This window comes from Coffea arabica, chromosome 8c, assembly GCF_036785885.1.
Source record: "Coffea arabica cultivar ET-39 chromosome 8c, Coffea Arabica ET-39 HiFi, whole genome shotgun sequence".
NCBI classification, from domain to species: Eukaryota; Viridiplantae; Streptophyta; class Magnoliopsida; order Gentianales; family Rubiaceae; genus Coffea; species Coffea arabica.
In genome coordinates, this window is record NC_092325.1 from 28,236,935 (window position 1) to 28,309,023 (window position 72,089).

Here is a 72,089-nt window from a genome sequence, read left to right on the forward strand (position 1 = left end):
ATGTCCGTGCGTTTCGGCGTTAGGCGTTTGAGGCTTCTTTATTTGTTTATTTATTTATTTTTCAGTTTCAACTTTGATTTGGCTATTCTTTCTTCATATCTTTGTTTCAACTTATGATTTTTCTTTTTTTGGTTGATGCCAAGATATAATTATTTTCTGCTAATATGACTCTAGATGGCCAATACATAGGTTAGAGTTGTGTTTGTTGTATTGTGATTTTACTTGTTAGATAACAATAATATTTTTATAGTTTTTCTTAATTTTAATAATTTTTTGTATTTACTTGTAATTTATTAGTACATACATACACACATCCCATAATTAAAATTAAAATTTGTGAGACTTATGCCCCACGTCTCGAGGCCAGGCTTTGTCTTGTTTGGACTAACATAAAGCACCCGACTCGAAGCAGTTACTTTTTAAACCATTGATCATCGTACCATCTATATCTATATGTATTCAGGAAGGGGTTTTTAGTAGAAACCCTCTCAATGGCTTCTAAACTTCTCATTCTTTTTTTTTCTAGATTTTTGCATTTATTTTAATACATAAAATATAGTGGATTATAACCACCTTATCACCAATCAAATTTAAATTTAAAATATTCCCACTATCTCTTAACTTATCCTACAACCACTCCTATATTTCCTCCCACGTTTCCCACTATCATCATACCACGTTTTAGTATATGTACATTTCCGCCATTAACTACCTAGGAGCGAGCAATTGATGATCATGGGATTATATCGCTATCTCTAAGCAAGGTAATGATGTTATGTTAATCATTTCTTCCTTTATTGTGAATTAAAAATTCCGGTACCATGTTTTCTTTAAATATTGGCATTTCCATTGTAATTTCAAATATTATTCCCAATACTGTAATATTTTTTTTATTTTTGATTATTTCCAATAATATAATATGTCTATAATTTTTTCCCAACCCTTTTATTGATCGATTTAATTAACTTATCGAATTAATTCCCTCACCCTCTCTCTCAGTTTCTTATTTGTTTTTGGTTTTCTATTGATTTTGTAAATGAATTGATTTTGTTTCTTTTGTGAGCAGTAATGGAAGATTTTATGTGCAGAGACTTCAGAACGTTCTGAAGTCTCTGCACATAAAATCTTCCATTACTGCTCACAAAAGAAACAAAATCAATACATTTACAAAATCAATAGAAAACCAAAAACAAATAAGAAACTGAGAGAGAGGGTGAGGGAATTAATTCGATAAGTTAATTAAATCGATCAATAAAAGGGTTGGGAAAAAATTATAGACATATTATATTATTGGAAATAATCAAAAATAAAAAAAATATTACAGTATTGGGAATAATATTTGAAATTACAATGGAAATGCCAATATTTAAAGAAAACATGGTACCGGAATTTTTAATTCACAATAAAGGAAGAAATGATTAACATAACATCATTACCTTGCTTAGAGATAGCGATATAATCCCATGATCATCAATTGCTCGCTCCTAGGTAGTTAATGGCGGAAATGTACATATACTAAAACGTGGTATGATGATAGTGGGAAACGTGGGAGGAAATATAGGAGTGGTTGTAGGATAAGTTAAGAGATAGTGGGAATATTTTAAATTTAAATTTGATTGGTGATAAGGTGGTTATAATCCACTACATTTTATGTATTAAAATAAATGTAAAAATCTAGAAAAAAAGAATGAGAAGTTTAGAAGCCATTGAGAGGGATTCTGCTAAAAACCCCTTCCTGAATACATATAGATATAGACTAGTATTGCAACCCTACTATGCATGGATTTATGTTTAATATAATTATAATAATAAATGAATTATTTATATTAGTTACATGAAAAAGGTTAAAAAAATTAAAAGAGTGCTATTTTAGTATCTAACTAATTTTGTACCCGTTCGTTGAATGGGAATTTTCGAAAAATAATAAACTATTTAATCAATTTTATAAAAATGTCGATATGAAATACAAACTTGATGTCTATTTTATTCTAACCTTTCTAAAGTATATTACTATATGCGCATTGTAATATAAAGTATTCTTATAATATAAATTTGAACATCTAATAATTTACTTCGGTAATTAGTTACTTTTCTACTTCTTGTAGTGATAACAGTTCTTATTTACTTCGATTCCCTATGCAATACACAAATTATTGGCATGAATTTGGAGATATATCTAATAGAGATATTTATGTCTCTTTTATTTATATCGCATTACTTTCTAGTTCCTTTTTTGGGTAGGAAATAAGGATCATATAATATTAAGAATTCTTATAGGAAATAAAAATTGATATATATATATCTAAACAAAAAAGGAGCAAGCCACGTAGGAAACTACTTGCCGTCTCGTTAAGCCACGTAGAAAAGAGAAAACATGAAGGGATAAGAATGAGGATACGACTTTATTATATATATATATATGATTTATATGATTTATGTATTTTATCTAAAACCTTAACGTTTATTAAAAAATATGAACAAAGGTCACAAAAATATCTAAAGAAATACTAAAAATACACCCAGTATGAATTGTTACCCCTCCCTTCTATGTTCTCAATTTTTGCGCCACTTACCATTAATGTCGGGTATTTTACATATACGTACAAGTTAAAAAAAAAATCGAATTACACCCGCTCACTGCAAGTATATAGATCAACTAGTAGTTTAGGGTATATATCGGATCGATCCCACAGGGAAGAGTGAACAATTACCGATATTATTAAAGTTTCTCTATTATTTAGACTATCAATGAATTATAACAAATTTAACCTACTGAAATTATACAAAATAACAAATAAAAGCTCCTTAGGTTGTGGTATCCCTAACTACTCATGCAAGTGCTATATTTGGATCATTGAGTACTACATCTAGGCTAGTTATGGTGTAATTTTCTTATGCATTTGAATCCTACTTTCGTAGTGAATCAATTATACTTATAACTAATTCATACATATTCTCATGGTTATGAAAGTAGCTACAAGTTCATTTCTTCAGTGAAATTACATGAAATGAATCACTAAAAATCACATAAGTGCACCTCTACTTTCGTGAGTGTACTCCCTATATTTAGCACTTCTTGAACTAGTGTTAAATCTCAATTTTCATTGCAGAAACAACACCTTAGATAATCACAATCAATGGTATTAGATTAATCATGATTTAAAGAGCCAAAGTGCTAAATAACTTGCTCAAATAATAGCAATCAAATAACCAAATAATAAACACTAACAATTATAGAAAGTTTAACCAAACCCATGGCATAAACTTTAGAGACACATATTGAACACAAAATCCAGAACTTGTATATTAACTAAACTTGGAATCAAATATAAAAGATAAAGAGTTGGAGAAGAGATAACCCATGTCACTTGAGCTTCAACTCATCCTTCTTCATCCTAATCTAGCCAATATACAAGAATGGATGAACTATACTAGTCTACACTAAAACTAATCTAATACTCAGAAGATGTAGGAACTACATTTTTTGCACTCCAAGTTTCTCCCTATTTTTCTATATTTGCTAGCTAGAGAGAATTTGCTATCAGAAAATCTGGCTACGTATGGATGTTTAGACCTCTCCCAATGTCTCTGCATTAAAACTGCTCAAGAGTTTCATTTTTCCAAGTCAAATTCCACCTTTTGATTTCCAAATCTCAACTTTGTTAGGATAGTCAATAACCAATGTTTTTGACTTGAAAATAAGTCACCTTTCTTGCCATTTTGTCTTCTGAAGCATGTGCACCGAATTCCCTTGCAACTTATAGCTTGGAAAGTATTCCGAACACAAGAGAAATGGCTGAGCAAAGTTGCAGAATTTCAGCTACAAAACGCGCCTACACAAAACTCAGCTACAACTCGCGTTTTCTCTACTAGCGTTTTCACTTTGGCCTTGCTTCAACTGCGATTTTCTTCATGATAACGGCCGAACTTGTGACGCCCTCATTTCTCCCTAAGGCGAACCAAAGAGTATCCGCGGAACGCCTGCCCAACTCTCGCCAGGACTCACTCAAAATCCCATTCAAGCTTAATACAACACTAAATTACAACCAGATAAAGTAATTGCAAATAGCGCGGAAGTTTTCAAACTTAACAACACATAACCATTATTCAATCCTTACAATGGGTTTCCAAAATACATCCCAAATACTAAAAATTTTCGTAGCCATAAAGCTTGGCCACTAACATTGGGGCCTTGTTACAAAATATCACAAAAGGGGTTCTTCCATGTCTCAACCTATGTCTACTCCTGTTAAGGAAAACAAATCAATAGGGTGAGCAAAACGCTCGTGAGGCCAAGAACACACATGCAAGCACGTAGTTCAAGTAACACTCCCAAATTAATCACTTTAAAACAATAACCATTCGATAAAGAGCACTTTACTGAAAAGTAAACAGAAACAATTCAAGGATATGGGAGCTCTCAGGAGCAATTTTCCACTTGCACGGTAACGAACCTCCACGCGTTGACACTCCGTCAACCGGGTTGGTTAAATCTATAGAAACATCACTTACACTTCCCCTTCTCAACCTTACATACCACACCGGGCCCGCAATACATTTATGAGGCGATACTTCAGCGAGTATGCCAAGCAAGACCTCTCAATAGGTCAAGCTTATGAAATCTCATGGTTCACTGAGGAGTTCGACCAAGCCCATGTTGGCTCGAGTCCAAGGCTAGCCAATAAGAGAGTTTGGGCGTCCCCCACTTTTACACTTTTGTGTCGAGGAGGTTCATTCCAACGACTTATGCAATCACAGCATAAATAATTACTTAAACACTTCACATATATTCACTTAACAAGTTACTTAAACAAGCAAGCACTTCACTTCACAAACTCAAGTTCACTTCGTTTAAATGAGGACGAGTGCGATAAAGTACACACTCGACCCAAAGGTTTCAAAATCTCAATTTGTATAACACTGATCACTTTGCAAATATGTCACATAATACACACACTTGACACTCACTGTGAGTTAATAGCAAAAGTGTCACTTGGAGGTTCAAGCTTCCACCGTGGGATTCTTTTGAAGGTCCTCGTGTGCGCCTGAGTAAATAATAGTGAATTATCATTCACACATCCCAATTATCAAGGAAGATTGTGCACTAGTACAATTTAGAAAAATTTCATAATAATGAACCTCAATTATTCCTAAATCGAGGTTCAAGTGGAGTTTCTTAAAGTACAAGAGTAATCGAGTCTTTTTGTCTTGGAAATCAAGCATAAACATTCAAGTACTATCGAAGGAATAAGGAGTACTCGAAAAACTCCATTTCCTTGAAATTCAGAAAATTTCAGTTTTGATACGATATTTTGAAAAATTGTATCTCACATTCCCCAGGTCGAAAATTGGAAAACTTGGTACCGTCGGAAACATCTTCCAAAGTACTAAAAGTTCCTAGAATACACTTTTCTAAGATTCCAAATGGAAAATATTCAAAAATAAGCTCAAAGTCGCTGTTTTGGTTCATAAGGCAGATTTAAGTTGGTTTTTGGTCAATTTTAAAAATTCGGCAAAATTCACTTGATTGGAACTAGCCTTTGAAATTTAGAACTCTATTAGAGTCGCAATCCAAGTTTACAACAAAATAAGCGGAATAAGAAACGGAGTTTTGAGCACTAAGATATGGCAATCCAAAGTTACCAAAATTCCCTTGTGAAACAAGGTTTTCCAAACTCGAGTCATGAATTTTGGTAATTTAGTCGAGCAGCGACATGGACTCGGATTGGTACCAAATTTGGAAATATAATACTCCTCTATAAAGGGTATCCCTCTATCAAATTTCATGGAAAACTAACTTCGGGAAGGTACTCAACCAAACACCTAAAGTTTCGAAAAATCCTAGGCAGAACTGCCTTGAGCTTTTTTGTTTTCCATTCAAAACATTTGGCCAAGGAAAATCCTTCAACCATGGTTCATTTGTATAGGAAAAGCCTAAGGAATATTCATGGTACATTTGGTAAGTGTTTCAACTCCAAGAAATTCAATTGGCAAGTCCATACCAAGTCTAGCATCAATTCTGCCCAAAATTTAGGGTTTTCAAGAACAGGGCAGGTTTCGTATTTTGATCACAAATCACTCAATTCAACTCAGAATTGAGCATGGTTGGTGGATTTGGAAATTAAATTCATAAAACTATAATTTCACAGAAGAAATCATTTTAAAATTCAGCACACAACTAGCTCAAATTCGAGCCTCAAGTTGTAGCTTCTGAACTTCGCTCCAGGAAAACAGAGAAACAGGACAATCATCTTTAAACGGTTGGTACGGAATACTCGGGTGGAATTAGGAGTTGCATTTTATACCGTTGGAAAGCTGGAAATGTCTAGTTTCAAATGCCACTAATGGCACTTGATTTTGACATCGAAGCACAGAGTTATGGACGAAACAAGAAAGCTGTCTGAGCATTACGGGAAAATTTATCCAGGTTTGCTAGCTTCGTAAGATTAATCCATTTGACCAACCAAACCTCAATATTTTTCGATGAAACTTTATACACCATCTATAAAACATATAAACATCATATAAAAGCCATTAAAACCTCAAAATTCCACAAAAAGAGGCACGATCATAATAGGGGCAGAATTGGAAACTTTACATCCATGCCCACCTTGAAGTTTATACTAGTTATGCACCATTAATCTACCAATTTGACCACTAAACCAACATTAAATCCATCATCAATCATCACATCAGCCATCAATCCAAGAGTAGGAGTTCATAGAGCCCACATTCAAAATTTTCCAATAATAACAAGCCACCCACATGAATATCTAAGCTCATAAGTGTAAATCAACTTCCATAGGCTAAGAATTTGAGGATTGATCGTCACTTGTATTGGTGAACAAGACAGAATTTTTGGCCCCTCCTTGTTTCAAAATGAACAGTGAAAAGCTCCCCCCTTTTAGCTAGATACAATCCCCAAGTGTTCAACTAGGTGTAGTTCAATTTTGGTTTGATTTGGTTGAGATTTGGTGCAAGAATTTGGAGTAGAAAGTGATGGAGCAAGGCTGGTTCTTCTTTCCCTTGCTGTTCGGTTGTGTTGAGATGAGAAATGGAGAGTGTTTGCTGATGGTGAGGTTTGAATGAGAAGCTTAGCAATTGTGGGTTTCAAGTGTACAAAAGTCAACTCTCCAATAGTGCGCGTACGCGCCCGTTTTGTGCTCGATTCCTCTCGCGTTCATTTCACTAGTGCATTAAACCTCCAATATACTTATAATCATATTAATATTATTTACTCTTAATTATCCCAAAATAAGGGTTTAAAGTTCCTCAATTAAATCGCGCGTGTAAAAACGCATATCTCCAAATTAAGCGCGATAAAGCGAAACTTTCATGAATTTCTTATAACGATAGTACTAATAACTATCACTTGAGTATTTAAACATAAAATACCTATCTTAAGACCATTATGCAAGTCTCCAATTTTCCCAACTTACGGTATCCTTGAATCGATTATTGACTCCAATCGCGTATTCATTATTTTCAATTAACGAACTTTCAAAAATTAAATTTTGAAACGAGTCACTTTAAAAATATAACGAAACTATAATTCCATGTAATTAGGTCTAAAGAGGTTTAAAAAATAATATTCGGAATAAATGGACAATTAAATATTTAATTAAGCTCGGAATGGATTTTAAAATAATAAATTTTTGCTAGACATCACATCTGGCTTTTGTACAAAATACAAAAGTTGTAACCCTTTGAGTTAGCTTTCCAATGCTTCCAAAATCATCTAAATCGGAGCTTTGTAGCCTGAGATATGATCGAAATACTATCACCTGGTCAAACCTCTGTTTCGATTTTTGACCACAGAATGCAGCTTCTGTATTCCAACTTTTTGTCCATGAAAACAGCAGAATGGGATTTCGATGTCTTCATAACAATTGTAGATCTCTTTTTTAGCTTTAAAATGGTATAAATATCACCTCAATCCGGTAAGTGTAGCTCCTGATATAGTCAAAATACCGAAGAGTGTCAAAACTGTCTTGAATTACATTTCCTCACTTTGAACGTTTTTCACTTCATTTCTCTTTTTTACCACTTGAATTCATCACCAATTATCTACTTTTCCCCTCATTTGACATCCTTTGGTGATTGGATTATTAACCTGCAAGAAAATGAAGTTTTTACCATTAAAATCAATAGAAATGCCATATTAGCCACTTTTACAAAAATTGTATATTTTTACCAAAACCTAGTTATTTTAGTTATAAAACTAAATAATCAAACTAAAATTAACTAATAAAATATACTTAAAAATACGTAAAATAAACTCTTATCAAATACCCCCACACTTGAATCATTGCTTGTCCTTAAGCAATAAGAAATACAAACCAACAGTGATCCAAAATTTGAAAATAAACATATGTAGCATTTCAACTTCATTTTCTTAAAACAAAGTAAATAACTATTATGCAATCATTCAATAACCTCAAGTACTCATAATTTCAAGTAAAGGAGAGTCAATTATACCATAATTATAACAAGTTTAATTCAATTTTTCATCCGTACTCAATTTCACAAGCAAGTAATTCATATAATCAATAAAATACTTCCTAAACCCATGATCATCTTCTTATTTAACTTAAAGAGAGATTTATTTATATAATATAGCTAAGTATTACTTAAGTTGTGAAACTATCTTTTTACGCGAGAATCGACATTTTTAGATGAAAATCACCGGTTACTCAACACTTCGCATACTCAAGTTGCTTTGCATACTCTTAATTCAAGTACTATTTTACGCGAAAGTCGACATTTTTAGATGAAGACACTCGGTTACTAAGTACAAGAATCATTGGAGTAGAACAAATCTTATTCTATTTTTGTCTTTTTCTTTTTTTCTTCATTTTTTTTCATTTTTCATTTTTTCATTTTTTATTTTTTTAAAAGTAAAGATAATAACATTCCCTCAAAAGCATAATCATGAGAAGAGTATTGCAATTATTGACCATATTTATCACTTAACTTATAAAATCCAATAAAGAGAAGAAATTTCATTAACTATGCAAAAAAAAATAGGCATAATTTTTTTCCACTTTACAAGATATACTTTCCTACAAATGCATAAATTATAATCACATATTAGTCATTTTTAGATTGAATGAGAAAATAAGTTTCCAAATCCATATATATTTATTTCAAAAGGATAAGTGACAAAATTTTATTTATTTATTATGATGATTATATATATATATATGTATAAGGTTTTGAAAAAATTTGGACAGAGTCTCCCTTTAAAACTGGACTAAACTCCCTGCCAGCAACCCATAAGAAACAAAATTGAAGCACAAGAAATATTTCCAATAACATAACCAACCTTAAACACAACTAAAACCATAAGTACCACATATATTTCTCCCCCACGCTTAAAATACACATTGTCCTCAATGTGTAGGGAGGGGAAGAAACAAAAGAAGAAAAGAAAAGAAAGTAGGAACAAGTTACTCCCCAGTTGAGATGGATGCGGTCCAGTTTATCCTTGAGTCACGAACCAGCGACCGATCAACCATCTACAAGCAACTAGCTACAAGTAACTGCCACAAGTTCCAATATTCAAATTAGACACTTAAGTTAAACATCCCATAAATAAAAGATGAACAATAAAAAAGTAAACAAGGAACATCCAAAGGGGCGGCCTCAATCATCCTCTTCATCGTCATCTTCATCATCATCAACGGGAGGTGGGCGTGTGCCTAAATGATCTTCAATTCGATCCAGGCGAGTATCCATTCTGGGTAAGCAATGATCGATGTCATCTAAACGACCAAAGAGCCGCTGCCAGTTGGTTTGTGGCGGAGGAGGAGGTGATGCTGCAGTAGATGGTCCAGCTTCATTGTGACCATGTCTAGCCTTCTGTCTCCGCTCCTGAATAGAGCGTAGAACGTCCCCCGTGCCAATACCAAGCCAGCGGAGATAGTGATAGATAATTCAGCTCTCGGTGGAACATACTCCCGCCGCATGCCTTCCAAGCGAACCTCAAAATGCGGGAAGATCAAGGTTAGTAGACGAGAAAATGATAATTTGAAAGAAGTTGTCTTACGCCTCGCCGTAGACCGAATGTGGCTAATGATGATGTTAGGCAGCGAAATGCGAGCATATGGAGACGTCTGGTTATAGAACATGTAGTCCAAGAAGTAGATATTGCTCTTGCGAACCTCCGTGTGCCCCGTCTTCTTAGGAATAACATTGTGAGCCATCATATAAATGATAAGATGATGACGAGGTTCGAAGACATTCGCTAATATGGTCTCCTTCCTTGTAGAGCGAAAAGGTTGGTACTCGAGACCAAATTTGGCCATGGCCAATGATGGATCCCATCTCCTATTCGGGGGAACAAACTCCTTCTTCAAATCTACTGGACGTCGGTCATCCATACACCCCAAAATAGCGGTCAAATCTTGACGTGACAAGACGATTCGTCTTCCACGCACCAGGACTCAACCATTTCTCCACTGTGGCGCGCCTTACTCTGAATGTTGGCGTAAAACTCGCGCACCAAGTCGGGGTAGTAATGGTTTGGTAAGATGAGAATCGGAATCCAGCCATGTTGAGCAAAAGCCTCCGAGATGTTGTACATCATCTCAACTGGTGGGCTCACGTGCATCTCAAACAAAAACTCCAAATTAGCATGCTCCTCATGCCACTCCTGATTCCTGCGATTGTTGAACCTAGCACTGTCATATACCGACTTTCCCGCTCCACGAGAGGTGCCCTCACCAGGTTGTCAGCTAACTGGTGGAGGAGAAGATGACATTTCCTCCTCAGTCACCTCCATTTTCGCATTCACCTCCCTCTCATCACTACTAGAGGATGACGGTATCACTCTTCTTCCCCTTGGCATAGTACCTAAAAAAAATTTTCAATTAATCACATGTACATAGGACATGAATCATTATTTGGCAACAAAAATCCAGAATTAATCCAAATAGCCTCAAATACATTTCCTCAAGTTCTAATCATTCAATGATCATACAAAAAGAAACATATTTTCTGCTAAAAATTGCCCAAAATCACCAACTTAAACAAGATATGTATCAATTATAATTCAATCAGTGAAAGTAGCATCAATCCTGATTATAGTAATCTATAATTAATAATAATAATGTGCAATTAGCTATAACCATGGTTAGACAAAAATTAAACTAATTAACTCACAAATTCAACCAAATTGTTCACTATACACAATGCACATGCTCAAACATAATCAACTAACCATTCTTAACCATAATTAATAATCACCAATGGCTTAAAAACATCCTAAATCCATTTTCCAATTTCCTCCAAATACAGCAATTGTGAATTTTTAAAGCAATAATGACCAACAAATTGCTACATTTAAACATATAAACATGTTTAAACAATCTTAATAAGCATGAATAAATTCAAAAATAGTCATATACATCATCAAATTTTTGAAATTAAAAGATGTCAGAAAGCTCAGATAAAAAAAAATATGAACTTCTAAAATCAAATGATTTGATGAAGAAACTTACCTCAATCTCGTAGAAGGATGTTTGGTGATGTTAAAAATGTGAAAAACCCTATGAAACAACCTCCAATTGAACTCCAATTGAGGAAATTAGAATTCACAAACCCTAGCCTTCAATTCCTTAAAAACCGAATTTAAAGTGTTTTTCTTGAATTTTAATCGGTTAGAAAGGTTATTGGATGCTCAAAAGGTGTTGGGTTGATGTTTTCTAACAAGATTATGGAACAAAATTGAAGATTTGTGAGTTGGGTAGAAGAGAAAAGAAAAAACGCGACTGAAGTTGGGCAAAGAGGAAGAAAAAATGAAGCTGAAATTGCGTTTCTAAAGCTCTTGTTTGGACACATAAAACGCGACTAAAAACGCGCCTTCAACTCGTGTTTCCTTTAGAAATCTTGCAGCAATGAAAACGCGAGTGTGTTGTAAAACGCGACTTATTGTCGTGTTTTGAAAGTCGCGTTTTTCAGTTTGATCCAGGCTTGAAAACACGATTTCCATCAAAACGCGACTTTTAGTCGTGTTTATAAGGCGCGTTTTCTGTTCTCTAGGTGCAGAATTGAAAACGCAATTCTGCACACACGCGACTCCGAAGCGCGTTTTTGTGAAAAATGCGTTTTCTGCTGCGAATTTTAGCAGAAATTCAACTTTTACAAAATTACAAATGGTACCCCAATCACTCAAAATTCATCCTAGATCATTTGTTTGCCAAATTTACCAATGTATGTAGATGTAAAACACTGAAAACGTGCATTTTACCCCTTTTTAGTGAATCAAAAACACCTTTAACGTAAATTAAGGGCTTGAGTTGTTTGATCAAAGTTTGCTTTTTTCACCTCATATGGTCATCTTTTGCTTCCATTTTTAATATCTACAAATGAAAAATAATAAAATAAATCAAACATATAATTTGAACATAAAATCATACCAAAATAACATAAAGTACTAAAACATTGGGTTGCCTCCCAACAAGCGCTTTTGTTTATAGTCGTTGGCTCGACTATTGAACCTCATTTTTCAAGGAGACTTGGTTAAAGAATAATCCACCATTTTTGGACGTGGTGGATCATTAAAAGGTGACTCGATCACATGAGTCACGTGTTCTAATGATATAAGAGGTGGAAGTAGCTTACCTAACTCAAGTGAATCATAGATATTACCTTGAGTATGCACCACTTGAGAACTTACAAAAGGAAATGCCATGGAAATATCTTAGGCAGCATTACCCTTAGAACCTATACTTTCAATGTACTCCTCAAGAGGGGTGAAAAATGAGTCATTAAAACTCACCTCTTGAGGCTCAAAGTTAGTTCCAAAGATATTATCGTGTGAAATGGATATTTGCTCACTAAAATACACTTGAGATTCATCATTTTCATCAAAATGTAACCCATTTTCACATACAACATTCCCACCATTCATGCTAGGATCAGTTTACAAATTATTAGAGGAAATAACTTCACACAATGCATTCAATTGCTCATGTATTCTACCAAAGTGAGAAGCTAATTCATCTATTCTTTCCTCAATCCTATCAAAATGGTCGGAAGTTGCATTTGCTAGCTTTTCTATTGTTAAATCAAATTGATTAGAAAAATTTTCTACCGCTAGCTCCCAAGATACATTAGAATCATTAGCTAATGGTTTATTTTCTAACTCCCAAGGTAGAGGTGCATTAGCTAACTTCTCTATTGCCAACTCCCAAGATGGTTTTGATTCAGATTGGATACTTTCAGGTTGGTAATCATAAAAATATGAATAATCACTATAAGTACATTGATTGTTCCAACCATAAGCAGGAGAATTGCTCCAATTAGCACTATATCGATCAAAACAGGGATTATAATGCTCTAATTCATCATGATAATCCACATTTTGTACTTGCATACATGTGTTAGTAGCATGATAACCTCTACACAAGTCACAAATCACATGATAAGAATTAAAAGCATTAGCATTCCTCCCTTGCTCAATTTCATGCATAATTGTGTCCATTTGAACTTGTAGCATCATAACATCAAATTTAGCCTTTAAGCGCCTTAAACCATCTTCAAAAGACATACATTCAGTAAATTCTTGGTTACCTCTATTGAAGGAGTTTTGCACTTGGTAACCATCCATTGCCAAACTTCTATTTCTCATGCATTGTCCTCCAAATTGACCTACCCTCCTCATTACCTAAAATTGCCTTTAAACAACTTAAGAGCAAAATTAGTAAGAACAATAGGTGATAAAACACATACACTTATAAAATACTAAAATAACAGAAAATAACATTCACAGTATAACTAATAATATGTCTAAACTAATAAAATTGCTCTTCACACCAATATTGCCAAATCTATCTTTGGTAGCGGCGCCAAAAACTTGTCGGGTATTTTACATATACGTACAAGTTAAAAAAACCGAATTACACTCGTTCACTACAAGTATACAGATCAACTAGTAGTTTAAGGTATATATCGGGTCGATCCCACAGGGAAGAGTGAACAATTACCGGTATTACTAAAGCTTCTCTATTATTTAGACTATTAATGAATTATAACAAATTTAACCTACTGAAATTATACAAAATAACAAATAAAAGCTTCTTAGATTGTGGTATCCCTAACTACTCATGCAAGTGCTATATTTGGATCATTGAGTACTACATCTAGGCTAGTTATGGTATAATTTCCTCATGCATTTGAATCCTACTTTCATAGTGAATCAATTATACTTATAACTAATCCATACCTATTCTCATGATTATGAAATTAGTTACAAGTTCATTTCTTCAGTGAAATTACATGAAATGAATCACTAAAAATCACATAGGTGCACCTCTACTTTCGTGAGTGTACTCCCTATGTTTAGCACTTCTTGAACTAGTGTTAAATCTCAATTTTCATTGCAAAATCAACACCTTAGATAATCACAATCAATGGTACCAGATTAATCATGATTTAAAGAGCCAAAGTGCTAAATAACTTGCTCAAATCATAGCAATCAAATAACCAAATAATAAACACTAACAATTATAGAAAGTTTAATCAAACCCAAAGCATAAACTTTAGAGACACATATTGAACACAAAATCCAGAACTTGTATATTAACTAAACTTGGAATCAAGTACAAAAGATAAAGAGTTGGCGAAGAGATAACCCATGTCACTTGAGCTTCAACTCCTCCTTCTTCATCCTAATCTAGCCAATATACAAGAATGGATGAACTATACTAGTTTACACTAAAACTAATCTAATACTCAGAAGATGTAGGAACTACATTTTTTGCACTCCAAGTTTCTCCCGTATCTCCCTATTTTTCTATATTTGCTAGTTAGAGAGAATTTGCTATCAGAAAATCTGGCTACGTATGGATGTTCAGACCTCTCCCAATGTCTCTACATAAAAACTGCTCAAGAGTTTCATCTTTCCAAGTCAAATTTCACCTTTTGATTTCCAAATCTCAACTTTGTTAGGATAGTCAATAACCAATGTTTTTTACTTGAAAATAAGCCACCTTTCTTGCCCTTTTGTCTTCTGAAGCATATGCACCGAATTCCCTTGCAACTTATAGCTGAAAATTAGTCTGAACACAAGAGAAATGGCTAAGCAAAATTGCAGAATTTCGGCTACAAAACGCGCCTACAGCTCGCGTTTTCACTTTGGCCTTGCATCAACTGCGATTTTCTCCATGATAAAGGCCGAACTGGCTTTTGTGCAAAACACAAAAATTGCAGCCCTTTGAGTTGCTTTTCAATGCTTCCAAAATCATCTAAATCGGAGATTTGTAGCCTGAGATATGATCAAAATACTATCACCTAGTCAAACCCCTGTTTCGATTTTCGACCACAGAATGCAGCTTCTGTATTCTGACTTTTTGTCCATGAAACCAGCAGAATGGGATTTCGATGTCTTCATAACAATTGTAGATCTCTTTCTTAGCTTTAAAATGGTATAAAGATCAGCTCAATTCGATAAGTGTAGCTCCAGATATAGTTAAAATACCGAAGAGTGTCAAAACTGTCTTGAATTGCATTTCCTCACTTTGAACGTTTTTCACTTCATTTCTCTTTTTTACTACTTGAATTCATCACCAATTATCTCCTTTTCCCCTCATTTGACATCCTTTGGTGATTGGATCATTAACCTGCAAGAAAATGAAGTTTTTATCATTAAAATCAATAGAAATGCCATATTAGTCACTTTTACAAAAGTTGTATATTTTTACTAAAACCTAGTTATTTTAGTTATAAAACTAAATAATCAAACCAAAATTAACTAATAAAATGTACTTAAAAATACATAAATATAAACTTTTATCAATTAACACTCTTGTACTCTTTATTACCCTCTTTTTCACTTTTCTAATCCAAACTTCCCACATCCCTACAACTATTTTCTCTCCCGCAAATTCTATCTTTTCTTCACCTTACCCTGCTTCTATCAAATTATGCAATCTTTTATCCAATTTCGCAACCTATTTACCTTTTGTCCTGTTACTCTCTACATATAGTTGTAAATAATGGCCAAATTTTCAACTTGTTCTTCAACAAATGAGTATGGGTATACAATTTTATGAACTTCAAATGGGTAACCTAATTAAAACTCATTAACAAGTGGCTATTAAATAGATAGATTGGGACTACCTATTTAAATTTAATTAAATTAGACATAGATTCAAATTCATTAGTAAGTAAATTTAAATCACTACAAATTCAATAATTATATTCTACTTTTTGCAAAGGCATATGTAACATTATTTTTCTATTCTTTAATTTTTCTAATTTTTGTTAAATTTTATCCTACATCCTTCCTCACTTCCATCAAAGTTTTAATTAACCTATTAAGTGTTAATTAATTTCTTGCATTCACACCTAAATTATTTTGAGATTCTTGTGCAGCGACAAAATTGAAACTCCTTATGATCACCACTATTGGTTCTTCTATGTAAATTTTTTTATTTTTAGGTAAAAATTTATTTATTAATGCAACGTGTTCTTATTTTTGTTGATTACAATGGTATCTTATTTTGTTATTCAAAGAATATGGGAGAAAAAATAAATAAAATTTTGTAGTGGATTGTAAATGGATAAGATAACCAAAATCATATAAAACTATATCTATTTGATCCATGTAAATCACCCATTTGATAATTTCATCACAACCCACAACCACTGCTCCATTGACTTTAGCCTCCCCAATCCTATTTTTCTATCTTTATTGTGAGAACCCGTAATTTTCATTTTCTAGGTTTTATTATTTTTTCATGATTTATTTTTTGCATTTTCGTGATTAGAAATTTTTCTAGATGATTTTAAGGAGCAGATATAATTTTTAGATGATTTTTTTCTAGTATCGAATCGATTTTGAGAAAATAAGAGCAGATACCGGACGTGGGACCCACTAGTGCGAAAAGTTCGGAAAATTTCGATCAACTAGATTAAGTTTTGAGTACTGGAGTTAATTTTATCGGGTGTTAAGAGATAAGTAGAGGGTGTTAAGTGGATTTATATAAGGTAGACAAGGTAGTTGAGCATTTAATTAAAGGTGACAAGTGTCACCATTTGATTGGGCTTACTTTAAGACTTTCTTACCATTGACTTAAATAACCAAAAATGACCAAAAACTCACCATTTATTCCTCCTTCTTGGCCGACTTCTTGCTAGCTTTAAGGGAAGAAAACTCTTCACAATTTTGGTCCACAACCTTGCTCAATCTTCAACTTCAACCGGTTAAATTTGAAATTACTCCATAAAACACCTTCAAGTGGTGGTTGTGAGTTGTTGTGTGAAGTTGTTTGGAAAGTTGAGGTGGTCCATAGTTCTCTCTCTCTTGTTTTAAAGGTAAGTTGTGTAGAACCACCCTCCTTCTTTAATTGATGCTCAAATCATGCTTAGTGGAAGTAGAAGATGCAAGTTTATGGATTAATTCTTGATTTGTGGTTGAGATGATGACTTTTTATTATTTTTGGGGAATTTTCTGTTTTAATATAAACATGAAGGTGTGGTTATCTATGATGTTTGGATATGGTCTTTTATGACTTAAGGAGGTGGGAAAAGTGATTAATTACAACCAATTTCTGTTTTGGAAGAAAATTGAAAAATCTAGGGTTCTTAAGGGTGCATTCTGTCCGAATTTTTAGGTACTAGATAGAGGCCGAATTGGCCTTAGCTCAAAACATGAAAGTTGTAGGGAATGACATTTTAAAGGTGCCTACAAAATTTCAGGTCAATCGGAGTTATGTGGAGTGAGATAAGTCGAAAATACTATTGCTGTTTTGTTTTACCCGAAATTGGGATTTGCGACTGTAATGGGTTGTTTTGACTGGAATTGCTTCCGAATTGAGTGTTGAGTCCTTCTGATGAAATTTATCCCTATTTCTTAGCTTTCATTTGGTTTTGGAATTTCTGGATTTGGACATGTAGAGCCTGAGTTATGATATTTCCGCTAGAACGCGTTTTGGTGAATCTGTTTTACGTTGTTGATGAAGTATCTTACATTTTTGACCTGTTTGCACTCAAATCTGGGTTGAGTGACCTTCTGTGATGTTGTAGCCCTGTCTTTTAGCTTCGATATAGTGGGTCTTGCACCCTCATCCGATACTCGTAGTGGAATTTGTGCCATTACCGTAAAATGACGTCAAAACTGTATTTTTCCGGGCCAATGCTAGTTATATTTCCAAAATTTCTGATTTCCTCTATTGTTTGTATATGTTTATGAAACCTTATTGGGGTCATGTTTGGCCTTGGTTTATGACTCATTATCGAGTTTCATTGTATTTGTTTGCATGTTTTTAGGGCGTGACGGTGGTGCACAACGTTCTTTTGACTAAAGTGCTTGAAACCACATTGTACTAGCTTGGTGAGTGTACTACTCACTTGTGTGCTATTATATGGCTTTGCTACTTGAACTTGGTGCTTTGAATGTTAATTACTTGAAGTGAAAGTGTACTTTATCACTCTCACTTGTAGTTTCTCATGTTATTGGAATGTTATATGAAATGTTTTATGAAATATTACATGAAATGAAATACATGACTTGATGTCGTTTGGACGAGTCTCCACGACTTCAAATATTATCCATGAGCTCAACCCCATTGGTAATTGATTGAATCGAGCCGGCGAGGGTTTGGTCGTGCCAATTAATGGACCTTGGGGCAACGTTATGGAATCTTGTAGTATGAGAGACTCTTGATTCCGGTTTACTCGAGTAATACCACCATGCATGCGTTTGGATTTCGGGCCCGGTTGAGGAATGTTAGGTGGAAGGAGTGAAAGTTAAGTGAAGTCTACGGTTGGTTACTTTCAAACATTGACGGAGAGTCAATGAGACCCGATCAAGAATTCAAACGAGGAAAATGGCTCTTGAGAGCCACCCGTATCCTTTTATCCTCATTATTAATGTGTGGCTTTACTTATTTTTGGTAAATTGGACTGTTCAGCTTGATGCATCTATGAACTTGGTGGCTTGAGTTGTATTCTCACTGGGCATTTAGCTCACCCCGTTCCTTTTGTTTTCCTTACAGGAATTTGACTTTTGGAATATATCTTGATAGATGGTTGCCGAATGAACTAGATGAATGTCTCTTCTGTATTGTTTATAAAATGGGACCCTAAATGTATCATTAGGGCCGTTTTCACTTTTGTTTTGGCAAACCACATATGTAGTGACTTTTGTATCACTTTTAAATGCCATTGTGGCTTGTAAGTGGTTAATGTTATGTTGTATATGTATTTCGATGTTTGGTTGGGTTTCGGACGGGTCGGTTACTATTCATGGCCGACTCCGGATTTCATTTCTTTTATTTTGGGTTATTTTGCCCTTTTGCCTTGTTTGCGCGCGTTATAAGTTTCGGAACGTGATAGATCGCTTTATACTGCACCGTTAGTCCTGGCGAGAGTTGGGCAGGCAGTCCGCTAACCTCTTTGGTTCGCCTTAGGGGAAGGTGGGGCTGTCACATTTATACTCCTTTTACTATTGAAGATTCAATACCTTTCTTTTACCCTTTCCAACCCTATACTCCAATCTTTCTGTTCCTTTTATTATTTAGGATTCATTATTTCACTTCTCAAGTGTTTTTTTTCAAATAAAGAGTAAGAATTATAGTTGTCAAGGAAAAGTAATTGGGCATAATTTTGGTGAAATACTACTATTTTTTTGTGATGATCACCCAGGATAATTGTTTTAACAAATATTTGTTTTAAAATTTTTTATAAACACTTCAAAAAACAACCATCTAAATGCCCCTTTTATTAATTTAAAATTCATATAAAAATTTTGTTCTATGTGCACTTTCTTTTATATGCAAAATATCCGGATGAAGTTTTGCGCATGTCAAAAATTATCTACATGACGTTATATGTCAAAATGTTTATTTCATTGGTTGGAATAATCATCTAATACGACAAGTTTAAGGCTAAAAAAAATTAATTTACTTGCAATAGATAAAATGATTAAAGAATGGTTATACTTGGATATGTTATATGAATGTTTTGACAAATCTATGTATATATATATATATATATATATACCTGGAAGGGAAGTATTAAAAATGTTACTATATAAATGATTAAAAAGGGGACTAATCACATTATTCCTTAGATTTGACAAATCAATCTTTATTAATCAAGGAATAAAATGGGATAAAATGATAAAATTGTAATGGGATGAATGATTTTAATATGGTACTAATAAAATTATCAAATTTATTTTCTTTACTTATGGATGCAAAAAGTGGTAAAAGTCTGAAAACAAACTATAAATGATTTATTAAGCACTCATTTGAAGTGGGAAAGAAAGTTTTAAATTTTAAATTTGAATTGTTATAGGATTAGTTGTAAATCACACTATTTCAAACTTTTTAATTGTATTTATGTATTAAAATAAATGAAAAATCTAGAAAAAAAAGTAGGAAAAATTTGGAAGCCATCCAGGAGACTTTCACTAAAACCTTCCCTGCAATACATATAGATATAGATACTTATTTTCTTTCCCTCTTTAATTGTGTGTTTTTTTATAACATTTTTATATTAGAATTTTAACACAAGTACTGAGTTCATTCCAAAACCAGCCTAGCTTTGGTCATATGAGGCACGCACTTCTTGTTCAGTCTAGTAACTTCCCTTTGGAATTGAGGCATGAAGCCAATTAAACACAATTTCAAAAGTCTAGGCGGTTACATAAAGACATTGGAATTTGGGATACCAAAGTCTCACCAATAAAATCCTTGTTATATTTGGTACTAATTACTGTGAAATCCTTTGGAAATATGTCTTGCAATGGATCCAACATTGTGCCTTCAGCAAAGGTGACTTAATTTACAAATTAATAAGATAATGTTGGGAAAACTTAAATTTAGAATTTGTGCATAAATAAAGTGGACCATCCTCTATTGAAGACACATACTGCACACGCTATAACCTCCTCTAGACAAGATACATTCTGCAAGAGAGAACTACAATGCCCATCAAGTCCCTCGAATTCATCAAATCCTTAAAGTTTTTTGAACTGTATAAATCATTGCATTCTTTGACCCTCAAGCCCTGAAAGTTATGCAAGATCTACATGCTAGTCAAGATAATTAAATTACTTTTCATTTGCAATTTCTTCTATTATAAGTTTAGCTCAACAAATATTTTTCTTCAAGATCTAACATCTCAAGTGCCACTAAATTTTCAAATTCTTTACGCAAAGTGGTAATCTATAGATGACTTTTTTTAAAGATATGTTCAGTGCTAAGTTACAAAATTCATCCCGTAATTTTCTCTTGTTTATCAAATAATTACAAGAAAACTAGTTTTCTACTTGTTTCTTCGATATATAAGTGAAAAGGGCAAGAATTATCATCATATTCTCATTAGCTTTTTTTTAATGTTATATGGGTCTTTTAATTAATTTTGAAATGAACATTTATTTTTTAGTTAGATTATTTTTCATACTGCACAATTGAAGAAAATTGTAGTTTAAAAGTTTTCTTTTTTATTTTCCAATTTTGGATTTGTTTTCAAATGTTTTGATTTTTGGAGTTAATTTTTAACATTTTAAAACTGTATGTTCTTAATTTTTAACATTTTCAAAACTGTATGTTCTCTATCACATGTACCAAATATATTTTACAATCTAAAATTTTTTGTTTTCCTTTTATGTTGATTTTGTTGTTTAATAGTATAATGATGTTATGTTTCAGTTTCTCATACGAAACCTAATTGTCGTTGTAATTGTTTTGTTTAAATAATAGAATGATCTCGTGTACTTCACGGGCAAAACACTATTTAATACTTATAGTGTAATTTTTATTAGTAAAACTATGTTTTTGGGTGAAATTCAGCAGAACATAATCAATGTAAAGCTTGTGCCGCTATGTGCAATTGATAAACTACAAAGCAAGTAAGAAAATGGCTATGATAAGTTATAGGTTTGATAGATGAAAGACATCACGACAAGTTTCAAGTTTGCGAAGCTTATTTTACTAGTTTACAAGCTATTATGTTTCCTACACAATATTATTTTGGTTGAGCAATATAGGCTTAATTTTCCTATATAGATGGTTACATCCTATAGTCTATATTACTTTTTTTTGAGGTGAATAGTCATTGAACAAATAGAGAATTTTATCAGTCACTTATTTTCCTTCAGGAATGAATATCTGTTGTTGGACTTCATAAGGTACCCATCAAAGACCTTTATTTGTTACTAGGTATCTTTTGCATTTTTTTTCTTCCAGTTTTCTTCAAAAAATTTTTTTTTGTCCATTTTGGGCTGATAGAGAGTTCTGATGATGTTGATAATTGAGAAGTGTGAGGACCCGAAAATTTTCTTATTTTTATAGAATATTACTGGAATATTTAAATGATTATTCACTCATTTTTTTCGAATTATTTATTTCGACCATTTTAAATCCATTTATATGGAATGACACCTCTTTATATTTTTAAAGCGTTTTGTTGAAAAATTCGCTTTTCGAAAATTTGTTTAGTCCGGAACGACGGGTGCACGTTTTTCTAGGCTATACTTGAATCGGGAGTGTATTAATATTGGAGAATTAAGAACGATCAATAATAGATTAAGAAAAGTTAATGGAGGAATTAATACTCAATTCACGTGAGGAGTCGTAAAATTATTATTTTAAAATCCCTAATTTTGGCTAAATTAATTATTTATTTGGATTTTTGCCACGAATAATATTTTCTAGCCTTATTAGACCTAAGTACATGGTTTTATAGTTTCGTTATATTTTTAAAGTGTCTCGTTTCAAAAATTATTTTCTTATAAGCTTGTTTAGTGAAAAGGTGAAAACGTGTCCAAACACTTTAGTCAATTGGGAATACAATAAGCTCGAAAATTTGAGACATATACAATGGTTCTAAAATAGGTAAATTTAGGTTTAAGTAATCAAGTGATAGTTAGTGGTACGATCGTTATAAGAATTTCTCGAAAGTTTCATTTTATTGCGCCTAAATTGGAAATACGTGTTTTCACGTGCGCGCTTAATTGAGGGACTTTGGACCATTATTTTGGGACAATTAAGAATGAATAATATTTATATGAATGTAAGTGCCCTAGAGGTTTAGTGCACTAGTGCAACAAACTTAAGAGGAATCGAGCACAAAACGCGCGTGTATACGCACCTTTTGCGGTTGATTTTTGTGCCCTTAAAATATTAGACGTCAAACTTCATTTGTACGCAAAGGAATCAGATCAAAACATCCCTTTTTTCCTCTCATTCTGGCCGAGCAACAGCTGAAACAAAACACCTTCAAATTTTGCAAATTTTACCTCCAAATCTTGCTCAAACCTCCACCAAATTCAACCAAAATTTAACTACACTTAGCTCAACACTTGGGAAGTCCATCTAGCTGCAAAAGAAAGGAGCTCTCCACGGTTTTCTTCAGGCTTCAAAGGGCCGAAAATTTTGACTTGACTAACCATCAAAGTATGTAATGATTCAATACCTTAAACTTGTCCTATGGATGTTAAATTACACTTATAAGCTTGAATTTGCATATGAGTTGTGGTTGATGTTGGAGAAATTGGAAAAGTGGGCTCTATGAATTCCCACTCTTGGGTTGTTGCTGATTTTGTGCTTGATGATGTTTATAATGTCGGATTAGTGTTTAAGTTAGTGGTTTGTTGAAGGAAAATTGCTGGAAACTCACGTTGGGTGCAAAGGCCAAATCTGACCATTTTGCCCCTGCTTTGTTCGGCCACTTTAATGCAGAAATTTGAGGATTTAATGGCTTGATTGTGTTGTTTACATGTTGTAGAAGTTGTGTACAAATTTTCATTGAAAAATGTTGAGTTTTGGTTGATCAAAAGAATTTATTTCCCAAAGCTGGTAATCTGGAAACGGTTGCCGTCGTAACCAGACCAGTGTTCGTATTTCGTCCATAACTCCGTACTCCGACGTCGAAATCAAGTCGTTAGTGGAATTTAAAACTAGACATACCCATCTTTCCAACGGTATATAATGCACATTCTGGTTTCATGTGTGTGAACCGCACCACTCTTCTGAATTCAGCTGCCCTGTTTCTCCGTTCTGCCGAAATGATTTGATGATGCTGCAACTCTAGGCTTAATTTCGAGCCAGTTGCATGCCGAAACTTAAAACAATTTCTTCTGTGAAATTTTATCCCTATGAATGTATTTTCTAACAGTATCAACCATGCCCAAGTCCAAGTTAAATTGAGTGAGTTATGATCAAAATACGGTGACTGCCTTGTTCTTGAAAATCTTAGATTTGGACAGATTAGATGTGAGACTTGTTGTGGCCTTACCAAATGAATTTCTTGGTGCTAAACACCTACCAAATGTACCATGTATACTCTTTAGACTTTTCTTGGACAAATGAACCATGCTTGGAGGTTTTCCTTAGCCGAATGTTTGGAAACGGAGAGAAAGAGAGCTAAAGGCAGTTTGGCCTTAGTAAATTCAAACTTTGGTTGATTGGTTAACCACCTTCCCGAAGGTATTTTTCCACGAAATTTGATAGAGAGATACCTTTCATATAGGAGTATTATACTGCAAAATTTGGTACCAATCCAAGTCCATTTTGACACTTAACTAAAGGTCCAAAGTCGGAACCAAATCTGGAAATTTGTTAACAGTCTTGAAATTTACCCAACTTTGAGCTACCATATCTTGGTGCTCAAAACTCCGATTCTCGATACGCTTGTTCTGGCCTAAACCTTGTTTGCACCTCTAATTGAGCTATAAATTTCAAGGGCTAGTTTGCAACGAGTGAATTCTGACGAATTTTCAAAGTTAGCGAAAAACCAACCCCGGCTCAATCCTGGGTGATTTGGAACAGCAACTCTAAGCTCATTTTTGAGCACTTTCCACTTCGATTCATGGAAAAGTGTCTTCTAGGAACGTGTAGTACTTTCTAAGAGGTTTCCAACGGTATAAAGTTTTTCAATTCTCGACTTATGCCGAGTGAGTTACGATTTTTCAAAGATTCATAACAAAACTGAAATTTTCCAACTTTCAAGGAAATAGAGTTTTTCAAGAACTCTTTATTCTTTTGATATTATCTAAACGTTTTATCCCCGATTTCCTAGATAAAGACTTAAATACTTTTGAATGTTATCAAACCCCTCTCGAACCTCGATTTACGAGTAATTGAGGTTCATTTTCACGGAATCCCCTAGATTAATACTAGTGAACGAATTATTCCTCGATATTTGGGATTTGGATGATAATTCACTATTATTTGCTCAGGCGCACACGAGGACCTTCAAGAGGATCCCACGGTGGACGCTTGAACTTTCCTTGACCTTACTTACACCTAATACTTGATGAGTGTCAGGTGTATGTAAACTTGTTACATGTTTAATTGTTATTAATGATTGGAAATCTTGAAAGTGGAGTCGAGTGTGTACTTTACCACATTCGTTCTCATTAGAAATGAAATATTAATGGTTGAAATGTATTGAATGAATGATTGAAATGCATTGAATGAATGATTGAAATGTATTGAATGAATGAATGAAATGTAATGGTATGCTATAGTTGCCTACGTCGTTGAAGTGAATCTCCTCGACACACAAGTGCACATGAGGACGCCCAAATCTCATTGACCGACCTTGGACTCGAGCCGGCATGGGCTTGGTCAGGAGCCTTGGCGAGCCATAAGATATATAAGCTTGACCTAGTGAGAGATCTTGCTTGGCATACTCGAGTAGTATCGCCACAAACAAATGACAGGCGGGCTCGATACGGGGGTATGTAAGGTGAAAGGGGACAGGTTAAGTGGAGTTCTACGGACTAAACCTACCCGATTGACGGAGTGTCAATTCGTGGAGGTTATTGAATGTGCAAGTGGAATATAGCTCCTGAGGGCTCCAGTATCCTTGAATTGTTTCTGGTTATATTTCCAGTAAATTGTTAATTACTAAAATATGATTGCTTGACTTGTAAATTGAAATTGTTATTTGAGCAATGTGCTTGTATGTGTGTTCTTGGCCTCACGAGCGTTTTTGCTCACCCTGTAGATTTGTTTTCCTTAACAGGATTGAACTTGGTGAGGTATCGAAGAAACCTTCCTGCTACGCTTTTGTTTAGGGTTTCTATTACTTTTGACTTTGTCTTGGCTTTTGGGTTGTATTTTGGAATCCGAATGTAACTTTTGGAGCATGATGTATATTTGGGATATATGATGGTTGTTGAACACCCGATGTGCGGGTTGGATATCGGATGACTTTTATTAAACTGGAACACTTCCGCATTTATTGTATCTAAGTTATTGACTCGTATGGTGTGGTCCGGCAATAAGTTTAAATGGAATTGCTTGAGTCCTGGCGAGAGTTAGGCAGGCGTCCCGCGGATACCCTTTGGTTCGCCTTAGGGAGAAGTGGGGGCGTCACAAGAAGGCTGCTCCAATTCGTGGGATTTTGAATTCACTGATGGTGAAGATATAAATGAGCACACCCCAAAGTTTTTCTATGTGTGCTGGTAAATGAATAGCCCTTAGATTAGGATTTATAAACTAATCTCAATTTTCAACCTTAGATTATGGGTATTCAAATTTTACTTTTGATTACATATTGGGAATGGCTGAATAGATTGATTGGAAACCTCCTTTTCATGTGCTTCAACTAAATGCCAACTAAATTTTTTAGAGAAAGCACCAACTTTTTCTAATCTTCATTATACCTGATCAATCTTAAACCATTGATCAACCTAGAGATCATTGATAGATTTGATACTTCCTTTGAGCCTTTTTCCAAGTAATCATGATCATTTTTTTGGTTTAAGAAGGATAAGAAAAGACCATCGGTGTTTTGCTTTTATTGCTTCATTCTCCCCATGTGATATGGTTTCTTCTTTTCCCTATGCTCTTTTCATCTTTTACCTGGTACAAAACACCAAATTGCCTTTTCTCTCTTGCTCATTTATATTGCTTTATTAATTTATTTCAATACTGAACTCTTTTCCCTTTATCTGCACTGAATTTTACTTTTTTTTTGGCTCTAATTACAAAATGGAAATTTTCATTTAAATCCTCTGCTGTAGGCTATTGGTGTGTTGTTCTTGCAAGTATAAAAAACTCAAGGTCAAATTTAAGATTTATGCTTTTGATTTGCCCTTTTTTTTAAATGTATTTATAGTTTTGAAATATTGTGTTGCTGACTGATTAAATTAGAGGCCCCATGTTTTCTATTGGAAAGTTTTAGCTTTTATTAACATTAGTAACCAGTAAGAAACACAAAATAAGGTCTTTTTCCTAAACTGTGATAGTAAGTTTTTAATATGTTGTTTGTTGGATCATCTAAACGAGTCTTCATTTTTTCCCATATTTGTAAGATATTAGTTTATTGTTATTGCAGTGGGAAAGTTAAATATTTTTCTAACTTTTGGCACTTCTTTTCTCATAACTAACTCTTCCTTCTGCTTCAAAATTGGTGTTGGTTATGTGGTTTGGTAAGTTATCCTTTATACTTTTGTTTTCCTATGATTGCATATTTACATTTTTTTTTACATTCATTTTTTTTCTTTTTGTTTTTTTTTCTCTTAATTGTAAGAATTTTGCACGAGATGTAAATTTCATTAATCAAAATTTGTTTTTGGGGTCTTGCAGCAGATTGACATCACAAAATTTGACTTCATTTGGGTTCAGACTGTGATGATACATATAATGTATTTCAGTTTAAAGTTAATAGTAACTAGATTGTATCTTGGCAGGGTAACTACCTCAATGCAATTGCCTCATTTCTAACAAATCCTAACCTTTTAATAACTAATGAAATTGATTTGTAAACTTATAGTCCAGGAACAACTTCTCAATTTCTAAATGTTTGGAGAATCTACTATAACATTTCAGATTTCGTAAACTGGTGGGACTTAATAGTTGTAAAGTATGAGAAGTTCAAACATGAATGCATCATGTGTAAGTATTGTTTTTTTTCTAATGATCATTTGAGAAATTTTTGTCCAAATTAATGTGTGAAGAAAGCATTTTAACGACTATTAACTTCACATTTGTAGCTGATATAGAAGTCCATGAGAGACCTTGGAACCATTCAAAACTTCAAATCCTATTGAATATCAGGGTGACATTTTATATACTTGAACTGTTGAATATGAAAAATTATAGATATTTATTTGATATTTGACAAGTGGAATGACAAAACAAATGAGAATCCTAGATCTATCTATGGGAAGCCATTAGTTGTTAGTTAACTTTGGTTTGTCATTTTTACCTTTGATGAAATCATAGGGTGTGCTTTGAGAAATTTCTATACCTCTTAGAAGATTATTGCAAATTTAAATAAAGTAAAGATTATTGCTTTTTGTGATTCTTATGTTTTCTTTCTTTGTTATGTCAAGAGTTCTTGCCTAAACGTAGCATGTGTTTAATGCGACATATTTTGATTTCTGTTAAGAAATTTTATAGTTTGTATGCATTGAATACTTTTGTCATGTAAAGATATTTCAAAGTCCTAACATTTTAGATAGTTTTTTTTTATATAATTAGATACTTTAGCTTTTACTTATTGGTTTTGATTTTAATGTTCTGAACACATCGTTTAATGTAGACCTTTAAGTTTAGCCTGATAAAAGGTGGAAAAATGAGCTATAAAATATAAGACAATGACCTGGCTCATGGAACAATGAATGAGCAATATAATAATCAGTTATGCACCTTATAGTTTCAATCAAATAATGTTCTACAACAAAAATGACCTTTAACGGTATAGAGAATCTAACCTGACACTTTACCTTTCCTCACACCCTGGACGAGTGTTGTCCCTTCCAATGTGGGGATAGGCTCGGAGCATTCAAATGTGTCAGGAAAACTATGTTGTTATAGCATCTCATCTGCCAACAAAAATCCCTTTTCTTGATAATCGAAAATGTCAAGATAGCTATAGTCAATAACAAGTAGGAGTTTTTTTAACTGAGCTATGCTAACACTTTTAACTGCCAGGAGTTCTTTTTTTTTTTTTTTTTTTTGACATAGAAGCAACCTGCAGGTAGTGCTCCCTGCTATACATTCCGTCAATCAGAAACCCAAAGGACTTGTAAAATTATCCCAAAGAACAGAATGCATATAGTAATCTAAAAGCAAAAGTCAATGCTCAAATATAATTTGTTGAACTAAAAGTCAGTAACAAGTACTAATATAGCAAATCTCTAACAAGTACAAACTTGAAAGATTCTCTTGTGCACAAACTAAAAGATTCTCATGTGTACAAACTTGAAAAATTCTTGTGCACAAACTAAAAAATAATGCAGCATAAACCACAATTTCTGGGTATCATAGAGCCAGTTATGCTCAAATTATATATTCGATCTTCTGCAACTGCAATCTCATCCTCTCTACAATTCAGTTGGGGCATGGTAAGCTGCAAAAATTCAACCCCAAGTTAAACAGGTTTCTCTATCAAATGATTGCCAAGATACTTACATGCATGCTAACTCTGTTTTATGCAACCGGAAACACCTATTCATACAACGTATCATTAATGCACAACAAACAACAATTCTCCAACCTCCCCTTTTTTCCACCTACAATAATTTGTGCATTCGAATTTGTCTGACTCTAATCTCTCTACATAGCTAGCAGTTGCCATGCTACTGAAGAAAAACTTCAATCCAAGAGCATTAAAGACTGCCTTGCGATAGCTTACTAACTGTTCACTTTTCTTTTCACGTCATTGCCAGACGATCACATGGCCTTGAATCATGCATTCCGAAAATGAAACCTTACTTTAGTTTCATTTTGTTCTTCTTGTTTAAATACAAGCCATCTATTGTGACAAAACCAAACAGAATGAGATGCCCCCCATTCAACTGATATGCAGCATGTCGTCCAGATATAAGATCCAAATGTTGGATATATTCCACATATGTAATTCATTTTATTCTTGTAACAAATTATCCGATCCATGTTTGACTTAAAACAAACATACCCCAGCTGGAGAAATGTGTCTGAATCGTTGAGGTCCTGAGGACAACTTCCAGCTTGGTCGCTTAAGCGGGTGACTGATTCAGATGAAAGCCCTCACTACAGCAGAGGTGTTTGCTCTTCCGATGAGCCTGCTACCTGCAATTATCAGTCAGAAAGGCAAAAGATTGTAGCATGCTCATGCAGAGGGGCGAAACAAAGAAATAAAGGAAAAGGGAAACTGTCACGTCATGCACTTTCTGTCTCAACTTCGCATTCTCTTCCTTTAATAATGCTTCCTGCAATTCATTTTGTGAAGATAAGTTACCAACCAAGAACACACATTTAAATGCAGTCAGCCAAATGATATTCCATTGGAATCTTTAAGTAAATTGCTCCTATAGCATTATTGTGGGTTACAAACGATCTTCAATTTTATGAAAGCCCAATAACACTTTTTTATCTCCAGATTCTCAAATTGAAGATTTCCCATTTTATTATGTGATGAAATACAGAATAACAGAAAATGATTGATAGATAACCAAATAGAAACAACTAATAAGGGTAATTTGTCACTAGCCTTTTTCTTGAGAATACCAATTTCTTTCATGAATTTGTCACCCCTGAAATCCAAAAAACATAGTACGTCAACACTATGCAACAATTGAAAGACCTTGAAAGATGACATAACATGACAGGAACCTTGGTTTTGGCAATACGACTTAACCCTGCTTCAACCAATTTTTCGAGTTTAACCAAGTCTTCCATGCTCAGTCCTACTAGCACTTCACCTTTGAGATGTCTGTTACACATGGGATGGCATCATAAGTATCACAAAATAATGAACCATCATCTATAAGATATCTCATGGCAGAATATTGTAACCTCAGTTCTGTGGTTTTCTCCTTGATTTCCTCAGCAAGCATGGCATGGGTATGATTCTCATGTATAAACACACAAAATTTCTCTGTCAGCACAAATTGGAGTGAATTAATAAAAGATAGAATGAGATTCACAGTAGTCATATCATAGCAATAATTATTCACTCTCATCTCTCTATTCGCTTCCTTGCAAATTTCCTTCTTTCTTCATTCGAATCTTTCGACAAACAGGTAGTGAGCATGAAAAGTTTTGAAATTTCTTTTTCATCAATTCCTTAGACGGCTTGAGCTTGAATTTTAAATCTAAAACTCTACTCAAACCTATGATCAATTCCAGTCACTTAAAATCGATTAACAAGACGAAAGTAAAGCATAACCGACATGATTGCAGACAAAGAAGAAAACAATACAATTAAGGGGGAAAAAGGTATAAGAGTGCGGGAAACTTTACAGTGATGATTTCCGCTGTGGTGGCTGGACTCCAGTGAGATGATGGTAGCAACCTTCGCCTACTCTACTCCTCGGCATGCTCAACCCGAATATCTAGTCAGTAAGGAGAAGCATGAGGATGGGTTTCAGAGGAAAGAAGAAAAAGGAAAGAGCCCGAGTATTTGTTTTCTTATTCTTTTTGTCCTAGCAAAGAAAGCGAAGGCTTATTGGTGTAGGTGTCATTGTTGACGAGGAGGGTAGAGAAGCGGCCGAGTTAGCAACTGAAAATGGGAGAGTGGGGTGGCGGCGAAGGTGGAAGACGGAAGAACCAAAATGGGGGAGTTTTGAGAGATAGTTTGCTGAGAAAGAGAGTTTGTGAGAGAGATGAGAAGAACCAAAATTTCGCTGGCCGGCAAAATGAAAGTTTTGAGATTTCACTAAGTGTTTTGGCAAAGGAATCTTCCGCCAAAATCAAACGATATCGTTTTATGTTTTAATTTTTTTGGTGTATCTCACATTTTCTCAAGTGTCATGATAGGGAATCTAAAGACATATTATTATTTTTATATTAGATAAAATAAAAAAAATTAAAGTATATATTATTGAATTGATAACAAGTGTTATGATAGAAGTGCTATAATGACAAAAACCAGCAAGTGTCCTTATAGGCGTGTCAGGAAAGGCCTTTTTTGTTGTAGTGCGCTGATATACTGACTACAAAGGTGAATAATTTGCATATAGACAAATTAGACCAACATTCTTTCATTGTTATGGACTCTAAGACTGAATTTGCTGAAGTTGTGAGGGAAAAAAGTTAATGGAGAGAGGCTATTCTTAGATGGAAAAGGAAATGATTGTTTAAAATTATGTAGCCTCATAGCTTAAAAATCTCAAGTGCTATTATAAACACCAAATTTTGTCAATTTTTAATATTTTCTCAAGATTTTCTATTTAATGAGTTATTTATTTTCTTGCATTTTAATGTGCATTTTTCTCACTGTTGTAGGCTTGCTTTAGGAAAAAAAAAACAACAAAAACTAAAAAAAAAAGAAAGAAAACTAAAAAAAAAATCAAAAAATCATTTTAATCATTTTATTTCACCAAATTAACTATTAACCCATTTCACACTCAATGGCCATGGACTTTTCTTTTCATTTGGCAGAAGCCATCATTTTGAATGAAACCAAACCCGTTTGACTCCCTCTTGGCCATGAGTTTTTAGCTCTGTCAACACTCAACATTTTCCAGAGGAGAAAATCCTACACAAAAGCTCTACTTTTGGCTACAAAAATCTCTCTCTCGGCTCTCTCCCAGAGGACATAAGACAAGCCAGAACAAGAAAAAAGAAGTACTCTAGCTCCCAGACAACTCTGGGCTCTCGGCTCTCTCTCAATAGACCACACACAAAACACTCTACTCTTCCTCCCTCTCAATATACATCTCTCGGCCCTTTCTTTGACTCACACTAGAAAACACACAAGAACAAAGCTCTCCCATTTTGGCTTTTCTTAAGCCCTCAACGGACAGAAAAGGCTAGACGAAAGAAACTTTAGGAGCCAGGGAGATACGCTCAAGGTGTGGAAATTGTATCAAACATTTTGGTCAAGGAACTACCACCTACATTGAGGTATTTTCTCGTTTTCTTTCTATCATATTACAATTCATGTTTCAATGTCTAATTTCTCTTGCTTTTGCTGTTTTTTTTATTTGTTATTGTTGTGGTTGTATATTAATTTCTCTTGTTCGCTGGTTTTTATTGTTGTTGTTGCATTGCTGAAATTTGGGAAATGGCATGAACTAGATGAAGGAAAAGGAAATGTTTCTCATGCATGCATATTAACCGTTTGAAAAAATGCCAAAATGACAAATGAATTAAAAAGCTTAACATTGTACATGTTTTTCTTGTCAAATAGGTGACCGTTTGCTAGTGTAGGTCTAAAAATGTGTGGTTATTCAAAAAATTTTTGGAGTTTTGAGTGTTAAAAGTTTTGAAGGATTTTTGTTATTTTTAGGACTGTTTTGGTTTAATTTTGTCATATCTGTTGTTACTTTTATTGATTTTAGTTGATAGTTAGGTTGTAAAAATCACAAGGAGTGTTGTAGTATAAATTATATATTTTTTGGTGAAAATTTGGGTGTTTAAAAAAAATAAAATCTGGACTGCATGTTGACATTTTAGCCACTTTCGGATCATCTTTTGTAAAAACTAACTCCGAAAATGGAATCTACGAGAAAAATGGAGTGTAGTAGTGTATTTTGAGAAATTTTGGTGATCGGAGAGGTCGCCGGCGATCGGCAGTGGCGCCGGCGGCGGCCGCCATGGCTGGAAGCTTCAGCTGGCCGAAGAAGATGGGAAGGAAACGGCTGGAAGTGGAGGAAGAAGAAAGAAAGAAAAGAGAAAAAGAAAAGAAAGGAAAGGAAAGAAAAGAAAAAGGAAAGTGGTTTGGGCTAATTTTATTTTTTTAGTGGGCTTGTTCTTATTTTCGATTGGGTTAGAAGGTCAGACCCATGCTTTATTTTTGGTTGGGTTTGAGTGATAGATGACGGGCTGGCCTGTGTATTTTGGCTTGAATTTTCGTTTGGGCCGGATGGCCTTTGGCCCGAAAAAAATAGAGAATGGCCCAGTGGCCTGTTTTCTTAAGATCTGCTAGCGAATTTTCACTTTAGCCCTTGATCTTTGGAGTAGTTTTACTGTGGCCCTAAAACTTTTAATTTCTCTCAATTAGATCCTTAATTAATTTCACCTTGGTCCCTAAATTCTATCTTTCATTTAATTTTGACCCCTAAACTTTGGAAAAATATAATTTTTGTCCCTAAAAGTTTTTCAATTTTTTTTGCAATTCAGTCCCTGATGAATTTTGACTCTCTTTATTATGATTGTTGCTTTTCTTTAATAGCTAATTATGCTACTTTTGAATATACTTAACTTGTAATTTTTAGATTTTCTTAAATTTCTTTACGTTTGACATATTAGTGTGAATTTAGTACTTTTATTATTATTATTATTATTATTATTATTATTATTATTATTTTTCAATTAAATTGGTGCCATGATTCTTTTGTTCATTGTGAGTATAAATAGGACAATTTGACTCCATTTAGTCACCACTTCAAATAGGAGGTACTCCTATTTTTATTATTTCAATGTCAATTACGTGTTCTTATGTGCTCCTATGTGTTCCTATGTGTTTATATATTTTTATATGCTTTATTTATTGGATTTAAATGTTCATTTAAATTTTCTTATACTATATTTGCTTAGTTAATTTTTATAATTATCCGAGAGACATTTAAATACCTCAAAAATGTAATAGATATGATAACTAATTTTATTTTATCATATCTTTCCCATTTTAGATTGTAGTTAGATTTCCCGATGTAATAGATAGGTTGCGTGTTTATGTGGCTTATGTGTTATGTGTTTTATCCGCTTTTCTTAGGATTTTAGTATCTAGATATTATGTTTACGTGTTATGTGCTACGTGCTCTTATGTGTTTATTTGTTTTAATTTATACTTTATTTGTTTCACTATGAATTGTTAATGCATGACGTCACCACACTAGTCCAACGTTAGTTGTGGCTTCTCCCTCCGCTTATTTGCTAGTCCAATGCTAGTAAGGATTTTTAGAAATAGGCTAATCCAACGCTAGACTCTTTAGGTCGTCTTGCGCTAGATTCATCTTTGTGTGCTATTCACTACATTCTCATGCATATTTTCATTTTTAGGATCTTTTCTCATTTGTATGATATTCCCTATTATATTATCCCCTACCCGCTATAGGTGCCAATCATGTCATTTAGAATTGCATCTCATTTAAGCTAGTTCATTTGTTTGTTCATGTTAGGATAATTATTTTTCAAACATGGGAAATGGGTGATTATAACTTTTTAGTTTAAATACCCTATTAATCAATGTATAAGAAAATTATGTCATGAGTTTTTACTTTCCGTACCCTTTATGTTGCATTCCCTTTTTCTTTGATCACTTATATATATGTATATAATTTAATTTATTTTCTTTCATTTTAAATCATTCGCATACTCGTGACACTTTCAAGGAATCATTTTGGCCTTCGCAATTAATGCGATTGGTTCGATTAAACCCTTGAATGGATATTTTGATCCTTTCGATATTTTATAGATTTGCATCCATGTAGAAAACATCCAAATAAGATAAAATTAAGGGTTAGATTAGGCAAATTTTGACTAAACCTCGCAACTAGCTTAGGCTAGGGTAAAAGGGTGCCTTAGACTCCGTCTTTGCCTTCCCTTTTATCAACCGTGATTCCCGAACCCATTTTCTCTTGTTTTTAAAAAATCTGGAGTTGTCAAAAAGGGTTTTATTTTATTTTACTTCTATAAATATATATATATATATATATATATATTTTGGGGTGATTTGGTACACCCAAACTCAATACCAAGTGGCGATTCCTCTTTTTCTTGAAAACCCTTTTTAGACCAAATTTTTGGACCCAAATTGTCGCATTTTTTAAGTCCCATCTTCGGTCCTTTTTTTTCACTTATTTTTAAGTAAAATCACATCTTTTATAAACCACCTTTATTTTATATCGCCATTGCGAAAAATGGGGCGCAACAGCTGTTAATGTGTTAATTCTTCAATACTAAAAGTTAATCCTCCAACATTAGAAGTTGTTAATTTGATGAAGGATGGCAAATTGAGTTAATAACAATATTACAAAATTCTTCCATTTCCATAATTCAAGTAACTTGATTTGCTGTATTTCCTTTAACGGGTGTAATGCCAATAAACAAGAGGTTGCATAATTGATTCAAGAAATGGCTTATGAAGGTGGAGCCAAGCTGCTGCCCCTTTCTAAAGAGGTTAATAGTGTAACACTGAGAATGTATTCAACAATCTTAGAAATATGAGTGTCTCCATTTTGACAAGTGGCTTGTGACAAGTGTCCGTTTTACCTAATAATTTATGCATGTTTTAGTTTATTTACAGTTAATTCTGAGCTCCTAAGACAATGTGAGTGACCATTTTGATAATATTTGATGTCTTCGATTAACATTGAGAAGACTTGTGAATTTGTTCTTTTTAGTTGTTAATGTTTATCATATTTTGGTAAGGATGAAGGAGCAAGGACAATACAGGACCGTTTACAAAAAGTTATCACCAGATTGGATGTGAGTATACGGGTTCCGACAGTGAATTTCGAGTTAGATACCAAACCAGATACCTGCTAGAAGGTTTTGCAAGAGAAAGGGTGTTGAGCAATATACGACGTCGGATTGCCGGAGTGAAGTCAGATAATCGTGCCAAATACTCATCAAAGAATTTTCCGAAGAAGAGTGTTTAGCAGTATACGGCGCCAGATAGTGAAATTCACTTCGAATACCATGTCGTATACTTGAATGGGAAAAATTTGCAAATTGCGCAATTTGCACAACTTGCAGACATTTTTTCATCCTTCTTTCTTGTAGCCTCTATAACGTTTTGGTAGTATCTTTTTGGGCCCAAGACATCAATTTCTGTCAACTTTGTGTCATTCCATTTCCCAATTTTGACTCAAGACAAAGAGGTTTCTTGTGGAAAATTCAAGAAAATTGGACATTATAAATAGAGGAGCCTTAGTCTTAAAAAGGAGCTTTTGGCAGTTTTAGTTTTAGTTAGTTTTAAAGAGAGAAAGAGCCTTGGAGCAAAGAAGAAAGACAAAAGGGATTGTGTCTTGCCCTTTGAGACAAGACACAAATCCTTAGCAAATGTAGCTCTCCTCTCTTTCTTTTCTTGTTTTAGTGTAGGATATTATAGTGTGTGTTCATCCACTCTTGTATTGGCTCAACAAGGTGGCCAATGAAGATGAAGATGGAGAGGCTCAAGAAGTTCTAGTGACAAGGGTTTTTCTTTTCTCCACCTCTTTATCCTTATATTGGATTCTAAGTTTTATTAATACAAGTTTTGGATATTATGTTTGTGATGTTGTTTTAAAGTTTATGCCTTGGGTATTTGGTTGAGTTATCTATGATTGTTATGTGTTGGTTTCTTGATTATTTTCGGTTATTATATTGATTGAATTATTTAGCACTTTTGTTCTCAAAATCATGATTAATCGGCCATTGATTGTGATAATCTCAAGGTGTTAGATTTGCAATGAAAATTAAAATTTGACACTAGTTCATGAAAATGTTAAATTTAGGAAGTACACTCACGAAAGTAGAGGTGCACCTTTGTGGCTTGTTTTATAATAATTTCATAGAAGTAAATGAGTTTATGGTTGGTTTTATAACCATGAAAGTAAGTATGGATTAGCTATAGGTATAGTTGGTACACTGGCGAAAGCGGGTATCACATATATAAGGAAATTATGCCATGACTTAACCGAGATTTTAGTATTCAATTAGTCGAGAAGTTGCATTAGCATGAGTTGACAGGGATTCCATTACCCGGGGAGCTTTCATTTGTATTTTCTTCCCATTAGTAGTTTAGATTTGTTGGTTCTAATTTGTTGGTAGTCTAAATAATAGAGAAACTTTAGTAGTATTAGTAGTTGTCCGTCTTCCTATGGATTCGACCTTAATTACCCTATACTCAACTACGACCCATATACTTACGAAAAATCGCGTGTGGGGTAATTTAGGAGATTATAAATTTAAAATTTGACTATGGATTGAGTTTTATTGTTGTATGCATGCTCTACGTACGTCAAGTTTTTGGCGGCGTTGCCAGGGATTGAATCATTGCTTGTCCTTAAACAATGCAGAAAATTAACCCAAAACCACTGATCCAAAGTAGTGGAGTAGCATACAATGGAGACTCATGTGTAAAGGCACAAAAGAGGTGATCACTATGTAAGGGTTGGATCCCAATTCTAATACTCTATAATATCAAACAAAGGAAAGCTTATCATACCAACATTTGATCAAGTCCAATATAATGTATCGTCTCTAATCTAATCATGTTTATCATGCAACTAGCATAATCAATAAATGTAAAAACTAAACTTATAATCACCCCTTAGAACTTATACAAACAAGGATAAGAAATAAAGAAAACTTTTACATTTTGATCACATGCTTCCTTTTTTCTTTTTTTTTTCCCTTTCTCAACAAGTTTTACTCGAATAGTGAACTTGTCTTTTGATGTGAAAACACCAAGTCACAAACTCTTGTTATTTTACATACTCTTAATTCTAACACCGTTTTATGTGAATGTTGACATTTATAAATGTCGACCTCTGGTTACTAAGTGTTTCGAATCATTGGAGAAGATATTTATGTGATCAGTAATCATATAACCTTTTTTTCTTCCTTTGTGAAAGCAAAATCACATTATTTGATTCTTGCAAAAACTAGAACTAAGGAAAAAGTCACAAGAACAGTTTCGTGGTTAGGCGTCATTGATTTCCAAATTTTTATGAAATATGCTCATTTTACCTTTATTCTTCAAACCTACAAAATGAAAATAAACATACTTAAAACACACCAAAAGGCTAGAAATTTAACAAATCGTTGGATTGCCTCCCAACAAGCGCTTGTTTATAGTTATTAGCTTGACTATTTTGCCTCATTGTCAAGGAGATTTTATCAAAGAGTAATCCACCAACTCAGGTCGTGGTGGATTAACAAATGGTGGTTCTATTGTGTGAATCACATATCCAAAAGATAAGAGAGTAGGAAAGGGGTTTACCTCTTCCAAGTGTTTTATAAGTATTACTTTGTTGGTACATCACTTGAGAACTTATTAAAGGATATGTCGCAGGAATTACTTGTGCAATCCTGTGTTTGGAACTTGTAGGCACTAAATATTCCAAAAGAGGGGTAACAAATGCATTATTCAAAGTTACCTCTTGAGTTTCAAGATTAGCTCCAAAAATATTATCACAAGAAGTGGAAGTACTATCATAATCATCTTTTAAATACAAGTCACTTCCACATGCAATACCTGTACCATTATTTCTAAAAACAAATTGTATAGAATTAGATGAAACAACTTCACACAATTCATATAATTGATCATGTATTCTACCAAAGTGCAAAGTCAATTCTTCTATTCTATTCTCAATTTTAGCAAAATAGTTGGATATCACATTAGTTAGCTTTTCTATATCTAAATCCACTTTATTAGCAAATTTTTCAATAGCTCACTTCTAAGGTGGTTTAGATCCAAAAGCTACTTTTTTAATGGTTTGATTAGAGTCGTTCATTAGCCTTTCTATATCTAACCTTCATGATGGTTTTGAATCATACTGGACAGGTTGAGGTTGAAAATCATAAAAATTAAGAGAATCATTAGAAACACAATGATTATACCAACCATAATCATGCAAATTACTCCAATTAGGATCATGGTAATCAACATAAGAAGTGCATTGCCCAAATTCATCAAAATAACCCACATATTATGCTTGCATACATTGATAATTAGAATGGTAACCTTCACACAAGTCACAAACCACATTATTTGAATTCTAGGCATTAACATTCATATATTGCTCAATCAAATACATCAAATTGTCCAATTTAGCATTTAATCTCAACATGTCATCATCAAGGGACATACCAGCGTGATTTTCTTGAATTTCTCTATTGTTATAGTCTTGAAAGTATGGGAGATACATTTCTTCTCTTCCTCCTTTCCAGTATTGTCTTTCAAAAAGATTTATCCTTCTTATTTCTTAAAAATACTTTCAAAAATCTCAAAAGTAATATTAGACCAAAAAAGATAGATGCTAGTAAAACACTTGACAAAGACAAAACAAAATACATATAAACAAACACACCAACACACAAATAAAAAAACAAAAATAGCAAAAGAAATCAAGTAACAACGTCCAAACTAATAGAGCCACTCTTTACGTCGATATTGTCACAAATCTTTCCCTACAATGGCGCCAAAAACTTGACGTACATGGGGTATACATATAACAATAAAACTCAATCCATAACCAAGTTTTAAATTTATAATCTCCTAAACTACCCCACACGTAATTTTTTGCAAGTATACGGGTCGTGGACGAGTATAGGGTAATTATAATCGAACCCATAGGGAAACGGATAACTACCAGCACTACTAAAGTTTTTCTATTATTTAGACTACCAACAAATCTAAACTACTAATTGGAAGAAAATACAAATGAAAACTCCCTGGGTAATGGAATCCCTATCTACTCATACTAGTGCAACTTCACGACTAAATGAGTACTAAAATCTCGATTAAGTCATGGCTTAATTTTCTTATGTACGTGATACCCACTTTCGTCGGTGTACCAACTATACCTATAGTTAATCCATACCTACTTTTGTGGTTATGAAATCAACCATAAGCTCACTTACTTCTATGAAATTACTATAAAAACAAGCCACAAAGTTGCACCTCTACTTTTGTGAGTGTACTCCTTAGGTTTAACACTTCCATGAACTAGTGTCAAATTTCAATTTTCATTACAAATCTAACACTTTGACATTATCATAATCAATGTCTAGTTAATCATGATTTTGAGAACAAAAGTGCCAAATAACTCAATCAAAATAATACCTCAAATTAATCAAGAAATCAATACATAATAATCATAGATAACCCAATCAAATATCCACGGCATAAACTTTAAAACAACATCACAAACATAATATTCAAAACTTATATTAACAAAACTTAGAATCCAATACAAAGATAAACAAGTGGAGAGAAGAAAAACCCTTGTCACTAGAGTTTCTTGAGCCTCTCCATCTTCATCTCCATCGACTTTCTTGTTGAGCCAATACAAGAGTGGATGAACACATACTACAATATTTTACACTAAAATAAGAAAAGAAGGAGTGGAGAGCTACATTTGTTGAGAATTTGTGTCTTTTCTCAAAAGGCAAGACACAACCCCTTTTGTCTTTCTTCTTTGCTCCAAGGCTCTTTCTCTCTTTAAAAAACTAAAACTGTCAAAAGCTCATTCTTAAGACTAAAGGCTCTTCTATTTATAATGTCCAATTCTCTTGAATCTTCCACAAGAAATCTCTGTCTTGAAGAGTCAAAATTATGAAATGGAATGACACACAAAGTTGACAAAAGTTGATGTTTTGGGCCTAAAAAGTTGCTGCCAAAAAGTCATGGATGTTGCAAGAAAGAAAGATGAAAAGATGTTTGCAAGTTGTGCAATTTGCAGATTTTTCCTGCTCAAATATATGACGCAGTATCCGAAACGAATTTCACTATTCGGTGCTGTATATTGCTACATTTCTTCGAAAAATTCTCTGATGAGTATTTTGTGCAATTATTCGACTTCACTCCCTCAATCCAACGTCAAATACTGCTCAATACCCTTTCTCTTGCAAAACCTTCTAGTGGGTATCCGGTTTGATATCTGACTCGAAATTCACCATCCAGTCTCGTATATTCTCATCCAATCCGGTGCTGACTTTTTGTAAACAACCCTGTATTGTCCTTGCTCTTTCATCCCTACCAAAATATGATAAATATTAACAACTAAAAAGGATGAATTTACAAGTCTTCTCAACGTTACTCAAAGACATTAAATATTGTCAAAATGATCACTCACATTGTTTTAGGAACTCAGAATTAACTATAAATAAATTAAAATATGCATAAATTATTAGATAAAACGGACACTTGTGTACTTGAAATTTGTATGTCTTAAAAAGATCCAGGTACTAAAAATTAATCATAATAAGTCAAAACAAGTTGGATTAAAGGATGGACAAGAATCTTTAACAGTGAAAGTTGTGATATATAGCATGTATAATTAATTACCCAAAATCTGTCAATACTAAGTTAGAATGGACTGTTAGATGTCCATCCTGCAAATAAGAAACTCAAAGTTGGAATAGAGTCTTGATTTTGAAATTTGAATAGTTGAACCTAAACACTCAATCAATTATTTCATAGAATGATCCAGCAGATCCATTGTCACACAAGAAACTAGTTGTGGCAAACCTTGCACAAACAAGCCTATTAAAAAAAATGTGATGACATGATATGAAATTAGTATCATGACTAGAAGCCTTATATGGTAAGCAAATTGCTCTTTCTATTGCCATGGTATTAGAATCCATTAAGGTTCTATCCTACGGTACAATTTAATGGATCTTAGTATATGATGTAATGCAAGTATAACCTGTGATTGCACTTCTCATTGAGTAATCGACATGTTATTCTATGTTAATCTATGAAAGTATGACATTCTAAGGAGTGTAACTATTTGTATAATTACTCGACATCTATGAATGCAAGATTACTATTGCTTTAAGAATTCTTTAGGTTGACATTGTATTTGTCTTAGATCTTTTAGTTTCATTTACTTCAAAAAAGGGCTACAAAATGTTTCTACGATCACAAGAATTAGCTTCTTGCTTTATTGATCAAATATATTATAGTAAGAGATTTTGAGTTTATTTCATTGCCACTATTTTTATTCACATGTTTTTATGCGCAAAAATAAAAATCTTGCCGCATGTACGGTAAAACTTCAAGAGAGGTCTCGGCTATGCCTTGTATAGCTTAGTTCCTCTAGTTTAGTGTATCAAAAAGTAATACCTTGTGTTCTTGAGGGTCTGGTTTGGTCATGAGGACATAACAATGTGATATTGTCTACTAGACAAGTTAAAAAGCGATGAGTTTTTACTTTACATCAAAATTTTAAAAACCTAAACACCCGTTTTCTGTAAATATACAAATTATTTATCGACCATAGGGAATATTAGGTATCAATCCCACAAGTATGATTGTCAACCACTAGTGATATTCAAACTTCTTTATTATTTAGACTACCACAAATAAAGCAAGTAAATTTATACTACAAACATGAAACAAAAGTAGTAAAAACAATAACAAAGACATGCCTAGGTTATGGAATTCCTAACTACTTTTGCAAGTAAAATTATTGATCAATTGAATGTTATTTTTTTGGCCAAATATGGTATAATTTTCTAGTGTATGTGAAATCTACTGTCATAGTAAATCAACTAACTAATCTATATCTACTCTCATGGTTATGATATTAACTGTAAATTCATTACTTCTATGAAATTACATAATAAAAATACACAAAGGTGCTCCTCTACTTCCGTAAGTGAATTCCTTAGGTTTAATACTTCTATGAACTATTGTTAAATCACAATTTCATTGATGAAATAACACCTTTTGATAATCACAATCAATGGTGTCAAGTTAATCATGATTCTAGAAACAAAGGTGTTGAATAACTTGGTCAAGAAACAAGCTCAATTGACCATGCAAACCTCATATAATAATTATAGATAGTTCATACATCCCCTAGGTAAAACTACTAGCAAAACATAAAGTAAATAGAATACCATTATTATGATATTACATACGTGAAGTTTCTAATATGGCATTAGTAGCGTATTTCGATCCTGAGTTACATCAGATGGATGTAAACATGGTGTTTTTCAATGGTACATTAATGAGACGATTTATATGATGCAACCAGAAAACTTTGTATCAAGAGATCCAAAGAATATGGTTTGCAAATTTAAAAAATCCATCTATGGACTCAAACAAGCGTCTCGACAATGGTATTTCAAATTTCATCAAGTGATCATCTCATATGATTTTGAGATGAATTTAGTATATGATTGTATATACCATAAGTTTTGTTGAAGCAAGTATATTTTTCTGATATTGTACGTTGATGATATTTTACTTGCCAGCAACGATATGGGTCTATTGCATGAAACCAAGAAATTTCTAATTAAGAATTTTGAGATGAAAGATCCTGGTGATGCATCTTTTGTGTTAGGCATATAGATACAATGGGATTGCTTTCGGGGTATTTTAGAACTATCACAAAAGAACTATATCGAAAAGGTTCTCAAAAGGTATGGCATGCAAAATTACAAACCAGTTGACACCCCTGTGGCTAAAGGAGACAAATTTAGTTTTGAACAGTGTCCTAAATATGCTTTTGAGGAAAAAGAGATGCAAAAGATTCCTTATGCATCAGCAGTATGGAGTCTAATATATGCTCAAATATGTACGCGTCTGGATATTGAGTACATTACTGAAATATTGGGTAACTATTTAAGCAGTCTTGGATTAGATCATTGGAAAGTAACCAAACAAGTTTTACGGTATTTACACAAAAGAAAAGATTACATGTTCACGTATCGGAAGTCTGATGAGTTAGAGATCATTGGGTATACTGATTCCTATTATGTTGGATGCCAAGATACTGTGAAGTTAACGTCAGGCTATATCTACTTGTTGGCAGAGTGCTAAACAGTCCCTTATAGCATCTTCTAATATGGCTATAGAGTTTATAGTTTGTTATTAGGCATCCAACCAAGGCATTTGGTTGCGAAATTTCGTCACAGGATTACGTGTGGTGAATAGTATTGAAAGACTACTCAAATTATTTTGTGATAATAAGTCAGCAGTCCTATATTCCAATAATAACTGGAGCTCGACGAAATCTAAACATATAGATATCAAGTTCCTGGCTATTAAAGAAAGAGTACAGAATGGACAGTTATTAATAAAGTATATCGAGACAAACTCCATGGTTGCGGATCCGCTTATTAAGGGATTGCCACCCAAAATATTTCATGAGCATACTGCTCGTATGGGTGTCATGTTATTAAATGATGCACAGTTTTAGTGGGAGATTGTTATTTTAAATGCTATTATTATACTTTTCGGTTATTAATGATTTAAGGATATTTTATGCATAAATAAAGTTTGGATTTATTTTACACTCTGACTTTGGTATGGTTTGATCTCATAAAAATTTAAGGCGGACCAGTTGGAAATAGGCGTGTTTTGATCACATTACATGAAATTTCCATGCTACACATCTACATCATGATTCATATCATTCAATTATATCGATATATGTGACCATTGATGGGTCGAGTTACGAAATTGTAACAAAAATCGCTTTGATCTTATATTGGTGTAATTGATGGACTGAATTGGTTACAGATACATTGTGATAATGACAGTAAAGTTGAACTCATACGGTTAATTGCAAAACATAATTATAAAGTTATACCTATAGTCCAAGTGGGAGATTGTTAGATCCTTAATCTAACGTTGGACTTATATGTGAATAATTATGAGTTGCAAACTGTCAAATACGGTTAAGTCCAATTAAAATGATCAAATATGGTTTGGATTTAATGTATCTAATAGGATGTGAGTTTTTAATGTGTAGAGACTTAAGGTCTCCTATTTCTATGATAGGCTGAAATAGCGTTCCAAAAGATAACAGGAATGTTACTTATAAATAGGATTATGGTTCTCAGGTCACACGCATCATTCTTATTGTCATATTTTCTAGTACCATAAAATAGTTCTTCCCTGATATCCCATCGTCAGGAAAGATACCAGAGAGAAACGAAAGGACTCTCTCAAGGATTGGTAAATAAATATTGACCTGAAAGGCCACTCCAAAATCTTCAAGAATTTAAGTGCCAGTTTGTCAACATGACTACAGGTACGCTTCCGCATTTATACTACAGTTATATTCAAATATCTAATATTGGGATACTGAAAATCTTACACAAAGGTCACTATGGGTTATAAATTTTCTTCTTGTACTATTGTAGATTTTATATGTTTCCATTTATTAATTGAAGTTAATTTACTTTTTTGGGTACATATTCTTTCATGAGTAACAACAAAGTATTAAAGCCTTGTTTGACAGGCAAGCTTTTTGACAAGTTTATCTGCTATAAGTTTTTTAAAACTTTAGTTACAGTAACCTCAAAAAACTTTTCAAAAATTTTAAAGTATACAATTTAAAATATTCAAAAATTTACATACTTTCAAAATTTTTTAAAAACTTCTACAGTAAGTTACAGTAAAGTTTTAGACAAATACCCAAAATATTCACTTATCAAACAACCCTTTAGTTTTGTAAAAGATTTTGAATAAATTTATATCAAATCTATTGCAAATTCAAAAGTAGATTTTGTAAAAAACTTGAGATGAATTTCTTGAAATTGGAAATTTGAATCTTAGATCCTGTAATATTGTTAAATAAGGAGAGTTTACTTTTACATACAAGGCCAGAAAAAAATAGAGATAGATATGACAGGAGGTGGGTTATATGGATTTTGTTTTTAGTTGAAAGGTGGGTTAAATGGATAGTAGCAAAGGAAAAAGACAAAAGAAAAAGAGATGACTGAAGCTTTGGATGCATAGTAGAAGTAAAATTTAAAAATTTAGGGGTTTTAGTTTATAAGCAATTCTATGAATTAGATAAATATGTCCAGAGTAATTCGGCTCGTCATCCCTGTAGTCTATAACGTTTTATCTTAAACTTGTTCATCAAGTGCCTTGTGTTATAGAGTTGAAGCTCAAACTCAGTCAAATGGAATTGAGTCTAACTTTCTTCAAATCTAGCACTAAGCTGCTTACAAGTTGATTGGTTTGCTTTCCCCTACATTCACTCAAAGCACAACATTTGCAATGATAAAATTCCTCTAGTTTGGAAATTGAGACCATGATAGATATTTTGAATTTGAAAAACCAATTTAGCAATTTCATTCGTACAATAACAGTGGATAGAAAAAAATTATATGAAAACTTTATTTGCAAAGTAAAAATCTACTTACTCTGAAATGTTTCCTGCATATATCTACATATTATTTTGTTTATCGTACATGTTTACCATTGGATCTTAAATAATTGGATGGATGACATTTTGGAAGAAAATATTCCTCGTAAATGCAACTAACCAACAGTAACAAGTTTCTAACCTAATTTATTCCTTCCAACTGATCTAAACAAGTGGTAGAAACCTTTGCTGTACTTTTAGCAATGAGATATGGGGAGTTAAAAAAAATATCGCTTGTTAGAAAATTACTTCTCATGACAAATTTTTTAAGGATAGCAACTTTCTCAAAAAATATACTGCTTTTGAAAGGTGATGCAAAAAAGTGGTACTTTCCTTATTAATTAAGTCTAGGTTTCCTATAATTAACGTTTTAGCAAGGAGCAAAAATTTGTAGCGAGAACCTAGAAATCAGTAGAATGGTCTCGTGCAATCCACAAGCAAAACAATGTTAACAGTTATAATATAATTATTATTAGTAAACAATGTGCTTTTCTTTCGAAGGCGGTAAGACCTATAGTTAATGCAATGGGGGGTTGCCACTCGAATATACATTGCCTTATAGTTAATAAGCTAGAAAGTGAGAAGGCAATGTACATTGCCTAATCACCTAGTTTTGAGAGGGTGATAATGACAAAGTTTTTTTTGAAGAGATTGGATATGCCATTCGTAATTGTGCGGATCTGAGAGTGTGGATCCTTTGAACGATATGCAGCCTATTGCCTTTGGTGTTCCAAATTTGATGAAGCCAAAGCAATTATTTTGGTATAACACAAACGTAAAATGTTTTACGTTATCCAAACTATACCTTTTGAACTAACAAGGCTCATTTTAATAGGTGAAAGTCATCACTTTCTATTTGACTATTCCTTCGTACATCAGCTAGATACTTATGATTTTTTCAACTTTATTTGTATGTTTCAATTATATGTGTTACTTAGTAATTAATGAAAATTATGTCTGAATTTTACAAGGATTGAATTTGCATAAATTTAAAATAAAATATAACACAAGAGAGGCTATGCTTGGATTTGTGTATGACATGTGTTTAATGATGCATAAATTATAAAATTTATACTTCTACTAATTGGTGCTTAACAATGCGAATATTACAATATTTATATTTCTACAATGTCATTCATGTTTATGACCCTAAGAGAAAGAAATTGAACTCTCTGTTACTTACCAAATAAGGTTACTTTAATACACAGGAAGAAGGATATCAACATAAGAAAACTAAACTTCAACTCACCTATCCCAACTCTTTGTCTAACATGAACTCACCATATATAGGAAAAACTAGTTTGCTAGATTGTTTCTTTGATACCATCATTAGTTTTATCAAAATATTATCCTACATCTATAGATTTTTGCATGGGTAAACTAGAATGTACTAACAAATTTTCTTATCATTGTCATCTATGTGTTTCAATGATTGACTTGGTTCTAAGATAATTCATTATCTCTATACCAAAGTTCAGTTGCATGTATTCAAAAAGTCCATGCATCTAAAGAGGGCATGAGAGGCTAGGACAATTTTGGTGAATTCTAATCGTTGTGCACTTGAAGATGAAGAAATTTGTATTCAATAAGAAATTTTGTAAGTGGATAAGAAAGAAAGCAAAATTGTTAATAAAATTAGTGATGTGTCTGAAGATTGTGATGAGGTAAAAATTCTTGATTTTGTGAGAGTTGATGAATTATTTAAAGAAGAAAATCAAATATTAAAGTTGTTTGATGTCAACTGTGGGGTGGACAAATTACTTGAAGATTGTGACATTGCTAAAGTTAATGCAATCATCAATATGAATCAAACAAAACTAATTGTAGTGGCATCGAATAATTTGATGGTGGAAACTATGATATGGAATCTTAAAAAAAAATCCACCAAAATTATGGGAGATAAATTTCATTATAATCAATATAAATGAGGAGACAATTCATGCATAAAAAAGTATGTGTGGGAGAAGAGAAATAGATTATAATATAACATGAATAACACCATAAGAACATGCCTATCAAACTTTACTATCACTCTTCTCAATTGATAACAATAAACTCCCTACTTGTAGACTATATGACTTGGTAATTAAATCCTGATAACCACAATAATTATCTAATACAATATCCATTTCTTAAACAATAGAACTACTATGATTTGACTCTAATAAAATCACTAAAAATTTGACTTGACTAAAATGATACTGCTAATTAATTACATAGAAATTTTTATTTTTTTCATCTTGATGTAATATACCAACATTGTCTCCCTTATCTCGAATTAAGTCTAACACAATCACCAAAATAATTTCTCTTGTAAATTCTGCCAACATCATTTTGTATTAGTTCTTCATCTTCAAACATTTTTATTGTTGTATAATCCACATACCTAGATAGACAATTTTTGTCGCACAATTTAATGTCAATTTATCGATAATTCACCACTTTGTAATTTTGATAATCACGATCGAAAAGATTCTTTGCCAATATCATATCAACAATCAATCTGACAATTCTTCAAACTAATCTTATGGTCCAATTTTTATTGACTTGATACTCCAATACCAATTTTGTGGTCTACCTCAGTCAATCGATTTCTTCCATGCAAATCTTGTGCCTTAACTCTTTGATAGCAGAAATTTCCAAAACTAATTTTGTAGTTAGGCTAATTCTTCAATGTTCGTAAGCACTCTAGGATCAATATCTTGAATTTAGGGGGGTTGATACCAGATGTAGATGACGAGGTATAATCCTTCACTCCAAATTTATAAACCTAAACACCACTTTTGTTGCAAGTATAAAGATTGTTTACTAAGCATAAGGGATATTTGGTGTTAATCCTACAGGAAAGATTGTCAACTACCAATAGTTTTTGAAGTCCTCTATTATTTAAACTACCACAAATAAAACAAGTAAAGCTAAACTACTATAATGCAACTATAATAGTAAAAATGACAATAAAGATATGTCTAGGGTTATGGAATTCCTATCTATTCATGCAAATGAAATAACTGGTTAAGTGAGTTCATTATCTTAACTAGTTATGGCGTAATTTCCAAATATACAAGATATATTCTTTTGCTGATATACCAACCATACTTATAACTACTCCACACCTACTAATGTGATATGAAACTAGTTATAGATTTATTAGATTCTATGAAATTACATGGAACAAACTACCAAATTTACAAAGATGTAACCCTACATTAGTGAGTTAACTCTCACTTCCATAAACTAGTATTGAATCACAATGTTTATTGATGAAATAACACCTTTAGATAATCATGATTGTAGAAGCAAAAGTGCTAAATAACATGCTCAAGAAATAAACTCAAATGACCATAAAAACTTCACTTAATAATCATAGAAGTTCATCCGTTCCCTAGGTATAAAAATTAGTAAAACATAAAGAAAATACAAACAAGAACCAAACTTGTATATTCACTAACCATGAGAATCAATACAAGAAATAATGTGATAGAAGAGATCTCACCCTTGTCATTTGAGTTCCAAACTCTCCATCTTCATCTTCAACTTCATCTATGTATAGTACATACAAGAATGGGATGAAAACTATACTAATCCTATACTAAGCTAATGAACTAAGAACTTCTAGTGAAAGACTACATTCCGTGTAATTTCTTTAGACTCCAAAATTATGCAAATAAGCTCTCCAGGCCCTCTATTTATACGAAAATTCAAGTTCCAAATGAGTTGTTAAAGTTGATGCAAGTTGCGTCTTGAAATCACCAAAAGTTGATTCTACAAGTTTTCATGATTTTTTGGACAGTTCCCACCGAAATTTGATCAGAGAAATGGTCCAAAGGTGATGTGAACATACTGTAAGTTGTAGAGTAAGTTGCAAAGTCAAAATTAGAGATCCATGAGGCAATCCATAGCCTTACCTCATGGATCCGTTTGCAATTCTCCTCCTTTTGTAGGTTTGTAGTTTTTGCTCATTCTTCAATATTGGTCTTTTTTTTTCATTAAATTCAACTATAATTTTCTCAATCATAAAACCAAATTAGCTCTTGTGCAAAACATAAAAATTGTAGATACTTCAGTTAACTTTCCAATGTATCAAAAATCATCTCATTAGATTGTCTATAGATTGAGAAATAACCAAAATATCCATGGCTGGTCAATCCGCTATTTCAACTTTTGATAGCAAAATTGCATGACTATATTTAGATTTTTTGACTAGGAAAATGCATGAACTGGATTTTAATGTCTTCACAAGAATTGTGGGTTTATGACTTAGATTCAAAATGGTTCAAAATTACCTCAATTCAATGGTTTTAGCTCAAGACATAGCCAAAATACCAAAATATGTCAAAGCTAGCAAACTTTCCTTCTTGAGAATTTGGTTGCATTTCATCTTTTGAACATTTTACACTCCATTTTCACTTTAAATAATAAATAATCATCCATATATATTCTCAATTCATTTCATTTGATGATTAAATCATTAAATCCTACAAAATATAAAGTTTTCACCTCTTTGATCCATAGAAATTCAATTTTGCACACTTAATCTACAACATATATAATTCACTAGAAACTTAGCTAAGTAACTATAAAAATAACTAAAGCACACCAAAACTAAATAATAAAACATACTTAAAATACTCAAAACGCATAGTATCACTACTAATCTAAATTTTGGAGATTTGGGATCAGGACACCACAATCTATACCCTTTCACACCACAAGTATACCCAAGGAAAATCCACTTTTTAGCTCGAGAATCCAATTTTTAATCATTCACATGCATTTATACTGGACATCCAAAAGCTTTAAAATCAAAGTAATCAACAAGGGTACCTAAAGAAATTTCTTGAGGACTTTTGAAATCAAGAGCTACAGAAGGAGCATGGTTAACAATGTAACAAGCCATAGAGGTCATCTCTACCCAAAAGTCCTTTATCAATCTTACATTTGAAATCATACACCTTGCTCTCTACAAAAGTACTCTGCTATATGTTTGGCTACATTATTTTATTGAGATGTCATCTTGATAGTGTGATGCCAACCAATTCCTTCATTCTTGAAAATTTATCAAATTTGTTTTCACAAAATTTCATGCCATTATCTGTTCTAAGCTATTTAATCTATTTACTTGTCTATTACTTAATCAAAACTTTCCATTACTTGAAAGTTAGGTAAATATCATTCTTATGTTTAAGAAAATAAATCCAAACTTTTCTTGAATAATCATCAATGAAGGTCTGCATATACTTGGCACCACCCATAGACGGAACATGAGTTGGACCCTTTAGATCTGAATAAATGTAATCAATAGTACTTTTCATCTTATGAATTGTTGATGAACTAAAGTTGACTCTTTTTTGCTTCTCAAAATACAGTGTTCACAAAATTCTAATGGTCTAGTAATCTGCCTACAAAGAAGTCCCCTTTTACTTTGTATACCTAAACCTTTCTTGTTCATGTGCCCCAAATACATATGCCATAATTTGGTGATGTTAGAATCAGATGAAGATGATGACGAGACTACAATCGAACCTGTAATAATAGCTCCATACAAAAATACAAGCTACCAGACCTGCAAGTTAAATTCGCATCTGTCACATTTTTTAGCCTTTTCTCAACTCCCTGTATTGCTAAATCATACTCTGCCTTGAACCAAAATGGCCTCCCTCTTGAGCTGCCACATCTTGAATTTGACATTTCTATCGAATTTCTTGACAAATGTCTTTGTTATTGTCATTGTTACCACCTAATCTAGAGTCTTCAAAGAAGTTCTGATACTAGTTTATTAGGTTTGATCCTCAGAAATTAATAAAAAAAGGGTTCTTGGCAACCTTGAATGACAAATAACAAAGTAAAAATAAATAAAATAAAGCCAAGCCATAAAATTTACATGGTTCGATCAAATTGACATATATTTGTTGGCAGAGGAGGAGCAGAATTTCACTATGAAGAAAAGTGTACAAAAACCTTAGCAAAGAGTTGTAAATCCAAAAGCACCCAATTCTAAAACATAAGGGAGTCCAAAATAAATTTATTATAAAAAGTTTAATGATCCAAAAGTCCAAATAACTCATTAAAACTCTCTAAATTTGGTGTATTTAATTTCATCACAGGTCTATTCTATTTATAGCCCACTAAGGGAAAGACTCCCTTGTAAAAAAAATGACGTGGGGCAAAACCCTACATAAACAAAAAGAGGCCTTGGTCAAGGAGATCCTATTTTTTCATATTTATTCTTTGATTGCTGTGAAGGTGTTATCTATGGTTTTTAGACAGCAGATTGAGCTTATGGGCTTTGATTTTCATATTAAGTGTGCTTCAATGGGTATATTTGATATTAATTTCTCCGATGATCTCTTTTTGATGTGTATTGCGATGGATAGATCTTTCATGCATGGTGATTATGACATGGAGTGTAGAGGATTTGCAGGAAGATCTCTCCAGTCTAGCTTGAAAAAGGGTCAAAGCGTGGTCCATAGAACGGGGAAGGCGTGATTGATCAGCTCCAAGAGAAGAGAAGCGTGATTTAGAAAACCACGCTTTCAACGGTTCATAACTGAATTATGCTTCTATTATGAACCAGTGGGGTTGATTATTCTAGAATCCATGTGTCCTTAGCTCATTGGCTAGTTTAGAAGTTAGTTAATCTAGGAAAACCATAAAAGCTAAGGAAATCTCAGTGATAGCTAAGTTTTTGTCTTTTTCAATTGATTGTAAAGGAGACTTGGCTCTGCCAATCTCTCTCTTCTTCCTCTATCGATTATTCCTTCATTTCTTTCCCCTTCTATCTCTGAATCCATTATTTCTGTTCTATATTTAGTTATCAAATTATTAATGAGAGGTTGAGTTATCAGATCATTACATTTCCAAGTTCCATTCCATTTTTGTTAAGCTCTAGTTCACTGATTGCTGCAAAATCTATCACCGTTGCGTTGAACTGGTTCTGTACCATAACAGTGGTATCAGAGCTCAGCTACGAGCTATTGGGATGAAAAAGTCATAGGATGAAGTGTTGAGGAAGGATCTGTCTGAGCTAGGCAGTGTGGTCAAGGTACTAGAACACAGGCAAAAAGGTACATAAAGAACCCTTCAAAATCTGGATAAAAAATATGAGAGTATGATGTCTATGATGGCTCAGATGATGGCCAAGTTGAATGATAAAGACAAGGATGCAGAAAGTAGCAGCTCTATAGCAGGTCCCAAGAGGGGAGAAACACAAGGGGAAGGCCATGACAGATCAGATTGGAAGGAGAATAGATCTTATACCAGAGTGCCTAAGATGGAGTTGCCTAACTTCATAGGAGATAATCCAAGGGAATGGATCCGTAAGGCTAACAAGTACTTCAAGATCAATGGAGTGGAGGAAAACATGAAAACTGAGATTGCTGAGCTGTACCTGAGAGGCAGGGCTGATACCTGGTTCCATGGAGTGTTTAGTAGCAGGGAAGTCATTCCATGGACTGAACTTGCCACTGCACTGTGTGAAAGATTTGGTGAGGGCACTCCAGAGAAAGCCATTGAAGAATTCAACAAACTGAGGCAGGAAGGGACTGTAGCAGACTACCTGGAGAAGTTTGAGCTACTCAAAGCACTGGTAATGCCTTCCCTCCCTCATTTGGCTGATTCTTATTACAAGGCATGCTTCTTGAGTGGCTTGAAGGAAAAGATAGTTAATATGGTTAAAATGGCTAAGCCCCTAACCCTGGCTGATGTAATACAAGCAGCCAAGTTATAGGAAAAGAACTTAAAAGCCATGCAGAAAATACACAAAGGCCCAACCCAACACCGCCTATACACAAAAAGCCCCATTCCACCCCCAAAATCATAACCAAGGGAGCTTCTCTACACCCAGGACCTCAGACAACCCCCCCACCAAAAGCTACAAATACCCAAACAGTAACTGGAACCAATTCAAGAGGATCACCCCTAGTGAGTTCAACCTCAGAAGAGAGAAGGGATTGTGCTATAAGTGTGTTGAGCCCTACACTCTTGGCCATGTGTGTAAGCAGTCTCACATTCACCTTTTGCTAGTCAATGATGAAAATGAGGACTCTGCATCTATTGAGAGGGAAAAAGAGGCTGAATCTGATGTGTTTTGTGACTGCATTGAGGGTAAACTGGAGAATGAACACATAGAAGTTTCTGTACATGCAGTGGCTGGGGGAAATAAACACTGAACTATTAGACTGAGAGGGTAATAAAGGGGAGGGCTGTCACTGCATTGATTGACAGTAGTAGTACCCACTGTTTCCTGGATGAACAATTGGCCAGGAGCCTGGGACTAATCAGTAGTGGACCTTCCCTAATAGTTAAGGTAGCTAATGGGGAGAGAATACAGTCTAGGAGTCTAGTTAAGCCAGTGGTATGGAAAATGTAGGGATATGAGTTTCAACACCAGTTCAACACTCTGAAGTTGGGGGATGTGATATGGTATTAGGAGTGGACTGGCTTGCTAGGTTTAGTCCCATGGAGTTTGGCTTTAAGGGGCTGAGTGTGAGGTTCAAAAAGGGAAAACAACAAGTGGAGTTGAAGGGAGAGGGTAATTGGGTGCAATTAAGGCTGAAAAAAGGGAGTAGATTGCACAAGTGGGCTAGGAAACAAGCCTATGGGATCTTGGCACAGCTGAAAATAGTAACTGATGAGGTACCAGATACTGAGATCATACCCTCAGAAATGGAGAGAGTATTGCAGGAGTTTGAGGATGTATTCAGGGAACCCAAGGACTACCCCCTGAGAGGAGTCATGACCATTCTATTACCCTTAAAGAGGGATCCAACCCTTCCAGATCAGGCCATACAGATGCCCCTATGTTCAAAAGATTGAAATTGAGAAACTGGTGCAAGAAATGTTGGGAAATGGTATCATTCAGCTTAGTAATAGCCCTTTTGCATCCCTTGTACTGCTTGTGCAAAAGAAGGATGACACTTGGAGGTTCTGTGTAGACTATAGATAGTTGAATGAGCTGACAGTTAAGAGCAAATACCCAATACCCCTTATTGATGAGCTCTTGGATGACTTGAATGGTTCCAAGTATTTCACCAAGATAGACTTGAGGGCAGGGTACTTCCCAATCAGAGTCAAGACTGAAGACATACCCAAAATTGCAGTTAGAACTCATTAGGGGCTCTATGAGTTCAAGGTGATGCCATTTGGGCTGATCAATGGCCCTGCTACCTTTCAGGGCTTAATGAACCATGTGTTCCAAAAGCAGCTAAGGAAGTCTGTACTGGTATTCTTTGATGACATCTTAGTATACAGCTCAAGTTTACAAGAGCATTTAGGGCATGTTGCAGAAGTTCTGAACATTCTCAGGGGACAACAGCTGTATGCCAAGAGGAGCAAATGTGCCTTTGCTCAGGCACAAGTAGAATGCTTGGGGCACATCATCTCAGAAGAAGGAGTGAAAGCTGACCTTAGGAAGATTAAGGGTATGGTTAAGTGGCCTAAACTAGAGAATGTAAAATAGTTGAGGATATTCCTAGGCCTGACTGGATACTATAGAAGATTTGTCAGGGGGTATGGTAGTATAGCCAAGCCTTTGACCGCACTGTTGAAGAAGGACAGCTTCCAGTGGGGGGCAGAAGTTGAAGAAGCGTTTCAGAGGCTCAAAGGGGCCATGTGTGACACTCTTGTTCTGGCCTTACCTGATTTCAACCAACCTTTTGTGATTGAGACTGATGCCTGCTACAATGGAATAGGGGCAGTCCTCATGCAAAAAAGGAGACCAATTGCTTACATCAATCAAGGATTGGGGCCAAAGAATATGGGGTTATCCATCTATGAAAAGGAGCTATTGGCTCTAGTCACAGCAGTCACCAAGTGGAGACACTACCTAGAGGGTCAGCACTTCATCATTAACATTGATCATCAGAGTTTGAAGTACCTATTAGAACAAAGAATCACCACTCCCCTGCAGCAAAAATGGTTAACTAAACTCATGGGGCTGAGCTATGAGATTCATTATAGGAAGGGTAAAGAGAATGTAGTAACAGAAGCCCTCTCCGTAGATGCCCTGTCTATGAGAGGTGATCAAGGTTTGGAATGTACTACAATAACTACCATAGTACCAGAATGGATCAAAGAGGTGATTAGCAGCTACTAAGGAGATGAATGGGCACAGAACAGCATCAGAGAGGTATTGTTGAAACCAGACCAATCTTCCAACCTCAGTTACCAAAATGGTGTACTGAAGTTTAAAGGGAGGGTAGCTGTGGGGTCTGGGGGAGAGATAAGGAGGAGACTGATCAGCACTCTACATGACTCACAGTTGGGAGGGCATTCTGGCATACAAGCAAGCTTCATGAGGGCCAAGCAATTGTTCTACTGGCCAAGCGTGTACAAGGACATTAAGATAGCTATTCCGGAGTGTGATATCTGTAGGAAATGCAAGGATGAGCATGTGTCATATCCAGGGCTACTACAGCTTGTACCAGTTCCACAGTCCCCTTGGAGCCATGTCACTATGGATTTCATTGAGGGGTTGCCTAACTCTGAGAGGAGGGATATCATTATGGTAGTAGTGGATAGGTACACCAAGTATGCTCATTTTCTGAGCATTTCACACCCTTTTGATGCCCCAAAAATTGCTAGAATATTCCTGGATAGGGTATTACATGGAATACCCAAAAGCATGCTGTCAGATAGGGATAGGATCTTTACCAGTCAATTTTGGAGCGAGATGTTTACATTGTTGGGAGCTAAACTAGACCTCAGCAAAGCTTACCATCCACAGACAGATGGCCAGACAGAAAGAGTAAATCAAGTACTGGAATGTACCTCAGGTGTTTCTCATATTTGGAGCCAAAGAAGTGGAATCACTGGTTGACTATGGCAAAATGGTGGTATAACACCAATTACCACACAACCATTCAAATGACATCCTTTGAAGCCTTATATGGGCAGGCACCCCCACAGATGGCACTGGGGCCCTACACTCAGGCTAAGGTGGCTGTAGTTGGAGACTATTTGAGGGAAAGGCATAAGGTTGACATTGCATTGAAACAGAACTTAACACAGGCACAGGAGAGGATGAAAAGGTATATGCGGATAAAAGGAGGAGTGGAAGGAGGTTTGAAGTTGGAGATTGGTGTACTTGAGGCTGCAGCCTTACAGGCAAAGTTCTGTAGCTATGAGAGGCAACACCAAGCTGTCAGAATGACATTATAGACCCTTTGAGGTGGTAGAGAAGGTTGGGGAGGTTGCATACAAGTTGAAACTACCAACTGGATCCAAAATGCATCATGTTTTCCATGTCTCATTGCTGAAGAAAAAGATTGGAGAGCAGACTACACCTATCTTGCACCTACCAGAGGTTGATGGAAAAGGGCACTTAAGGGTCGAACCCGTAGCAGTGTTGGATAGAAGAATAGTCACGAAAAGGAATGCTGCTACAATGCAATGGCTGATTCATTGTTGGGGAACAGATCCAGCAGAGGCCACATGGGAATTTGCAGAAGAAATTGAGAGACAGTTCCCTCAATTTCAATCTTGAGGGCAAGATTTTTTAAAAGGGGGAGGTACTGTCTTGGAGTGCAAAGGATTTGTAGGAAGATCTCTCTAGTCTCGCTTGAAGAAGGGTAAAGGCATGGTCCATAGAACGGGGAAGGCGTGATTGATCAGCTCCAAGGGAAGAGAAGGCATGATTTAGAAAACCACGCTTTCACTGGTTCATAACAGAATTATGCTTCTGTTATGAACCAGTGGGGCTGATTATTCTAGAATCCACGTGTCCTTAGCTCATTGGCTAGTTTAGAAGTTAGTTAATCCGGGAAAACCGTAAAAGTTGAGGAAATCTCAGTGATATCTAAGTTTTTGTCTTTTTCAATTAATTGTAAAGGAGATTTAGCTCTGCCAATCTCTCTCTTCTTCCTCTCTCGATTATTCCTTCATTTCTTTCCCTTTCTATCTCTGAATCCATTATTTCTGTTCTATATTCAGTTATCAAATTATTAATGAGAGGTTGAGTTATCAGATCATTACATTTCCAAGTTCCATTCCATTTTTGTTAAGCTCTAGTTCGTTGATTGCTGCAAAATCTGTCACCATTGCCTTGAACTAGTTCTGTACCATAACAAATTACACAATCTTTATCTAAATTAAGTTGGTTGTCAGGCTTATTGGTATGCCAGTGGGGGTTCTTCTTGTACGATATTTGGGGATTCCATTGATTACCACTATATTGACTAAAGTGGTTATTAGCAAATTGCAAAGCAAAATTCTGGCCTGGCCTGCTAAAAGTTTACTGATGTTTGGAGTTAGCAGCATACATGTATTTTGGTCAAGTATCTTTGTTCTACCTAAAGGAGTGATTAAAATGTTGGCAAGCTTGATGGCAGAATTTCTTTCGGTAGGAACGGACAAGGTACCTTATGGTGCAAACGTGGCTTGGAAGGAAATCTGCAAGCCGATTATTAAAGAAGTTTGACTGGGGTTACATATTGACTTGAAATTAGAAACACGTGCCTTATTTTGAAACATTTGTGGAATATATGCACTAAATGGATGCCCTTTGCGTTAAATGGGTACACGCAGTTTTGATCAAGGGCAGATGTTTTTTGGATTTGAAAGTTCGAAATGCTTTCAGCTGAGTTTGGAGGGATATATTGCACAAAATATTTGTTGTTAGAATGTGGATTTAGGTTCAGGATGGTAGGGGCACTTTTTAATGGCATCCCTCTTGTCCGTGATTGATGAAATATTCAGAAGGATTGACACAAGCTTCTGGGAGTAGACCTGCTAAGGTGGAAACTTCATTGAGGGTGGGGTTTGGAAGTGGCCTGTAGGAAGCAGATTTACAAATGAGGCTCAAAGACTTCATCAATTCACCTCAGTGACTTTTGTACCAAATGTTAGAGAGCAAGATAGAGTTGTACGGAAATTGAATCCATCTGGGCAATTATAGTCAAATCTCCAATTAAAGGGTTGAAAGAGCATTTGCCTAGTGTGGCAGAAGAATGGGATACCTTGTTTTGCATTTGTTATATGGTTAATATCCAAAGGGAAGCTGACAACTATAGATCGTTTGCGAAAATGGGGAGTTGGTACTCTTGTTGAATCTGCGTTATGCAATTAGGGGTGTGCATTCGGTACAAATTCACTTATTCAGTCATTTGAGTTTGAATTTTTTAGTTATTTCACTTATAAAACTCTAAACCACTTTGAATTTCAAATTGGAAATAATCGAATTCATTCGGTTATCGAATTGAATTTGAAAACGATCATGAAATCGGTTATAACCGAATTGGATAGTAATTTTCACATAAATAAAATGGGACTCGCTTATATAGTTGTATACACTTAGTCATTTATAATTTACTAATTATGTGTTGCATTACACTTTACATTTATTCTTATTTTTTTATATAGTTTAAATGCTTAATTTGTAAATAACTTGATTGCTGTCAATAGTGAATGCTAATACACTAATATCTTGACATGCAATTCATATACCTTCGTTTAGATTGTTTAATTATAGTGCTTAGTTTTCTACATTTAAACAAGATTAGTGATTATAGAATATTAATTTACATATTATATATGTAATGTAATTTTAGAGTATACTAATACTTGCGAGTTAAAAGTTACATATTCAAACATTTAATAATCCAAACATGAATGATGAACTAATGTCTAAATTCTAATTATTAATTATGTGTAATATTTAGTACTATACTTATATTTATTATCTAGTTCTAGTTATGTATAAAAGGATAAGTATTATAGTTATGTATTATAGTATATTTGTATTATTACAATCAGTTAACAAATACTAAAATAGTGTAATATACATCATTATATATTATTATTATTATATATATATATGACAATACTATATGCTATATATTATTAATAACCTTTACCTATATAATATATTAACACTATATAGCATTTACCTATATATTACATAATTTTTAAACTAATTTGGTATTCGAATTCGGTAATATGGTACCCTATTTTACTTTGTCGAATTTAAATTTGAAATCAGTTATTACTAAATTAAAAAACTCATTACCTATTTCATACCACATTAGAATTTAGTGAATTTGTTAAATACCGTTTTTGTGCCAAATTACCAAATACCTGATTTCAAATTATGAAATTAAATTTGAAATCGAGTACGAATTCGGTATGTACCGTATTTGCTCATCCCTATGTGTAGTCATGCTGAATAGTCAGCAAATCATATATTCTTTACTTGTCCCGTTTCATCATTGTTAGATCTGGTCCCAAAAAATTGACCAAGGAGCAATAATGACAATAATAAAATAAATAAATCAAACAAAAAGAAATAGATTTTACGCGGTTTCGTCCAATTAACTTATGTCCACAGGTGAAGGGGTGCAGATTTATTATAACATAAAGAGAGTACGAAATTCTAGAAAATAATTCCTAAACACAAAAGACACCAAAAGACATCTAAAACTTAAAACACAAAAGAGGTTAAATAGCACTAAATGCTTAATAGTCCAAAAGTCCACAACTTGCTCTTTTGATTTGATGCCTAACCAAAACTTCTCTTAGATTGGAGCGTGAGCTCCCCAAACTCTTTTAGGTTGGTGCATACTCTACTTGGGTTGGTGCTCTTAGTACAATTAAACTCATTTAACTCCACTATAGTTATAACCACCAAGAGGAGATATTTCTTTATAAACTTTTGATGCGGGATACAAAGACAAATTCAACAAACTCCACCTTAACATGTATCCAATATCGATAAATAGCAGACAAATAATAAACAATCTCCATCTTCTCCATAAAAATCCCAACGGATCTCAATGCACCAGAAAAATTCCAACAGACTTCAACGAACCACCAACGAACGAAGATGCAAAAGACTCAACAATCATAGGTGTGACAAAAGGTTTAGAGCTTATGTCTCAATTTTACGAGTTGTTATACCTGTGATCAACAGCTAGAGTGGCATCTTACCCAGGGGTGCAGCAAACTTATGCAGGACAGGCTACAAGATTGGCTCTACCTGCTCTGCGTACCATGTTGGGCGAGATAGGAACAACATAATTTATCAGCATGTGTCAGCGAGCTCAATTGCAATTTGTAAAGCTATTGTAATTTGTGAAGGATGTGAGAGGGATTTTCCACTTCTTGGAAAGGCATTCTGAAGGACTCATGAGAACTGGTCATTAACGTTTGAGTGGACCTTGCCATTTTATATCTTTGAGTATCTAGCAGTAGCAGTACATGTTTAGTTGGCAGTTGTTTCTGTGTTTTTCAGCTTTTTGGTTGGCTTAATGAAAAAAGACATATTTTTGCATTGGAAAAAAAAACAAAAAAAAGATAAACAAAGTGAAGTAATCACAAGCAAACGTTCTACTCAAAACTCTCATCTACTTCAACTATCTACTATACATCAGCCTATCTAATAATTTTTAGAAAACAGAGGACTAGATTACCTTGCAACTGATTATTCCAAAGGTGTTTGGCACTCGCCTTCATCCTTTCCTACTTTCTCGACCAGGGATGTCTAGATGAATAATTGCAATTAACATCATGCACAAGACTCTCTTGAAAACACTAAGTTGTGAAGTTACATGACAACAATATTTGAGATTAGAGAAAACAATTTGGAACCCTTTCCATAAACAAGTTGGATAAATGGACTTTGAGAAGTAGCAAAAGGGATTCATCATATCAAGAATGGAATCAATGCATGTACAATCTAGCAGAAATTTGTAAGAAAACAACGTATCTCAGCTTAAGATTACATAATACATGATGCAAAAATCCTACAGCTGCTTTGATATGCTATCAAGCACTTCCTTGAATTTTTGACATCCCACAAATTTCTGCTAAACAACGTATTTCAGCCTTTAAGATTACATATATATTGTAGACACCAAATTTTTGGTGTAATTTCATTTTTAGTTTTTTATTTGTCGTGTTCGTTTTTTTTAGTTTTTAGTTTCTAGTTTTATTTTTATTTTTAAGTTTTAGCATAGAATTTCTTAAAAAAGGAAAAAGAAAAAGCATTCAAAAAATATGACTTAGTTGTTTGTAACTTAAATTCAATGCTTTCTTGAAAGTGAAAAAGAAAAGAAAAGTAAAAAAATGCTGAAAATGGAAAATGAAAAAAAAGGAATTGGAAATTGCACTTTGTTGTTTCTAGTTTATTTATTTTTCACCCAATGTTAATTAAATTGTTTTTGTTATTTATTTTTATTATTATCAATTTTGTTTTTATTAATCTAAAAAAAAAAAGAGGATACGTGAAAAACGCAACTTGCAAAGAAGGGCTTGGGCAGCCCTTTGGTTGCAATTTTGGAGAGGATAGCTGAGGGTTTTAGGGTTGCTAGCTTGGTATAAATAGAACAGCAAAAACACAGCTTTAGGGGGGGCATACAGAGAGCAAGAGGGGGCGGCGGATAGAGATAGAGAGAAAAAGAGAGGTTCTTTGGGGGCGGCTGAGAGGATCTGGAAAGGGGGGCTGATGAAATAAGAGTGAGGCAGCTGTGGGGACGGAAGGAAGGAAAACAAGCTGAGAAAAGAAAAGGCTACAGAGGAAGTTGTTGGAATATTTGGGCTGAGAGGTGTTGAGGGATCAAGGGAGTAAGGCACAGCTAGGGTTTGAGAGGTCTAGGAAGGGTTGGCTGCTGAGTTAGAGGGACGGAAAAGAAAGCAGAGGGTCAAGGTTGGAGAAGGCAGTTCCGGGAAAAGGGAGAAGGCTGCGCAGGAGGAAAAACAGCTTTGAGAGCTACGGGAAAAAGGCAGCAAAGAAACTAAGGCTAGGGAAACTGGTGGTGAAAGCAAGGGCCGAGGGAGTGTAGAAAGAAAGACTGAGGGGGGAAGGGAAGAAAAACCAAGCAGAAAGTTGCGGGGAAGAGGAACCAGAACCAGAAATGGCTTTCTGCAAAAATTTCGGCAGAATGGGCTGGTTTTCGGCACCCCTTGCGGCATGATTATCCCCTTTACAGTTGTTTAATTCGCTTGGATTTTGGTTTCTGCATCAACTACGAAGTCAGGGGAAGAACTCTTGTTAAGAAATGGTTCACAGAAAGCACCTGGAAAGCCCTTGAATCTGGTCCCCAAATCCGCAGCTCGACTTCGCTGGAGCGATTCCAGAGCTGCTCGTTTCTTGGGACATTTCACGATTCGTGTAGCGGCTTTACTCCTTTCAGGTAACCATAGTTTCCTCCCTTGTTGCTTCGGCAAGGTTTTTTCATAAGAATACAATTCTGTGGGACATGAATCTTGGGATATTTTAGCCTCTGGTTCGGCTTCATGATCCTTAACATGTTTGGCTTCTTGATGTTTCCCTGGTTGCTATTTTGTTTGTGTTTGTGCAATGTCGATGTCGGGTTTTAGTGTTAAAAGGTGTAAGTTGCAAGTTTTTTGCTAGCTTGAAGATTGATTTGCATTCTACAAGTTTGTTAAAAAACCCAGAAGAATCGCAAAAAGTTTTTGCCGAAAGTTTGCATGCTTGGATAGTTGAATTTATGTGATTTCGTTGTTTAAGATCAAAGTTTGATTTCTGGTTCAAATTTTAGTTATGTTTAGTGAAGTGGAACTTGCACACTTGCACCGAAAAACCCAAGGAATTGGAAGAAAACCTTCATGTTTTTCTTATGTTTTGCTGTCTTTCTTCCTAGAACAGCCCCAAAGCTGAGTTTCATCACCTTGTTTGCATATTCAAATTTTGTTTCAATAAGGGTTATAGAAGAATGCATGGAGCGTGAGCTTTGTTTGAAACTTTTGCCATCTTGCTAGGTTGCTGAAATTTGTAGGAAAAGAATAACTTCAGCTTGCTGAAGGCTTATTGCAAAAGGTTGTCTGTTTGTTCCTTGGTAACACTTGTATGCATGTTGCATGAAAATCTCTCCTTGTGCGTATGATAAGTAATGGGAATCTGAGTTTGGGGTCATGGTTTGAGAGGCTTTGAGTAAATCTGCCATGCGTAAGACTAAAGTATCCATTGGAAACAAAAAATTGCAGCAAACTTCATCTTTGCTTGTTGAATGTTTTGGATTGTTTGAAGGGTTTGATTCACTTGTGCTGGAGTAAGTTTAGCACCTGTTTTGAGTCCTTTCTATGTCATTACATTCAAGCTCAAAGGAACCAGAATCCCCTTGATCATCCTGCAGCTATGCGAAGTTGTTTACATAAATATTTGTTTTGGGTTGAATGAGTAAGAAATTGCAGAACAGTCTTTCGGTTGTAAAAGTTCCTTCTTTGCATGAATTTCTTCTAAGATTTGTCTTGATTAAGGGTGTTTAGACATGTTTAAGGTAGAGCTATTGTAAAGTTTTGGTTGCTGAAAGGTTTGTAAGTAAAGCTTGCGGCTGGAAATGATAGTTTTCGTTGCTGCAGAAACATTGGAGGAAGTGGTTTCGTAGCATGCATGAAATAAATTTCAGAAATAGCGCTCTAACCCCTTAAGATTTGGCTAATGCCACTATTGCCCAACTAATTGAATAATTCAACCAATTTTGTCCTCTTAACATGCATGTTTTCTTTAATATGTTCTAATTTGTTGTTGGGGCAGATTCCTAATGAGTTTTAGGACGACTTTGAAGGGTCGTATAACTTTCCTTTTCTCTGAATATATAGTGTTAGTTTGTTTTTGGTTTTGTGGAATTTTTGGGGATTTTGATTGTTTTAACCGTGGCAAATTTGTTTTCATTTATCTTTGTGAATTCTATCATTTGATTGGTAGGTTTCCTCTCAAGCTTACCCTCATACGCGTTAATAAATTGATCACTCGAACTCCTTTAATTCTTTCAAATGGGTCTTTGTTTGTTTCAATTGGATGACTATGAGCTGTCTAATTTATTTGAACGCTTTGAATGATTCAATTTCCATTTTATTGATTATTTTGTTAGTTAAAGTGATGCCTTGACCCTTTCTTTGATTTTGGAGGGTAAATAAATAACTCACCCCATTAGGGCTCCATTTCAAGGGAGGTATAACTTCTTTGTCTCTCCCCTATGTGATCCAACGTGCTACGTGAGAATTGCATGACTAATTTGCTTTCATTGCCTTTCTTTAGTTCCTTTATTTCATTTATTTCTGCTTTATTAAGTTATTCTTTTAATGGGGTATGTGTACACCTCTTGGCTTGTAATAGATAGGGCTTGGAGAGCATTTGATGAAGACTTATTGAAGACGTGTGCCTAGCTAGCAAATGTAATAGGTCCATTAGTTTGATTGCTTGTTTTTTGTGGCTATGTGTTAATTTGCTTTGTTAGGATTTTGCATCTAGTCGAGCATGCTAAGTGTTATGTGCTACGTGTTTGTAGGTGATTTGCATGTCTACTTGCTTTCTATAGTCGTAGATGAATGTGATGGATGAATGTACGTCACCACACTAGTCCAATGCTAGTTGTGGCTCATTATTCCGTTAGGAATTCATAGAAAGGGCTAGTCCAACGCTAGACCCAATAGGCCGTCCCCCTTTCATTAGTGCATACGTGCATGTTCACTACATTTCATGCATTTTTTTTTAGTTTTTATCATTTGGCATGCTCCTCCAATCCTTTTCCCCTCATTTTAGGCTTTTTGCATCCTCATGCTAGTTATAGGGTACATTTGCTTGAAAATCCCCTTTCGATAAGGGAAGCAAGCGAGTGTGGCTACTCAATAGCCTTAGCACGCTAGTTCTTCTTTCTAATCAAAGGGAAAATTAAAGTCACAAAGTTAGGACTCCCCCGTCTTAATGCATTCGTATAGGATTCATGCATTTTACTCATTCGCTATCACATACACTTCTACTTTATATTTTAACCCTTTTTCCACATTCTCACTTCACACTACTTTAATTTTGCACGTTTTCATTCAACTACTTACACTTTATAATATCACTCGCACACATGCACTTTATGTTATCTCACATACATTTTCACATTATTACTTTACTCACCTTATATTGTACATCCATTTGCACACTTCCACTTACACACTCTTGTTTTTATCACTTTTTCACTTCACACAAACTCACATTTTCACATGGCATGCATTCATTCCATTCATTTTTACGTCATTTAGGATCATGTGTGACCTCTCCAAAGGATCATTGTTGAGCATCACAATTAATGTGATTGGCACCACTCAAGCTTTGGAGAGAAATTTTACACCCCGATGTTCCCCTAGGTCTAGATTTTGCATTTCATATAGTCCTATCCAACATGCGATACATACCTTGGGTAGAAAAATTAGGAAAAGTGGGGCTAAGTCACGCAACTAGCTTTGGCTAGGGTAAGGGAGTGCCTTAGGCTTTGCCTTTGCCTTCTCCCTTATCAAATGTGACCCCCGATCCCTTTCTTTGGTTACGTAGACCTAAAAGTTTTTCAAAAGGGTTTGTTTACTTTTTCTTTCAAAAACAAAACAAAAATCATTTTTGGGTGACTTGGTACACCCTAACTCCGTACCAAGTGGCGACTCCATTTTTCATCCAAAAACCCTTTTTGAACTTTATTTGGCCAAACCGTCGCATTTCAATCCCACGGCCTTTTATTTTCACTTTCGCACACGTTCACATACATATTTCACACACTACTTTCACACCAACATCAAAAAGTGGGGCGCGACAACTTGGCAACTCCACTGGGGACTTCGTAAGTGGGTCCAAGCATTTGATTTAGTCATTCTTTTCCTTTTTCTACCCTTTTTATGCATGGCATGTGGATATTAGGGTTGCATCTTCCATTTTTGGAACCTTTTGTCTCACATACGCATCAAACTATCTCCTCGCTCACGAATGTATGATTGGTTGTTTGGATGTATGTTTTACTTACTTATCTCGCGCTTGCATTGCATTTGGGGGGGGTGTGTCACCTTTAGAGTCTCGCGTTGGTTCTCAACCCTTTCCCTCAAAATAGGGAGCACTTCATACGTGCACGTTTATTTATTGTTATCCCATTTTATTTTTATTTTCGTGGGCGTTTCCCACACCGCCTTGTAGGATTAGGATCGATCGCCTTGGGTAGGCGGATGGTGTGCGCTGCGCCCATAGCGCTACCTAAGGAATCACTCGAGCCACCGATCGAAGGCCTTGGGAGTGATGACCCTTAGCCTTTGGGTCTGAAGGCTTGGGGACCTTTTAAACCTTATCGAGTCTAGTCGCATTAGTGAACCCCAAGCTCATGCATCCATATTAGAATAACATAGGTTAGAGTCAGCCTCACCCTTTTTAAGCACCTTAGGCACGAGGGAAGGGGTTCCACCCCTTTTACTTGCTTTTATTGTATTTCTTTTCTTAATTGCTCCCAATATGTTATGTGTACTATTAATTGCACTAACCATTTCATTGTTTTCTTGGCTTGCATTCATGTGCCTTAGCAATAAGAGGCCTTTTTGGCATTCTTTTAGTAACTTATCCACTAAGATAACTCACATGTCTAAATTTTAGTCATTACACTTAATTTTCAATAAGTACATCTCATTTTAGACCCTTTTCCCCCGATGCATTATTTATGTCCTTTAGGCCATATTTGTTACATATTTACATCGCTTTAATAAATGGCATCATGCATAAACCCTAGAAAGGGAATGCCATTTAGGGGATCCCGTGCTAGGAATAAGTCACCTCGTGTCTCGGATACTTAATCCAAGGAGACTTGCACGTTTACATTTTGTACCATCCAAAGGGGTAGTGCACAAGGTAAGGTAGGATCCGATCATTTTCATAGAGTGATCTTTGAAATATGAGCGTCTAATAATCACTTTTTGGCTATTTTATTAAAATTGGTAAAAATCCCTTGCGTAAAGGACATTAATTTAAAGACATTTACCAATATTTCCTCACTATTGAGACAATAAGTGAATTGAGGCCAAAATTTGATTTTTAGAAGGCTCATAGACTAATGCTTCTCAATAATTTTGAATTCACCAATGGTTGGACAATTCAATCGATCCATTTTGCCAATTCATTCACTTTAAGGCAATTCGAGCAATTTTGAATAAATCATCAATTTCATTCAATTTTTTTGACTAATTTGCCTTTTTTAGGGCAATCACGTCATTCTTTTAATAAATCATCGATTTCATTCAAATCATTTGGCCAGCTTACCCTTTTAGGGTGATCTAGTCAATTTCAAATAAATTATCAAATTCCCATTCAATGCGTTTGATCAGTTACCCTTTTTAGGGTGATCAGGTCGATTTTGAATAAAATTCTCAATTTCATTCAATTCATTTGATCAAATTCCCTTTTTAGGATGATCCGATCCGTTTTGAATAAAATTCTCAATTTCAGTCAATCAAGTTCCTTTTTTAGGATGATTCGGTCAATTTTGAGTAAGTTTTTAAATTTCACTCAATTCATTTGACTAGTTTCCCTTTTTAGGGTAATTTGGTCGATTTTACATAAATTGTCAATTTCATTCAACCCGTTTGACCAATTAGGATTTCAATATCGAATTTCAAATTGGGAAACTTAGTCGATTTTTGAAAAAAAAACCATCCATTACATCCAGCCATTTGATCAGTTGGGGTTTGGACCCGTGCTTCACTGAGAAAATTTGGTTAACAAATTCTAATCTCTTCGATAGGGAGTTCGTCAAGGTCAAACCCGTGCGTCTTTGCAAATTCTTGTATTGATCAAAAGTGATCAATCCATTCGGACGTTGACCTCATTTTGACAAGTGTCTCTCGCCACTCCAACTGACCAAATTTTTCAAAAGTATATCTCACTCAATAAGTTGATCAGATCCATCAGGTATGGTATAGTGCCTACCCTAGAGGATTGCATTTTCATGCTAGGCCTACCCTTGGCATAAAAGGGCTCCCCCATAGGACATGCATACCGATTTTATAATCTTGATTACTAACTCAGGGTATTTTTCTTTTGTTTTTCCCCTCCCCCCTGCATTCATAAAAATATTTCAATAAAGGGAAAATACCTTTCTATATTTGATAATAATTTTGATCTGATAAAGTTTGAAAATTACAAGTATTACTTGATTCTTAGGCAGACCCTACAATGTGAATTCGAAAATTTATCTGAAGGCGCTCGTGTAAAACATTTAAGAGATTTCATTGCTCAAAGGGAGAAGGGGGCTGTTAAGAGGGAAAAGTGTGTATACATGTGTAAAGAAGTTCCTTAGAATGTTTTTCATATGTATTACTTTTAAAATTTTTTCAAACATTGGCAATAATGAAGCTTTTGTTCAGACAATTATTTGTTTTGTATAATACTCGTGTACATTTCATTCTTTTTTGAGCTCATTGGAGATTTCATGATAAATTTTAAGAAATAAGACTAAATTGGGATTTGTTTTCAACCTCCAGCCTGAAAATTCGCAAGTGTATGTTTTCTAAAATCCTTGTGTACACTAAATTGGTGATCTGAGCTACACAATAAGAGTGCTCAAGATTGAAAGAGGTCACTCAAAAGGCCCAATGAGATACCTTTTCTCTTTCACTGTACAATTCATATTTTTGCCCACTTCTATTGGCCCAAAATAAAATCAGTCACATTGATTGATAAATGGCAAATTGGAGCGAACTTTGCTTAGAAAAATGCCCATTGGTTTAACCCGAGTCAATTCACATCTAAGTGAAAGCAAAAATGTACATTATTCTTGTTTATTTTGAAAATTTGAAATGATACTTTGAGCATTCATTTCTCTACCTATACAGATTTTATCATTTGCTCTCCCATTTGAGCCTTTAAAAGAATAATTTCGTTTCAAATAAGAGCCCTAATGATCACTACCCTATATTGGAAAATTTTCAAACATCAAAAAGAGGAATGGATTTTCAATGACCATTTCGCTACTTTAATTGTCATGAGGTGTAAGAATGATACTTGGCTGTCGTTTCTACAACCTAAACACTGATCATCTCTTGCATCCTCATTGAGCTAAAAATTGGTGGTTCTTTTCGAGTGCACATATGATCGCACCCCACATTGGGGAAGGAGATTGGGGAATTTTGAAAAAAGAAAAAGAAAAGAAAAAGGGAAAAGCAAAAATGCTAGAATAAGGAGGGAACCGCAAATTGGGGAAATTTGATTCCACTTGGGTTCCAATTTTAGAAAAAAAAGAGAGAGAAAAAGAGAAAAGAAAGAAAAGGAAGAGTTTTGTCCGCGTGGATCGCCTATGTTTCACAAATATGGATGAACAAGGGTCTTCTTGAGTTAGTTAATTCAGATACATGCAAAAAATTTCGCATTAACGAAAGTTTCCTTTCAGAGTTATTGTAAGGGACGGAACAAAGGTCAGGCATTCTTCTTTTCCAATCAAACATTCTATCCCTAGTTATCCCTTTTGGGCCTTCAGAATAAATTATTTCGTTTGGCAACCCCTGAGAATCGCAAACCCCACTCTGGGGCAAGTTTGAGTTGAAAAGGAAAATTTCAAGAAGTGAATAGTGAAAAGCCACAAAATCAAAAGACAAAGGAAGAAAAGAGAATCTCAGTTCACAAATAAATTGGGGCAAATTTTGAAAAATTTCAAAAGAATGGCAGAAAGGCGAAAAATCAAAAGAAGAAAGAAAATGAAAGAGAAAAAGCCTCAATTGAGCATAAACTGGGGCAAAATTCTGATTTAACCCTAAAAATAGGGTTGGCATAACAATGCGATCTCAGATTACTTAAACCACTCTTGAAATCTGCCTTCAAACCTTAACTTTTCTAAGCACCCCACCTGACCCCATTACAAAAGTCGAAAGTCCTGACTTCTGTTCTTTGCAATAGCCCTGCCAAGAAAATTTCTGATGCCGGAAAATTTTAACTGTATTTTTGAATTGCCTGGGTATGGGGTTGACGCTACTCACCATGTGAAAACTCACCAAGTTGAGGGAAAGGAAAAGAGACAAAAAGTAAAGCAAGAAAAGTAAATGCAAGGAAAATGCAGAAAATTCGACGTTGAAGTCCCTGGTGAGTAATGAGAAAAATGCAAACAAAGTCTGAGATCTTTGAGTTCAAAATAGGGGCAATTTTGGGAAAATGCGATCTTCGGTGCAATGTCCTTGAAAGTTTTATTCTTTAGCTATCGTTTCCAAGCCACATTACAAGCTCATAAAGTCCATCGTTGACTTATTCCTTCATGACAACCCAAAGTGAGTATTATACTCATAAGAAATCCATCAATCATTTGTGATCTTAAGACTATAGCCTGTTCCCACATGATTAGCTATCGTTACCCATTTTGTTGCAAGCCTATAAAGCTTATACGTTGACTAAGTTTTCTTAAGAAATAAGAGTGACAAACTCTTTGCTTTCACTAAGATGTGGTATTGAAGGGATTACATACAATTTTGGACACAAAAAAATAAGACAAATTCTGACCTCCCATTTCCTTAGCCATTTCAAAAATAAAGTCACTTGATTGGTCTTGAAAGATGAACCAACCAGAAATGGTGACCTATCACCCAAAGCATTGATGCTAAAGTGGGGAAGAAATCTTTCGTAATTTGGCAT

At 34.4% G+C, this 72,089-nt stretch overlaps 1 protein-coding gene and 1 long non-coding RNA gene across 2 annotated transcripts; one reads left to right on the forward strand and one right to left on the reverse strand.

Annotated features, from left to right (window-relative positions):
- Window positions 1-10,399: 10,399 nt before the first annotated feature.
- Window positions 10,400-30,913, reverse strand: LOC113706004 (uncharacterized). Its single transcript, XM_072062732.1, is given in 8 exon segments — window positions 10,400-10,661; window positions 10,761-10,854; window positions 29,217-29,319; window positions 29,745-30,020; window positions 30,119-30,160; window positions 30,442-30,484; window positions 30,553-30,663; window positions 30,747-30,913. Coding segments are annotated over 8 exon segments (1,098 nt in total).
- A 1,430-nt stretch (window positions 30,914-32,343) lies between these two features.
- Window positions 32,344-37,114, forward strand: LOC140013911 (uncharacterized). The gene is made up of 2 exons (XR_011820761.1): window positions 32,344-32,798; window positions 36,270-37,114. It is a non-coding gene; the product is annotated as an uncharacterized lncRNA (long non-coding RNA).
- Window positions 37,115-72,089: the final 34,975 nt, after the last annotated feature.